A 72089-nucleotide genomic window follows, 5' to 3' on the forward strand; every position below is an offset into this window, starting at 1 on the left:
TTTGTTTTTCATTTTGCATGGGCAGACTGGAAATTGAACCTCGGTCTCCAGCATGGCAGGAAAAACTTTGCCTGCTGAGCCACTGTGGCCCGCCCTGCTGCCTGTTTTTATAAATAAAGTTTTATTGGAACATGGCCATCCTCATTCAGTTACATATCCATGGCAACTTTTGACCTACAGTGGCGAAGTTGAGTAATTGCTACAATTCTGCAGGGCTCATGATTAGGACTAAAAGGAGGCAAGATAGGTGCTTGGGTGCAATATTTAAGGAGTCACTCCTATTTAAAGCACTCCCAAGACCCTGGGCACGAGTAACTCCTTAAATTGTGTTCACTAGTTGTCTTTCTAGCCTCACTCTAGTCTCAACTCTGACTGAAATATTTACTGTGTGGCTCTTAACAAAAAATGTCTGCTTGCCCCCAGGCTTAACAGACCTCTGATACTTTTGTTTCTGTAATGATTTCCTCCTGCACATGAAACAGACAATACTTTTCTATATTATGCTCACTCTGTCAATCTGATCTTATGTGCTTTTTATTTTGAAAGTCATAATTTTATAAAATGCATTTTTTTCTGGCTATGTTGGGTAGGATCAGAAGTAGATCTATTTTACAGACAAAACAAGTGACAAACTCCGATTTAAAATTCGACTTTTTTTGGGGGGGGTGTATGATCTAGGAATCGAACCTGGGTCCCCCACATGGAAGGCGAGCATTCTAACACTGAACCACTAAAATATAGCATTTTTATATAAAATGCTTTGTTATGTATTTTTTCCATTTTCTTATGGAATCTATAATTGGAGGTTTACCAACTCAGATTAAATCCGACAGTATTGCAGAGGCACAGAGTTACAAAAGCTTTCCCAACCACCTTTTGATACAGTTCCTAAAAGGTTCATAAATATATCACTGAACATTTTATTTAATATTGATTTCTTGTTCTCCGAGTCCTTTTATAATTATTGCCTACCTTGCATAATAAAACACCCTTACTGACTTATTTATTCAGCATCTACTTTGTGCCATTTGTGGTAGGTTCTGGAGCCATAGTTGTGATCACAAACTGCCATTGTTCCTACTCTTGTGGAATTTACAGTTTAGTGGGGGACATAGAAATAAACTAAGTAAAATACTGAATTACAAATCCTGGTAAGTGGTTTATAAGAAAGATAACAAGGTGTTATAATAATTTAAAGGTGGTCCTGACCTGGGCTGGTAGTTCAGGTACTGCTTCCCTGAGAAAGTGATGTTTGAGCTGAATTCTGAAGGAGGAGTCAGAATTAACTAGGTAAAGTTAGCGAGCAGAAAAGAGTGTTTGGGGTAGAAAGAATACTTATGCAAATGCCCTGGTTCAGAACAGAGCATGGTCCATTCTGGTACCTGGAAGAGGGCCAAAATGAAAAGGGCTGATAGTAACTCCCATGAGAGAGAGGGTATCAAGAAATAAGGCCAGAAATGGGGCAGGGCTTACTTCACACATATGATAAGAATTTTGTCCTTGTCTTCAGAGCAATTGGAATATATTGACAAGCTTCTAAATGGGAAAATTATATGTTCATATTTAGATTAAATTGAAAATTCAGTCTGATAAAAGAGTATAAAGTTACATGGAGCATATGAAGTTGAAAGTGAGAGGTTGGAAATTAACGAACGATTTTGATTACTGAATCATAATCAATAATTACTGAATATAAATACTGAAAATATTATATAGATATTTCTCTTCATTTTCTAAATGTGCTAGAATAGCCAGAAGGAAATATCTGAAATTTTCAAATTGTAATCTTTGATGATGATTGTATAACTATGTAGCAGTTATCTTGTTCCCTTGAGACTGTAAAACCCTTGTGACTGACCCTCACTTGTACCCCTTTTATATGTTTTTTTGACTTTAGAGTCTTATGATCACTAAAGACATAATGTTTATTATGAAGGATCTTGAGGCAGCCCAGAACTAACCCACCCCAATTCCAAAGGTATGTTTCTAAACAAAATGAGCCCACCTGACATGCACAGTAGCCTTAGACTTTAACCTACAAGTGACCTGTACCTCATTATAATATCAAAATTCATGCCCATCATTATATTAAAGCTACCATTTTCTTACACACATTCTATGACTAGACATGTAATTAATCTGAGCATGTTCAATAATTAGATCACCCCTAATTACATCATCTGGGGCCATTGTGATCATTATCCAAAGTCTGTCCATATCATAATTATTGCAATTTGGGGAGACAGTTTTTTTAGGCTTATAGGTCATGTGATCTCTTGCTTCATGTCTAGCAATAAACTCTTTCCCTCTTTGAAACCTTAGTGTCTCAGGAATTGATAATTTGATTGCATGAGGCAGAGAATCCACTGCTTTTGATCAGCATCAAAGTGACCAGTAGGAGGTTATTACAGCAGTCCATGAGAGAGTTGGGAAAAGCTTGGACTATGGTGGTAAGGAAGGAGATAAAAAGAAATTGATTACAGAGATAGTCAAGGCTAACAAGGTCAACTCTTTGTGATCGCTTGGATAGGGGGGATGAAGGAATAGTAGGTGGTAAGGATGACTTCCAAGTTTCTTGCTTGTTTAGTTGAATAGATTTGGTGGTATTTACTGAGATATAAACACAATAAATAAACTTAGTTGAGGGGATCAAGCATGCATTTAATTGGGATGTCTTGAGTGAGAAGTGCCTCTGATACATGCAACAAATATTTCATATACATTAACTTGGTCTAGAACTCAAAGAAAAGATCCATGATAAGATGTATATTTGGGATACATGGACTTCAAAGCTGTGGGTGTGTTTAAGATCATTTAAGGAGGTGATTTAGAGGCCCTATAACTGAGTCTACAGGAACTTCAAATTCTAAAGGCTGAGTCAACAAAGAAGTCTAAGAAATAGCAACATAGAAGAAAAACATATTATAAAAGAAATCTCAGAATGACAATTATTCAGCAGGCCTAGAAAGCAATAAATTCAAACTAAAACAGAAAGCTAGCATGCTTCTAGAAGAAAAATAAAATGAATTCCTTATAATGGCTAGCATCAGGAAGAAGCTGGAATCTATTTACAACATGGAGAAGGGAAATATTTACTCTCTATAAGAAAGATTAAAAGTAATCAGAAATACTAGGAAAACAAAAAGCTATATAAGAAAGTGATGGTCCAAATATGCAATAAAAATGTGTAGTGATTTTGAATAATTGGTGGAGAGTAAGTACAGAGAATTCATTTGATCTTGACTCCAGTACATTCTTCTTTGAATGGCACAGGGTTTGTGATAGTGGCACTACATGGAAGAAAATGTAATCCTGGCATACGCCTCACTACTTGACCCTGCAGAGACAAAGTTTACATTGTTGGGGTAATATACATGCTGTTAATTGATTTTTCAACTTTCTTAACCAAATTGTAGACAAAACCAAACCAAGAAGACTAATTATGGTTACTGTATTAGTCAGGGTTCTCTAGGGAAACAGAACCAATGGGAGATATCTATAAATATGTGTTTTTATAAAAGTATCTCATACAACTGTGGGGATGTACGAGTCCAAATTCCATAGGTCAGGCTGGGAGCGGACAACTCCGATTAAGGTTTTTGATGAATTCCCCAGGAGAGGCTGGCTGGCTGAAGTAGAAATGAAAATTCTCTCTTCTAACTGCTGAATTCATCACCTCCCCTTTTAAAAACTTCAACTGATTGGATTAAATGCCTCATCGCAGAAGACACTCCCCTTAGTCGGTTGTGATGTAACCGACTAGGCCTGCTGAATAATTGTCATTCTGAGATTTCTTTTATAATATGTTTTTCTTCTATGTTGCTATTTCTTAGACTTCTTTGTTGACTCAGCCTTTAGAATTTGAAGTTCCTGTAGACTCAGTTATAGGGCCTCTAAATCACCTCCTTAAATGATCTTAAACACACCCACAGCTTTGAAGTCCATGTATCCCAAATATACATCTTATCATGGATCTTTTCTTTGAGTTCTAGACCAAGTTAATGTATATGAAATATTTGTTGCATGTATCAGAGGCACTTCTCACTCAAGACATCCCAATTAAATGCATGCTTGATCCCCTCAACTAAGTTTATTTATTGTGTTTATATCTCAGTAAATACCACCAAATCTATTCAACTAAACAACTTACTGATGATTTAAGTTCAAGAAATGTCCTTGCAAGTATGTTAGACCAGTGCTTGCTTGACAACTGGGCACCATCACCTGGCCAAGTTGACACATGAACCTAACCATCACAGTTACTAAAGAGAATGTAAATGTTTTCAACTCTGACAAAACAATAATAGTGGTATAATCAACAGAATTGAGAAGTGGAAGAGAAAAAGTGATGGAAAAAGTTTAAGTGTTAATGTCTTTACCTTATATAGCAGGAACCAGGATATATGATTGAAAATTTATGAAACAAGAAGTTAAAGTTTGTCAAGTATTTGAAGCTACAAAGGTAATGAATGCAGAAACTAAAAATAATGGTAAAGTTACTAAAATTTGAGGAAGGAGGTAGAAAGGGGTTGTGTCAGTGAGCTAAATGTTCATCTGTCATAACAATACACCAATAAATAACATCCAAAATAGACAAATCAAGAACATGAAGTACAGTGGTATCACATCATAAACATACTTAACCCATAAAAATTAAAATCTATGTGCTCTTTGCCTTCTGTTTGATTCTTCACTTTCATTCCCTACCCTGCTCTGTGCTCTATGCTCTGATCTCTATGAATTTTTAACCAGGTTCCCTTGCCTTTTGAATACTGGTTATGTGCAGCCAATGAGCGGCACCAGAAGGAGATGAGAGAGATGGGGGAGGGAGAGGGAGAGAGGACACGGTCCTCTGCCATCCCCTAACCAGGCGTACTTTGACCAAGGCTGTGTTTCTTCATAGGAGGTCAAAGCTCCCATACTGCAAACCTATTTCTTCAGCCACAGCACTCTCTGGAAATTCTGGTAATTACTCCTTCCTTGTCACTTTTGCCTAGGAGTTGCCAAATCTGAGCTGCATCATCATTCCTTGTTGGTTTTCCTTAACCCTGCTCATACTTTTGCCAACAGTTCCTTCGTTAAACTCTCTTAAACACTCATTTTGAGAGTGTCTGCCAGTATCCTGATACCTAATTTACTCCTTACCAATCCTGTGAGGTAGAGATTACCTGAAGTACAGAGATATTAGGTAATTTGTTCTGAATCATACATCTAGGGAGTAGTGGAACAGGGCTTGATACCTGGGTGGTATGGGGGGTGGAGAGCAGACACAAGATTTTTGATAAAGTTCCACATGTGATTTTCCTGCTGTCAGCTTTTCTCTTCTAGCCTTGCCACTGCTTGACTCTAGCATCTCTGCATCATAGTCTCCAGAGTTTCTAGGTAGATCACTCAGTACAATGACCAGATTACATGAACTTCAGTGAGAAATGATGAGTTATAACATGAAATCACTTCATGTTGGCTAACTGCATAATAGAACAGCTATGGAGCTGAAAAGGAATATTTTTTGAAAATACTACCTAATAAGAAATCTGGAAACACATGCACTTTTTTTTTTTTTTAATCTGAGTTGAAAGAACTCAAAGTGCACACAAAAATTTAGCAGTGTCTTTTGTCTGTATTGTGTTCCCTTCCTGGTTAAATTCCCACAGGGAAATGTTAAGAAGTCCCTCTATAGAACCTCCTTAAAAAATGCTTTACCCACTAGATTATTGAAATTTTTTATAGGAACTCTGGAGGTTAATTAACTGGCTGCTTGGCTTATTTAATTCTAATTCTCTCTCCTAGTCACATCTCTGGGTAAAAAGCTAACTTTGTGCAACCTCCATCAAGGATATACTAACCTCATATACTCAGGAATTAAGATGTCTTAAATGGAAAGAACCCTACATTCTGTCCATTTTATGCTGCTCCTTTCTTTTGGTTTCTTTTTCTCGAAAGTTTCCTTTTCTTATAAACTTCCTTAAATGTACTACTCAATTCTTGTCTGCCCCTTCTCAAGTCCTGCTCACTTCCTGAAAAATAAAACTGGAGTCATTCCCCAGGGGTTTTCCCTAGTGCTGTGTCCGTAATTCCATTTTACAGTCAGCAGTCTCTTGTAAGTTCCCAGAAACTGACTGATTTCCCAAAACAAACTCTTTACTTCCCCTTTTCTCTACTTTCCACGTTTCATATTTTTAAGCCATTGACTGTCTTTGCTACATGTTCATTCATCTTTTCAATCTCTTTGTTCCACATTTCTGGTCCTTTAATCACTTCTTCCCATTTAGTTGGCAAGACTGAGCAGACCATTTCTGTTTCTCATTTTCTGTATGATCCAAATTAAAGGAGTATTAATTTCAAGCCTGATCCCCTCCCACTCTTTCTCTTCTCCTCCTAATGGTTGGCTCTTGTTGGCCTGTAGAACCGTTGTTTCTTCCTGCATGATTGCAGAACAGTGGTTATCAGATTGACTGGGGAATGTTCCCAAATACGTCCGTATAGCTTTCCCATTTTTACCCCCCATTCTGATACCTGGGTGGTATGGGGAGGTGGAGAGCAGACACAAGATTTCTGATAAAGTTCCACATGTGATTTTCCTGCTGTAACCTTCTCTTTTTCAGCCTTGCCACAGCTTGAGATCCTCCACTCTAGAAGCTTCTACTTCCTGCATCAGAAATAGATACATTTGTTTATTGTTTATTAAGCACATTTTCCGGTTGAGGAGTGGGCAGTGAGAGTATCCTTCCACCCGCAAGATGTAAGTGCTACAGGGAAGGTATCAAAGCCCCCTTTCCATTTGCAGCCAAGGAATTCACTTGCCTGATGCAAGTGTTAGAGTTGAGCCAAGATTCATTATATTATAATCAAGAGTAATTCTATACACTGTGATGGAACTTAAGTTTTGATTCAAGAACTTAAAAGTTGCTATCGAAGAAGTCCTTAAAAACTAGCTTTGAAGAGATTTTCCTGTATAGATTCTCAGGCCAATATTAGTGATAATGCTCTGGTGGAACAGTACTGCTGCATGTAAACCAGAATTACGGTGAAAGCCTAAGAGAAAAAATAAAAAGTGGAATTGAAAGCTACCTCTTACTGCTTGTGGAAACTTCACAGGAAGTTTCTATTCTCAGCAGTAAGGTTCTCTCTCTTGATTTTCTCTCTTCTGCTGTATGAAATAAAAGAAATCAGAAGAAGAGTGTAAAGAGAGTGAAAATTTCTCTCTCAACTTGAGTTTCTCTCTTCTGCTGAGTGTGATGTGTAAAATATCAAAAGAAAAGGGAGTAAAGGGTGTGGAAATACTATTCTATCATGGCTTGGGGCATAGGAAATGGGCTTTTGCATCAGACAGACCTGTCTTCAAATCCTGACTCAGTTTATTGTGAAATGAGAATAAGGAAGTTACTCAACTAATTGTAAGCCAACAAATAAGGAAAACTGTTGAAATCTGTTTTCTCATACACAGTTTGGTGATACGTTGGGCTTCTGCCGCTTTTTGGCTAGATAGTATCCATTGACCCTTCTTTTGATACCAATAGCCAGAAATCCCTTTTTGGGGGGAATAACTTTCTCCTACTCTTAGTTCCTTTACTTCTGGTAGATTTGAATTTACCCTTGCATTTCCATATATGTGTCTCTAGCCTGGCTGATCAGCATATCAGGGATGAGTACAAATTGAATTTAGTCAATGGGATTAAGTTTAAGACATTTGTTGCACTGTTGCTGTTACTGAATCTATCAGGGTAAATGTCTGGACCTGCTGCAAACTTGCTGCCTGTCTTTCAAAGTCTGAGAGTGTAACCAACACAGAGCAACTAAAGTGGAGAGATGTGCAGGGTCTGGGCCTTGGTGGCATTATAAGGTCCATGTTAAAATCATGTCCAAGTCATCATTAGCCCTGGTCTTTTCAATTATATAAGCCTCTGTACTAGCTTTTAAGTTTAAACCAGCATAACTTGGCTATTCTATTACTTGTAACAAAGAGAATCTTAAAATTATCACTTACTGGCCCAGTTATTATGGTGATGTAACAACCTCAAAACTTCATGGTCAAAAACAAGATCATGTATTTTGTTCACAGATCTGTAGTCTGGGCAGGGATCAGAGGGAATAGGATATTTCTGCTCTATTGGACATCAGCTGTGGTGGCATGAAGACAGGGGTGGGGATGGAGTAGGGTGGGGTGGTGGAGATAGAAATCATCTGAAGGCTTGCTAACATGTCTGGTGCCTGGGCAGGAAAGATGCAAACAGTTGGGATTAGAGAATCTGGGAGTTTTTAGGCTTCTCTTTCTTTACACAGTTTCTCCATATGCTCTCTCTAGCATTGTGGCTTCAGGGTAGCTGGGTTTCTGACATGTCAGCTGAGGGTTCCCAGTTTCTCCCAGGTCCCAAGAAAGTGAGAGGGAGAGAAGAAGCTCTAGAGTCCTTTGGTTCCTACACTCAAAAGCCATGCCGGGTCAATTCTTCCACAGTCCTAGGCCTACCCATATCCAAAGGAGCAAACATAGACCCCACCACTTGATGGAAGAGTGTCAGCATCAGGTGAAGAACATATGGAATGGGGCATATTGGTATGGCATCTTTGAAGTTATAATCTGTTTCAAATGTGGGGTATTTGTCAAGATCAAATGAGAAATGTATAAAAAGACTATAAAATATATTGTAATACTATAATCCAAAAATATAATATAGAGCTGGACACTTGAACGAGCTGAGGAAGCCTAAGGACTACAGTGTAAACTGGAAGTAATTCTCTGACCCAGTCCAAGAAAATGCTAGAAAGAAATGATCAAAGGGAAAGGTGAGTGGAGAAAATAATTACTGTGGAGAAAATAATTTATCAGGTCAAGCTTTAAGGGAAAAGATGCTCAATGGACAATAAACAAAGAAGCTTGATGAGGAAATGTAAAAATAGCATTTATATAATATATTTGCTGATTTTCCCCCTACAGATGTTAGTATTTCTGATTAAATTTGTTTACTTAATTTTGCAAAGTCATTCTTGAGTAATAAGAGAGGGTGTGAAATGGTGCCAACCTCTTCTCTTAGTCCAAAGTTCCTGTGGCACAAGTTTTACTGTTTTAATCCAGAGACTAGAGAAGACTGCCAACACTGATGTTCCAAAATTTTTATGTTCAATATAGTTTTTTCTTCAATGATTCTCTTTAGGAATCATTAAATTATAAACCAAATAAGATCCAGGAAATTATTCAAGCTATGGTAGAAGTAGCATTATTTACTAATCAGTGTCTATGGGTTAAGATAGTTGGGCAAGTGTGCTGGTATCTTCCCAGAATTGCTTTCCTCCAATAAGGTGGGCTACTGCTCTGCTTGCCCATCATGATGCATGCTGGTAAATGAAACCTTTTCAGTATCCCACAATGGTCTCCAAACATTCCTAAATTTCAGCAATTTCTATAAAATATCATCACTTGTCACCAGTGCCTGTTTGTTCATTTTCATTATGTTCATCATCATCATTTTTGAATTTAATTTTCTGACCCTGAAAGTGTACTTTTCCTTTAGCAGACCCAGCCTGGGCAATTTTATTTCCTTTTCCTTTAAACCCGTGACCTTTAACTTCCATTTGTTAGGGATTCTTGTTGATCTATGAATTTTTTTCAATGCTACTCCACCTTCTACTACTTCCCATATCACATGTTTGTTCCTTAATTGTAGGCTACCATTATTTGCCTCTTTTGCTGTATTCAGTGCTTCCTTAGCTTTTTCTATAAATAGAATTATTCCCACTTTTCTGCCTCTGACAAAGTCTATCTATTTTATTTAATCATGATTTGAGAAAATAATGTATAAATCTTCTCTACAGGTCTGATCATCTAGGTCAACCTAAAATTTCAGCAAGCAGCCAATCTTTTCTTCTAGAGATCTCATTTCAATATCTTCTGCCAACATGTTTTTTTTCCCCTTGCTCTTTGAAAAGTATTAGCAGGTATATGTCTTTGTACTTCTAGCCAGGAATCTCTACACATTTCTTAGCAGATTCAATGCTATGAAACACAACCAATATTGCTCCTTAAATACTTTGTGCGGTGTTCTTATCATCTGAATATTTAGGACTTGGCCTTTATCATCTAAGCATGTCATCAAGGGTTGCATCATTTGGGAAACTTTAATACAAATGGATCTGCGTTTTTTTCTTTTTACGTATATATTTTTTTCTTTTTCTGTATGATCATGTCATTTGCCTACTTTTCCTTTGGGAGCAACCCATTCTTTATTATTACTTATTTATTTATTATGTTTACTAGAGAAGTTACTTGTTTACAAAAAAATCACGCATAAAATACAGAATTCCCATATACTACTGTGCTAGTTTGAAGCTGTTATGTACCCCAGAAAAGGCCATATTCTTTCAATCCATTCCTGTAGGTGCAGACCTATTGTGAGTGGGATCTTTTGATTAGGTTGCTTCAATTGAGATGTGATCCACCCAGTTCAAGGAGGGTCTTAATCTCTGTACTGGAGTCCTTTATGATAGGATAAAAGACAGAAGAAGCCCAGAAAGCATAGAGAAGCCCCAGAGAATCTGAGACAAGGACACACCCATACAAGTTGAAAGAGGAAGCCACTGAAGCCAGAAGCTGAAAGCAGTGAAACTGGGGAAAGAAGGACCAACAGATGCCAGCCATGTGCTTTCTCATGTGACAGAGATGTCCCAAATGCCAGCGGCCTTTCTTCAGAGAAGATACTGTCCTGTTGACACCTTTATTTGGACATTTTCATGGCCTTACAACTGTAAATTTTTTAAACTAATAAATTCCCACTGTAAACGCCAATGCATTTCTAGTATATTGCATTTCCTCAGCATTAGCAAACTGAAACCACCACCCTAGTATTAATACCTTGCATTAGTGTGTGCTACATTTGTTACAATTCAATAAAGAACATTTTTATAATTGAACTATTAACTATAGTCTATCATTTAAAACAGGGTTCACTGTTTGTATTGTGCAGTCTTATGTTTACTTATTTTTAAACTTATCAATCACTTCAGGGAGAGGTTTGTTTTGAGAGCTTCTGATTTTAGTTCATCTTCACTCATTTCCATGCATTCTGTCTTAGATTTGCTCAATGTGTCTACTATTACATTAAAGTCTGTTAGTCGATTTAACCTATTGAATTTTATCACTATCTCCACAGGTACTCAGCTTTCATCCTGTTTGCTGTGTTTCTTTAAAAATTTGTCCTGTGGCAAATTAAACTCTTCAAAGTAATACTTAACTTGATGACACATTTGGGCTTCCAGAGAAGCCATTTTTTCACATCACTGTCTTCAGCCCTTGGGGCAACCTTTACAATTCTGGTCCTGCAGAGGTGTACCACTGAATCACTATCAGTGACGGTCTCAATTTCCAAGCTTTGGTATGTTTTTAAGTCAATAAAAGTATTTTGGAAGTTAATGCCATAAAATTAATGTTATAAAGTGACAACAAATGTCACTTAATCATATAAATACAAGTCAGATTAAGACTACATAGAATGACAAAATGGATAAAGCCAAGACTAACATAAAATTTACTAATAAGGCAATGTAACTAAATTGATGATCTCAGTTATAGTACTAAAAACTCCTTTTAGATTAGAAATCTAAAATAATCCAAAGGAACTTGTTCTTCAACCTAGTGAAAGTCATTCTGTCCCCTCTTTGAACTCCAATTTCCTCAAGAACAAAACGAGGGACTTGAGTTAGACCAGAAGTTCTTGACTTTTGTCAGGAGAGTGTCAGGCTTCTTTCATACTCAAAGTAAGTTCAGGACTCTCATTCTTGAGAAAATGCATAGACACAAACATTTTTCTAATGATATTGGGGGTCCAAGATAGGAGTTTTGTGTGGTCTCTGCAATCAGATTTAAGACTCCTGGATCCGACATTCTCTGTGTCTCCTTATTCTAAATTCTATAGTTGAAGATGATTGATTTTGGCACAAATTTCATACATTTTGAGTTTTGGACAGTGTTTGTGAGCTCACAGTCACTCCTACAACTCAAGGTTGGCAGAAATATGCAATGTGCGTGTGAAATGTGCAGTCTCACTAGGCCCTATTCTCAGAAGGGCCCCATGCTTGGTTTATGCTCTGCTGTTACCATCTTGAAGTTCTTGATTTTTTAATGAAGGGCCCTACACTTTCATTTTTTACAGGGCCCCATCAATTATTAACTGGCCCTGCTCTGACCACCATCTGAATCTCAACTCCCCCACTCACTTTTCATTCAAGTGGACTCACAGCGCAAGGAAGAACTCAGCACTTTTCAAGGCAGTCATGTTAATACTAGACAGAACTAATGGCTAGAAAGTTCTTTCTTATGTTGTGTTGGAACCTACCTCTCTATAGCTATACACACTGATTATAGCCTTGTGTGTTGTGAATGGTAAATTTTTTCAACATAAGGATGCTTACATATTTGAAGACAGTTACCATTCTCCCCCACTAGAAGAAACTTAATAAATCAATAAATTGGTTTCTCCCTTATTTGATTGATCCATTGAAAGAGAAGTCTGTAGTAAGCTCGTGTGAGATGAAAGAGCATCTGAAAGGACCAAATAAGGAAAGGAAATAAAATGATTAGGACTGATGTCATAGGAGAGAAAAATTAAAGAGAAAGATTTTATGCTTCTGAAAAGGGAACCAGCCTTAATTTAAGCATCATAAAAAATACCCAAAGAATGAAGTAAGCTTATGCAATTTGCTCTCATTTTTAAATTAGTAGCATTAAAGAATGATATTTCTTTTGTAAGGAAATGAATGAGTTTTTGGTTATTTCTGAGAGTTTTTAAAATGTGGATTTAAAAAATTTATTAGAGAGGTTGTGGGTTTACCAAAAAATCATGCTTCAAACAAAGGGTTCCCAAATACCACCTGTTTTAGTTTGTTAAAGCTGCCAGAATGCAATATACCAGAAATGGAACTGCTTATTTAATGGGAATTTACTAAGTTGCAAGTTTACAGTTCTAGGGCCACAAAATATGTCCAAGTTAAGTCATCAACAAGAGGTTACTTTCACTCAAGAAAGGCTGAAACCATCCAGAATACTGTCGTCAGCTGGGAAGGCATGTGGTGGTATCTGCTAGGGACTCTGGCTTCTGGACACCTCTCTCAGCTGGGAAGGCACATGGCAAAGACGTCTGCTAGTTTTTTCTCCTCATTTAAAAATGCTTCCCTGGGGGCATTTTCCTTCTGCATCTCCAAAGATCTCTGGCTGTGTGGGCTCTGTCTGCACTGAAGGTTTAACCAAAATGGTTCCCTCTTAAAGGGTTTCAGTAAGGAACCCCACCTAAAAGAAGTGGAGACACATCTCCATGGAAACCAATTAAACAAAAGTTACGGCCCACAATTGGGTGGGTCACATCTCCATGGAAACAATAAAAAAGATCCCATCCAGCAATAATGAATGAGGATTAAAGAACATGGTTTTTCTGGGGTACACGAGAGTTTCAAACCAGCACACCACCCTATTATTAACACCATGCATTATGTGTTGCATTTGCTATAATTGATGATTGCACATTTTAAATAAGTGGACTACTAGTTATAGTCCATGGCTTAACTGTTTGTGTTGTGAACTCCAATGGATTTTTTTTTAAATGTTTATTCTAGTAACATAGATACATCCTAAAGTTTCCCCTTTTTACTAGATTTAAATATGTAATTCATTTCTATTAATTACATTCACAATGCTGTGCTACCATCATAACCAACCATAACCAAAACTTTTCCATCATCCAAAGTAGAGCTTCTTATATTTTAAGCCTTAACTCCCTACCCTCATCCCATCCCTGGTAACCTATATTCTAGATTCTGACTCTATGAGTTTGCTTGTTCTAATTATTTTGTATAAGTACGATCACAATATTTACCCTTTTATGTTTGGCCTGTTTCACTCAACAAGAGGTTTTCAAGGTTCATCCACATTGTTGTCTGTATCAGGACTTCATTCCTTTTTATGGCTGAATAATATTTCATACTACATTTGTTTATCCATTCATCAGTTGATGGACACCTGGATTGCGTTCATCTTTTGACAGTTGTGAATAATTTCCACTATGAACATTGTTGTGCAAGTATCTGTTCAAGTCCCTGCTTTCAATTATTTTGGGTATGTATCTAGAAGTGGGATTGCTGGGCCATATGGTAATTCTATACTTACTTTCTGAGGGACTGCCAAACTGTCTTCCACAGTGGCTGCTCCATTTTACGTGCCCACTGGCAAAAAGTGAATAATCTTATTTCTCCACATCTTCTCCAATACTTGTAATTTTCTGATTTTTTAATAAGAACCATTGTAGTGAATGTGAATGGTATCTAATGGTGGTGTTGATTTGCCTTTCCCTAATGGCTAATGGTGTTGAGCATCTTTTCATGCGCTTTTTGGCCATTTGTATATCTTCTTTAGAGAAATGTCTATTGAAGTCTTTTGTCAATTTTTAATTGGGTTGTTTACCTTTTTTGTTGTTGACTTGTAAGATTTCTTTCTCTATCATGTATATGGTTTCCAAACATTTTCTCCCATTGTGTAGGCTGTCATTTTACTTTCATGGTAAAAGTCCTTTCAGGAACAAAAGTTTTTTTTTTATTTTGACTAGGTCCCAATTATCTATTTTTTCTTTTGCTGCTTGTGCTTTGGATGTAACATCTAAAAACCCATTGCTTAACACGAGGTCATGAAGATGCTTCCCGACATTTCTTCTATGGCTTTTATGGTTTTGGCTCTTGTATTTAGGTCTTTGATCCATTTTGTGTTTATTTTCATATAAGGTGTGAGATAGTGGTCTACTTTCATTATTTTGCAAATAGAGATCCAGTTTTTGGACGACCATTTGTTGAAGAGACTATTCTTTTTCAAATCAGTGGGGTTTGCCCCCTTGCCAAAAAGTAGTTGGCTATAAATTTGAGGGTTGATTACTAAACCCTCAATTCATTTCTACTGGTCTAAATGTTTGTCCTTGTGCCAATACCATGCTGTTTTGATGACTTCACTTTGTATTAAGTTTTAAGATCGGGCAGTATGAGTCCTCCAACTTCATCTTTCTTGTTCAAGATGGCTTTGGTTATTTGGGGCCTGTATTAGCTAGGGTTTTCTAGAGAAACAATCAGCAAGAAATAACCATACATACAAAATTGACAAAAGTGTCTCACATAACCATGGGAAAGTAGAGTCTAAGTTCTGTAGGGCAGGCTGCGAAGCTGATGACTCTGATTAAGGGTCTGGATGAATTCCACAGGAAACGCTTGCCAGCTGAAGCAGGAAGAGAGATCGTCTCTTCTGAATTCTCCTTAAAAGCCTTCCAGTGATTACATTAAACATCATTTATTGCAGAAGACATTCCCTGTTCTAGTTTGCTAGCTGCTGGAATGCAATATACCAGAAACAGAATGGCTTTTAAAAAGGGGACTTTAATAAGTTGCTGGTTTACAGTTCTAAGGCTGAGAAAATGTCCCAATCAAAACAAGTCTATAGAAATGTCCAATCTAAGGCTTCCAGGGAAAGATACCTTGGTTCAAGCAGGCCAAAGAAGTTCAGGGTTTCTTTCTCAAGTGGAAGAGCATATGGCAAGCACAGTCAGAGTTTCTCTCTCATCTGGAAGGGCACATAGTGAACACAGCATCATGTGCTAGCTTCTTCTCCTGGCTTCCTGTTTCATGAAGCATTCCAGGAGGCATTTTCCTTCTTCATCTCCAAAGGTCACTGGTGGTAGACTCTGCTTCTTGTGGCTATGTTGTTATGCTCTGCTCTCTCTAAATCTCTCTTTCTCCAAAATGTTTTCTCTTTTATAGGACTCCAGAAAATAATCAAGACCCACCCAATCCAGCTTAACAACCACTCTTGATTAAATCATGTCTCCAGGGAGATGATCTAAGTACAGTTTCAAACATACAATACTGAATAGGGATTAGAAGAAACGGCTGCCTCTCCAAAAATGGGGTTAGGATTAAAATATGGCTTTTCTAGGGTACATACATCATTTCAAACCAGCACATTCCCCTTAGCTGATTACAAATGCAATCAGCTGTGGATGCAGCCAATGTAATCATGATTTAAGTCTATGAAATGTCCTTATAGCAACAGACAGGTCAGCAATTGCCCAATCAGACAAACAGGCACCACCACCTGGTCAAGTTGACACATGAACCTGACCATGACAGGGCCCATTACCCTTCCATATAAATTTGAAGACTGACTTTTCCATTTCTGCAAAGAATGTTGTTGGAAGTTTGATTGGCATTGTGTTGAATCTGTACGTTGCTTTTGGTAGAACTGATATCCTAACAATATTGTTCTAGTTTGCTAGCTGCCAGAATGCATCACACCAGATATGGATTGGTTTTTAATGAAAGGGGAGTTATTTTGTTAGTTCTTCAGAGGAAAGGCAGCTACCTTTCCACTGAGGTTCTTTCTTAGTGGGAAGGCATAGGATGGTCTCTGCTGGCCTTCTCTCCAGGCCCCTGGGTTCCAACAAGTTTCCCTGGGGTGACTTCTTTCTGCATCTCCAAAGGCCTGGGTTGAGCTGCGAGTGCTGAGATGAGGAATACTGAGCTGCCTAGGTTATGCTACATTGTGCTCTCTCATTTAAGCACCAGCCAATTAAATCAAACGTCATTCGTTGCAGCAGGCATGCCTCCTAGCTGACTGCAGATGTAATTAGCAACAAATGAGGTTCATGTACCATTGGCTCAAGTCCACAGCAACAGAACTAGTTTCCTTCACCTGGCCAAGTTGACAACTGAATCTAACTACCACAAATATTTAGTCTTCCAATCGATAAACATGGAATGTTCTCCCATTTAGTTAGGTCCACTTTGATTTATTTTAGCAATGTCTTTTAGTTTTCAATGTACAAGTGCTTCAGATTTCCTCCTTGATATTTGAATCTTTTAGTTGCTGTGGTAAAAGGAATTTTTTCTTGATTTCTTCTTCCTATCATTCATTACTAGTTTATAGAAACACTACTGATTTTTGCATGTTGATTTTGTAGCTCATCATTTTGTTGTATTCATTTATTAGCTCTAAGAACATTGCTGTGGATTTTTCAGGAATTTCTGTATCATGTCATCAGCAAAGAAGGAAAGTTTTACTTCTTCCTTTCCAATTCGGATGCCTTTTATTTCTTGTTCTTGCTTAACTACATTACCTAGAACTTCCAATACAAGGTTGAATAATTGGTTATAATGGGCATTTTGGTCTTGTCCTGATCTTAGAGAGGAAGCTTTCAGCTTTTGACCATTAAGTATGATGTTTGCTGTGGGTTTTTCATATCTTCCCTTTATATGTTGAGGAAGTTTCTTAATACTCCTAGTTTTCTAAGCGTTTTTATTTTTCCTAGTTTTCTAAATGTTTTTATTTTTCAGGAAGGGGTGCCGGATTTTGTCAAAGAAGTTTCTGTGTGAACTGAGATGACAATATGGTTCTCTCCATCATTCTGTTATGTGGTATATTGATTTTCTTATGTTGAACCACCTTTTCATAGCTCAGATAAATTTCACTTGATCATGTTGTATAATTCTTTTAATATGCTGTTAAATTCAGGTTTCTAGTATTTTGTTAAGAATTATCACATCTATATAAATAAGAGATATTGATCTGGAATTGTCTTTTCTCATGGAATCTTTCTCTGGCTTTGCTATTAGGGTGATGTTAGGCTCACAGAATGAATCAGGGAATTCATTTAGGAATAAATATTCCCTTCTCTTCAGTTTTTTGGAAGAGTTTGAGCAAAATTTAAGTTGTTTTCTTGAAATGCTTGTAAAGTTCCCATGTGAAGGTATCTGATCTTGGGTCTTTATTTTTTAGGGAGGTTTTGATGACTGATTTAATCTCTTTACTAGTTACTGATTTGTTGAGATCTATTTTATCATGAGTCAGAGTGGGTAGTTTGTTTTGAAGAATTTATCCATTTTATCTAGGCTATCTAATTTGTTGCTGTACAGTTGTTCTTAGTGTTCTCTTACAGTCTTTTTTATTTCAGTGGTATTGGTTGTAATGCACCCTTTTCATTTCTGTTTCTGATATTTATGTCCTCTCTCTTTTATTCTTTATAGGTCTAGTTAAAGGTTTGTTGACCTAGTCAAAGAACTAACTTGTGATTTTACTGATTCTCTGTACTATTTTTTTTTGCTTGTTTTCTATTTCATTTATTTCTGTTCCAATCTTTGTTTTTTCCTTCCTTATGTTCATTTTGGGTTTAGTTTATTCTTCTTTTTCTAGTTCTTCTGGTTTTGAGGCTAGGTATATAATTTGAAATCTTCTTTTTAATATAAACATTTAGAGCTATAAATTTTCCTCTTAGTACTGTCTTTGCTGTACCCCATGAGGTTTGATATGTTGTATTTTTTATTACTTTTTCTGAATGGTTTCATATTGGCCCACAACAATATCAATTCCTTAAGAACACATACACATGAAATATCTGCTACCCTCAATTCTGGCATGTAACATCTTGTTTTGCATCCACATATTGGGCTATGGACTATAGCTGCCACATAAACCATAGGCTAGTGTTGCATGGGTAACAAAAAAATGATTCACCTATTCTTCTCTCTAGTAGTTTACCTTATATTGTTTTACAAGGAAAAGAGGTAGAGGGGAAGGGGACTGATAGAGAGTTGACTCTTTTTACACAAGGTGAAGGTAAAAAGGTTGTATCATTGCCAGAACTACAACTGACGAACAGCACACTCTCCGTGGTGCTTCTCCCAAACAGAACCTTAAGTACAAGATCTCAATAGCAGTGGTCCAAGGGACAGTAAAGACAGAAGCCTTACGGGATATGCTAAAGTTCTTGTTGTGTAAGAAACCTGTTTAGCTTGCTCATACCAGAGTAGAAGTTTCATAATTCTGTGTCATTTCCTTGGTATAAATGACTTGTGACTCTGCAGTTTCTGAAAGTGAGACAAAAACATTGTCTCAGTCCTCTACAGTCTCAGGGACATATAAGTCTCAGAGTGACAGAAACTTTTCTCTTGATTTCTGACCAATATGCCCAGAAATGATGTCTTCAACTAAATGACTTCTGTCTAACCTGTTATGAGTGAGTGTCAGTGGCTGAATTCAGGGTGGTTTACATTTTTTCAGGGAGTAAAGTAAACCTTAGCTGGTGAAAATTACTCTATTCCAGGCCCTTTCCACAGGGGTGAAGAGGAATCCCCAATCTCATTGAATAATTGAAGCAAGAACTGATGTGAAATAGCTAACAATAGTAACTTACATTTACTGATCACTTAATAAAGTCAGGCACTATTCAAAGTGCTTTACATATTTACATTCATGCAACATGACATTCACCCTTTGAGCTAGACACTATTGTTGTCCCCATTTGAAAAATGGGAACCTGAAACATGGAATGGTTGTCACACATCCAAAATCATACAGCTGGACAGTGGTGAACTAGCAGTCGAATCCAATAAGACTGTATTTATCCAGAAGCTCTTAACCACTGCACTGTACTGCCCATTCTAAGTCTAGGAGACCTGGAATTCAGTCCGACTTTTCCTTCTCCCTAGGGGACAAGTTAGAGGTAAATATTAACTTCCTGTTGTTTTCATAAAGCAGCCTAATCACACTAGGCAGAAACCAAAGACTGGTCCTAGATTCCACCTTCTCTCATTCTCACCCCTCCCATCCAACAAATCAAGCTCCACCGTGCTGTGTTCAAAAGAGACTCCTGTTGAATCTTATGAAGTCTTATACCATTATTCAAGGTACTTGCTAAAAGGCATGCAGATCATTTATTTCCTGCCTCATTAAGTATAGAGGACTTGTGTCAGTTTGGGGATGTATTAGAACACTATTCTATGTGTGAGGAAACAATTACTGTGTACATCTTGGTGGAGATCCAGATACTTGTACTCTTAGTCCCCTGGGAGATAGGGTTTGGGTACTAGGCCTGTATTTGATCAGTGCTCCTTCATGAGATTTTGAGCTTATATGACACAAAGAAGTGGGGAAGCTTTCAAATCTGTACCTGTGCTAAAGGTGGCACCCAGGATCCAAATGGGTGACAGATGTGTCTGTGTTAGCATTACAAGCAGATTCCGCTTTGGTAAGACCTCAGATCTAGGCTGTCCATTTTCCAAATCCAGTTCATAAGAAGAGCTCTAAGAGCTAACAAATGCCCTACAAATATATTCCTTTTCTTTTTAAATTAACCAGACGGTTTCTGTTTGCGCATATGCATATGTGTGTTTTCTCCAAGATACCTGATGTGGGTTGCAGCCAACAGGCACACAGAATCTGAGACTGGTTATCTATTTTTGTTGCTGCTGAAAGTACTGATAATATTATCACTAATCAGGGATGGGAACCTGATAGCCTATGGCACGAAGGGGTTGAAATGCCTATTGAAGTGTTAAATGTGGTCACTACCCTAAAATCTCCATGAAAAGCAGGACTTTAGGGGAAACAAATTGCTGCTATCATAAAACACTATAAGGTCATGAAAAATCTGAGGATGATGGAAATATTTCCTTGAAGACTGAACAACTTAAAGAGGAGAATGACAAACTTAAATGACTGAACTTTAGGTTTGTGACTGTGTACTTTCTATGAGTGTGCAAAAAAAACAAAACAACAACAAAAAAAAACCTTATATCCTGTGTACTGGTTTGAAGGGAAGTATGCCCCCTAAGAAAAGCCATGTTTTAATATGGATCCCATTTCTTAAAGGTAGAATAGTCTCTATTCAATGCTGTGTATTTGGGACTGTGATGGGATCATTTCCCTGGTTGATGAGATTTAGTTAAGAATGGTTGTTAAACTGGATTAGGGGATGCCATGTCTCCACCCATCTGAGTGGGTCTTGATTAGTTTCTGAAGTCCTATAAAAGAGGAAACATTTTGGAGAATGAGAGACTCAGAGAGAGAGCAGAGAATGCTGCAGCACCATGAAGCAGAGAGTCCACCAGCCAGCGACCTTTGGAGATGAAGAAGGAAAACGCCTCCCGGGGAGCTTCATGAAACAGGAAGCCAGGAGACCAAGCTAGCAGATGACACCGTATTCGCCATGTGCCTGTCCAGCCGAGAGAGAAGCCCTGACTGTGTTCGCCATGTGCCTTCTCACTTGAGAGAGAAACCCTGAACTTCATCGGCCTTCTTGAACCAAGGTATCTTTCCCTGGATGCCTTTGATTGGACATTTCTTTAGACTTGTTTTAATTGGGACATTTTCTCGGCCTTAGATCTGTAAACTAGCAACTCATTAAATTTCCCCTTTTAAAAGCCATTCCGTTTCTGGTATATTGCATTCCAGCAGCTAGCAAACTAGAACATCCTGCAACTACAGAGCAGAGGGAGAAGAAAATTAAAAGCATAATTTAATTCTGCCATTGCCAAATTACCATGCCAGTTGAAATCAGATCGTTGCCAGATCTTTTGTGCAAAATTTAGGGCACTGAGCCTAATCTCTGTATCTGCCGCACTTAGCACAGTGGTGGCCTTTACCCAATATTCCCTGTCAAATGAACAAATAAATCATCAAATAAAAGTAATAGGACTTGCATTACCCTTTTTCTGTTAAATCAGCAAAGCAGGGGTAAGGCCATGACTACTATGATCACCCACTATGTATTTCACATTAATTGACATTTAAAATCACTCTAACTCAGGTATTGCCAAGAGGGGAAAAAAATTAAGAATGTGCGTTCTACTGTAACCTGAAAACTGAGCTTCATCCTGATGTAATTATCTCTTCTTTGGAAATTGTAAGGCATTTGGTAAAATATCTCAGAATTATTAGGCATAACCATAACTTTTGAAAAATAGAGAGTGGGGGTTGCAACAGTTGCAAAAGGCAGTAGAGTCATCCTGTGGCTAAATAGAAAAGAGTTGCCCAATAATTCCATGAGGGAGAGCAATGATCTCATCAAGAACCATTCAAAATTATGCTCCCCAGGATTTTTAGGAGGTCAGTGGAGGAGAGGGAAGGTAAACTGAAGGGCAAATGCTCTGTTTCTTTTCATTGATGGTAAAATGAGCCCAAGCTTTAGACTGAATCTCAGTTCCTGGTTCCTGACAGGTGATGTAATTTTTGCATAGAGACTTCTTTAGACTCTAAGTACCTAGCCTAGACCCATATGACATGGACATCTACTCTTACTTTGTGATTGTTGGGTAAGGATCTCATAATTCCTGCCCTACCAGGATGAAGTTGTGTACACCAGACCCACTGTCAAAGTCCCTGTTCTGTCCTAAGCTGCAAGTCTCACCAACTCATTCAGAAAACATTTATAAGTGCTTTCTAAGTATCAGCTATGAATTTAAGCCCCAAGTCCCCCATTTACTATCTGTGTGACAGTGGGCAAGTTATTTCACTTTTCTGTTCCCATGGTTCCTCATCTATAAAATGGGCATGATGATAACCTACCTGCTGGAGATGTGGTGAGAGAGTCAAAGAGACATGCTGTGAGGAAATGAATTCTGCCAAAACCACGTGAGCTTGGAAGAACACCTCAAGCCTTGGATGAGACCACAGCCCTGGCTGACTTCAACTGCAGCCTTCTAAGACCTTCAGCAGAGAACCCAGGGAAGCCATGACTGGACTTTTGATCTATAGAAATGTGAGATAAAAATGGGTGTTGTTTTTAACTGTTCAGTTGGTGGTAACTTTTAAAACAGCAATGGAAGATAAATAAACCTGGTAATATTTGTTTGTATGCTGGATACAGTGACTTTTAAGTTGCTGGTTGTTGGCTTGTTTCTTATTTCTTAGTCCTTCATTTCCTATATCCAAAGCCTATTCAGAGTTATTTATCATTTTGGGTTTTATAGTTGTTTTGTTTATTTTTAGCTGTTTCAGGAAGGCAATAGTCCCTATTGCTCCATCTTGCCAGAAGAAAAATTGGTCCCTTTGGCTGTATTTCTTTAAATTTCCATCATGTATCATTTATCTTCTGCATTACAAACTTCTTTTAGTATATCATGTTGTGCAAATCTCCGGGTGATGAATACTTTGTCTTCTTTCATCTGAAAGTACCTTTATTACACCTTCTTTCTTAGAGGAGATTTTCTCTGGATTTAGAATCTAAGTTGATACTTTTCACTTTCAGTGCTGTAATGATGTTCCACTGTCCTGTGATCTCCATGGTTTCTGATGAAAAGTCAGTTATTAATCAAATCATTACTCTCCTTCATATCCCAGCTGTTTTTCTTCTGATGCTTTTAAGATTTGCTCCCTGTCTTTGACTTTCAATAGTTTGACCCCTGGTGTGTTTTGGATGGGATTGTTTACATTTAACCTACTCAATAATGTCCATTGAGCTTCTTAAACCTGACATTTCTTTTATCAAACTCAAAGATTTTTAAAATTTTTTTATTAATTAAAAAGAAATTACAATTAGAAACACAAACATCCTTAATATATGCTCATTCTGTTCTACATATATAATCAGTAATTCACAATATCATCACATAATTGCATATTCATCATCATGATTTCTTAGAACATTTGCATCAATTCAGAAAAAGAAATAAAAAGACAACAGAAAAATAAAACAAAAACAGAAAAAGAAATAAAAAATTGTACATACGGATTTTTTTTTTTTGCCATTCTTTCTTCATACATTTCTTTCTATTCTGTTTTTACTCTTCTCTTCTGATGTAACCACTGCCTTGCTGGCAATAGTGCCAGCTGAGCCCTGTTCCAGGTTTGTTAGTCTTGACACTAAAATAATTTAGAGACAAGAGAGCCAGTAAAAATAAGTAGTAAAGTTTGTAAAAAGGGAAAGAGAGCACACATTAAAGAAGTTAATGTGGATGTGTTCAAGGGAGAAACATGCACTGAGTGGAGGTGGGTTACCTTGCTTTATAGGAACATTTTTGCTAGTGGCAGGTTTCCATAGTAACCTTTGTACACTAGGGGTTTACAAGGTTTGTATTAACCTGGTCTTTTACAGTGCTAGCATTGTTTCAGGAAGAAATAACTGCTGATGCTTGTGGCCAGTCCATCACATATCCAAAATTTGTGTTTAAAGATGTTTAACAATCTTTACAATCCCAGGATTTCCATTATTAATAAGTGTTTGCTTTGGGCTCATAAGTTTATAAGTTTTTATGGTTTGGGGAAGTTTTGATAGTTTGGGGAAGTTAGGGGAAAAAATTTTTCTCCCCATAAAGATTGTAGCAGAAGTTTGCAGTTTGCATTACTTCCTTTGGCACTAGATAAGAAACAAGGGACTTGCAGTTGTCCATTAACTCTTTTTAAGAGCTGGAATGGAAATCAAGGACCCGCACTTGTCTTATTTTATACTGTGTTACTGCTAGCATTCTAATTTACACATATTTTGGCATACTGGTCTACATGATATTTATGTAATAGGTCCTTGAGGTACTGTTCACTTTTTTCCCAATCTTTTTTTCAATCAATCTTCACACTGGATAATTACTTTCACTTTGTATCTTTTAATTCACTTAACCTTTCTGTGCTTATGTCCATTTGGCTAATCCATTGCATGGATTTTTAATTTCAGATATTGTATTTTCAGTCCTAGAATTTCCATAGGGATTTATTTCTATTTGTCTTTTAAAATTTTCATTAAAAAAAATCATTGGTAGCATATTTTGTTTCACTTCACTGAAAATAGTTAAAATAGCTATTTGAAAATCCTTGCCAGATCCCTCCAATATCTAGTTCATCTTTGGGTCTGACTCACTTGACCCTCTCCCTTGAGAATATTTTCCCTCTTCTTGGTTTTTATCATTTGGGAAAATTTTGTGTTAATCCTATACTGTATAAATGTTGTTGCAGAAAATCCTCTTGTTTTAGGTTGAATTGCAAATCCTGTTTCTTACATGGTAACTCCAATTAAGTTTAGGTCTTTTGTCTTATCTGAGCTACCTTGGGTCTTTATATACATGTGTAGTTCATAAGTCAGTCACATACAACAGTAGAAAGAATTTAGGGTTATCTTCTCTGCCTCTTTCTCTTCTCTGTTTCTTCAACTCTCTTCATCAGCTATACATTCTGCTGACAGAGACTGTAGCTGTTCTCAGACACTTCTACCGCTACTGCCTCCATGCACACTGGAAGGATAGTACTGAGGTCCATGATTAAATTCACAGAAGCAATAAACTTACTTCATATAGCTCCCCTCCTTTGAGTATTTCTCACACAGATTATATCTGTTTCTATTCCCTCTGCAATGCATTCAGGCAGTTGCTTTTTGTTCTACATCCAGATTTTATCATTCTTTTCTACAGGGAAGTCCTTCAGTAAGGTCTTATTCCATCATTACCTGAATCAGAAATTCCTCTCATTTTTTCTTTAAATTCAAGAATCTTGCCACTTAAATTCAAAATATTTTCTTTGAGCCTTTCAGAGACTTGTTCAACTATTTTACTTGAGAAATGTCTGTGGAGAAGGCTACTTATGGCTGCCATCTTATCTTCAAAGAAACTCAGCACAATCTGGCCTAATATTATCTTGAAAACACTATCAATTTTTACTTCTCAGTTCATACATTCTGTTGAAAACTCTTCCTCTGCCAAGCCACCAATTTATGAGTGCATCAGGATATTTATGTGCTTTTTGTCCAGATTTTCGCACAATTTGAAAAATATTCTCAATTAATTAGACTTAGTTTATTGAAGTCAGTCATTTTTAGCATCATCCAGACCTTCTTCACTTAATTTACAAGACTTTTTGGCACCACCACCACCTCTCTGTGAAGAAGGCAGTGTGTTGTGACAACATGAGGAATTTTTTATTTTAACAAGCTGTCAAACCTCTATGGAACCACCATTGACAGGGCATTATCAGTATAGAGGTCAAAACAGCTCTTCCTTTCTAAACCAATGTGGCAAGTGAACTCACTGCCCTCCCTCACTCGTGGGACATGACTCCCAATGGTGTAACTCTCCCTGGCAATGTGGAACAGAACTCCCAGGTTGACCCAGGACCTGTCATCAAGGGATTGAGAACCTTTTTGACCAAAAGGTGGAGAAGAGAAATGAGAAAAAAATAAAGTCTCAGTGGCTGTGAGAGTCGAGAGGTTATCCTGGAGGTTATTCTTATGCATTATATCGCTATCCCTTTTTAGTTTATGGTGTATTGGAGTGGCTGGAGGGAAGTACCTGAAACTGTTGAGCTGTGCTCCAATAGCCATGTTTCTTGAAGAAAATTGTATAATGATATAGCTTTTGCAAAGTGACAGTGTTATTGTGAAAACCTTATGTCCAATGCTCCTTTTATCCAGGGTATGGACAGATCATTAAAAATATATAGATAAAAAAATAATAGGGGCATATGATTGAATATTGTACTGCTAGAAAAAGGATGAAAGTTGTGAGGCTTGCAACATTGTCTCACAACATTGTGAATGAATATGAGACATTGAGTGAGGCAAAATAAGCCAGGAACAAAAGAGTAATCATTGCATAGCCTCTTTTATAAAATGGTTATAATAAAACAGAAGCCTAGATAGTGAGCTCTTATAGTAGTCTCATTTAGTCTGGAGTGGTAATTATTATTTTTGGATTTTTAGAGGCTGTTTTATATATGTAAAACCTGGTATTTAGAGATACAAATGAAGCCGATCAGGTTGAGATTAAGGTAATTCAGAACACAGGGTTAAGGAAGACATTGTCTATATTTGAGAACCTTACCTATTCTTTGAGACCTAAGGAAGAAAGGTATGTTTTGTTTGGAACCTAAATTTTCTGTAGCTCACAATCTAACTGAGGTTCAGTTAGATTTAAACAACTGAAACACAGGGAGCCCGGAATAAGAATGAGGGCCTTTAATCCTGTATAGTTTAATGTAATGCCTGGATACATCCTAGAATATATTAAGCAGATAATCAAAAGGTATTGGCAAAGTCCCTTGAGGGATGGAAGAAAAAATATGGAACTATTAAACTTTACTACTGGGGAAATCTGATACTGTGTCAAACATTAGAGACATCCAAATCAATAGGCCAAGCCCTTGATCTTGAGGCTTGCTCTTGTGAAGCTTATATATGTAGTGGAGAAACTTAACTTACCTATCAGTGTGCCTAAGAGTTACTTCTGGAGGACCTCTTTTATTGCTCAGATGTGGCCTCTCTCTAAGCCCAACTCTGCAAGTGAAAGCATTGTCCTACCTCTATGTGGGACGTCATGACAATCAGGGGTGAAAGTCTCCCTGGTGGTGTGAGAGATGACTCCCAGGGATGAGTCCAGCCCTGGAACCATGGGATCAACAATGCCATCCTGACCAAAAGGGGGAAAAGAAGTGTAATAAATAAGTGGCTGAGAGACTTCAAATAGAGTCAAGAGGCTACTTTGGAGGTCACTCTTACTCAAGCTTCAGTTAGACATTGCTACCTATCACAACTTGCCAATCCCCAACCAAAACCATTCCAGCCAATCCTAAAGAAAACCTTGGGCAATATATAAGATTTTACAGTTTCCATGCACTAAGGTAACCTTCTAGAAACCTGCAACCTCCAGATAGATCCCTGGGCCAGATAAGTCCTGAAACCTAGAGGGCCCAGCCTCTCTAGTACATCAGCTAGTTCCATCTCCTCACCTTTTATTATTGAGAGCCCTTCCAACATGAAAAAGGTAGAATGGGCATAGACCAAATTACCCCTAAAGAGTGGGAGAAAGATCAAAGATGATGGGGGAGTTATACAGAGAAGGTAGGGTTTAACAAACAAGTATGATTGCTGCATCATTATATTGATATTTCTTTTAGTCTTCAGGATCTTAGAGCAGCTAGAAGTAAAAACCTAAAATTGTGAAATTGTAACCCATACCAAACTCTGAAATCTGTTCTACAAATAAATGTTGTGCTGTGCTTTGAAATTTATTGCTTTTTTGTATACATGTTATTTTTCACAAAAAAAGAGAAAAAGTCTATTGTGATGATAAAAAAATATTTATTCCTTTTAGTCTTCAATGTTCTGGAGCAGCTGGAAGGAAAAATCTGACATGATGGTATGGTATAGCCCATGAGAAATTCTGAGATCTGTCCTGTAATTACTTGTTGTAGAGTGCTTTGAAAACTATAGCTTTTTTTTTTCTTCGCTTTGTATATATGCTTTACTATACAGTAGAAAAAGTTAAAAAAAATAAAATAAATAAAAAATAACAATGGGAGCATAAAGGTTAAAATAAATTGGGTAGATGGAAATACAAGTGGTAAATGAGAGGGAAGGGTTAGGAATATGGTATATATGAGTTTTTTCTTTTTATTTCTTTTTCTAGAGTGATTCAAATGTTCTAAAAATTTATCATGGTGATGAATACACAACTATGTAATGACATTGTGAGCCACTGATTGTACATCAAGTATGGTATATTTGTATGATAAGATTTATCAATAAAAATATATATTAAAAAAAAAACAGGTCCCCCAAGACAGACATATGTTCACAGATATGAAAATCAAACATTTTTTATATTATGGTCTATACTTATTGGGGGCAATCTTTGTAGCACAAAGTCTTCTTGAATTAAACAATTATTTACACATCTTAACAACTGCCACAACATGGCCTTCACTGGTGAAATCTGTTGACTCAATAATCTAGATAAAGCTGTTGTTTTTCAGTTTATTTCACAAAACCTCTTTTGGATCATGTGACATGTCATCAGTCCTTCAATTTATCACACTTTTGGAAAATGTGAGAGCTTTTTCATTTCTTGTACTGAATCTTGTGCTAGCAGTTTACACTCAATAACTTTTACTTGTCATTATTAGGGTCTTAACAATTATGTTACTTCCTGTATTGGGCAATAAATTCTATTACAAAATTACTTGCTTCCTGGTCCTTTACACTGAATGCGCATGTTTTTAGGTAGACATTTTCTGTTTTGGGTACCAGTAGCTGTTTAAATTAATCAGCACCTTTAATTCTCAAATGGCTGAGATTTGTACGTAGGTATTTTTATTTTATTTTTTATTTTGCTGGAGAATATGCTGCAGCTGTAGGTTGTTTGACATGAAAAATGGGAACTATAACTCATGGGCCAAACTCACCAGAGGTTTTGTTTATAAATCCCTTAGAGCTAGGAATGTTTTTTATGCTTAGGAGTTGTAGAGAAAAAAAGAAAGAAAAAGGAAAAGAAAAATGAGGAGAAGGAGCAGGACAGAAAGTACAGGAGTAGAAGAAGAGACAGAATAGGAGGAAGAAGATGCGGTAACAGGGAGAACATGTAGCCTGCAAAACCTAAAATATCTACCATGGGCTATTTACAGAAAAAGTTTGCTGATTCCTCACATGGATGACCCACAATGGATCAAGACATAAGCAACCGATGTAAAACACTTCATAAGTGCCTTTCATTATAAAGATGCATTTTTCAATGGGTTGTTTTTCCCAAGGTACAGTAAAATACAAGATTATAATTCTTCATTGGTAACCTTACCAGGGTTGTCCCCATGACTAGAATCTTCCTCTTTCATCTCATACTTCATCTTCAGAAATTATTACACTGGATTATCAGATATGTTTGTAAGACACAAACACTAATAAAATCCAAGGTATAACAATGTGAGAAAATCACCAAAAATTCCCTATACATGTCACTTTTATCATATTCAAACCACATTTTGCAATGTTTATAACATCAGCAAAGCCACAAGGGACACCTGAGCTTTTAGAATCACCATTTCTTTCCAATTCTTTATTATACTAGTAGTTCTTGTTTGATCCTATAAGCCCACAGCACTTAAGAGGAGATTGGGGGAAATAATTGGGGAGGGAGAAACGCATATCATCAGTCTACATCCTTCTCTCCATATATTACAATATTCATCAACTACCCATAGACTTCTCTATCTTGGGTCAAAAGCCAATAATGGGCTCAATGAAATAAAGAAAATCCTATTGCTCATTGCCATGGTGGTTGAAAGATCTCTAATGAACTTGTTAATAGCGCTGTTCAGTTATGGTGCATCTTTATGGAGTGCAAAGTTCAAAAGTTGGCATTTAGTTTTTAAAATCACAAGCTTTCACAGAAGCCCTAGTCACATCCTGTTGAATCATAGGGTTTTACAGAACCAAAGTTGAGAAACCTGGGCCACAGTCTCTCTATTCTTCTTGTTTTATGATCCACAAGCCCATTAAGTCTTTTTTTTCCACTCGAGACAAATTTAATAAATGCTGGCAATATTAAAACAGCAGGTTTTCCTTAATCTCAGTGATCAATGTTTTAGAAAACATCAGATGCAGGCCCAGTGGGGTCACTCTGTCATTTCAATAACTAATATATGGAAGAATGTGCTAAGCCCACAAACAAGTTACCACTGAAGTGCCCTCAGAGGACCTGGGAGAGTAAGACCCCCTCTCAGTAGAGGGAATCAAGGAAGCTCTCATAAATGTGATCACAATTGTGATGGACCTCAGAGGTCTTCTGTGGACACATGTAATGGAAGAGCATTTAGATCTACAGACCATAATTTCTAAATACATTGAGGTAGAAAATTATGGAGTAGGCTGGAACACTAGTAAGTGATACAATTTGGCTAAAGTATAAGTGAGGCCTTGGGGCATAGGGGAAGGGAGGTTAAATTAATAAGTGTTTTGACACCTGAATGCCAGCTGGAAGGCCTAAAATGCCAGGACAAGAAATCTGGATTCTATCTGACAATAAGGAGAACTATCAGAGATTTCTGAACAGCAGGATGATACATCATAGATGACCAATCACTTGTTAAAGATGAGAGATGACTATAAAGCCCCTTCCATAAATGTGCTCCTTTGCAAGTCACCTGAAAGGAGGAATGTGCTTTCTTCTAGCAGGAAATTTGTTTTGAGCCACCTATACTCTTTCTTCCATTTCCTCCAATGACTGATAGCACACAGTTTGTAAGACAGCTGGAAGAGTAAGGAGTATTGCCAAGTAGGTGGAACAGAGATTTTCTGTCTCAAAGCAGATGAAAAGTTTCAAGGAAGGAATCAGGCCTAAAATGTCAAAGTCACCAGGCTTAGCCAAATTCTCGTTAATGACTTAAACCCCCATATGGATGAGCAGAGAGCTTTATATAACCTTTGTGTGATACATCTGTCTGTATAGTCAGATAGAAAGACTCTGGGACCTAAACTTCTTGAAAGTAAAAATCACTCATTTGACAGAGTTAAAGGAAGCCTTAGGGGTTGGGCCTCTCCAATACCCAGTTCTAGTTTGTCCCCTGCCAAGCTGCCTAATTTTGCAATTCCAGCTCAGTTTCAAATAAAACCACTCTTCAGAGTTGCCGCCTTGCGGGGAGGAGATTTCATGTGGAGTCCTTGTGATTGAGTAGACAAAGTGCTGGAATGGATGGTAAAATCCTCAGGGAGAGAACAGAAGGATTTGCTTTATCCATGAGGACTCTCCAGGAAAGATGAAGGTTGGGAGTAAGCATAATTAAAGATTATATAATCATGAAGCTAAGTGATAAAGAGAATGTGGACTTGGCAACAAACTCCTAAAATGTTAGAATGACTTAGACTCCTCTGAAATCTTAGAAACTACTAAATCTGATTAATTTAAATAAATGTTTGGTTTCACATCCTACATGGCTGAATTCAAGTGGGAAGCTTGAGAAACATCAAAGATACACAAGGAAGAAATTATGGGTAGAGAGATAAGGAGACATCATATTCTTTCCAAACAGGTCCAGTGGGAAGAAGGAAAATTTGGGGAAAAGTGTAACAATATATGATGCCATGGTAGCCAGGCTCCAGGATGGCTCTCAGTGACCCTCACCTCCTGCTTCTCATACCCTTGTGAAGTCTCCTCCCACAGTGAATCAGGGATGGCTTGCGTGAGGAGCTGAAGATGACAATGTGTGACTTCTGAGGGGAGGTCATAAAAGCCATTGCAGCATTCACCTTGTTGTCTTAGCTTATCTCTAAGAGAAATGATAGGGAAGCTATTTTTGACTTAAGCAACCCTGTGGAGAGGACCCTGTGATGAGTAATGGAGGATTCCCGCTCAACAGCCAGTAACAACTTGCCAGCCATGTGATTAGGCCACCTTTGAAGCAATACTCCATCCCCAGTTCAGCTTTCCAGTTACTGCAGCCTCAGTCAACACGTGAATGTGGGAAAACTCATTTTCAACAAACAAACAAAAGCCTGAAACAAAACAACCCAGCTAAGCCCACTGCAACTCTAAGAAAATAAATGTTTATTGTTGTTGTAAACCACTATGTTTGGGGGTAATTCGTTATCCAGCAATTGATAGCTAATAAACACATTACCTACCAGGACACACCTACCAAGGCTGGGTGTGAGTAGAAACTCTTGTACATGGAGAAAATAGTTGATAAGCATAGAGAAGATAAAGGGTTTTCAAGGCTTGACCAGGTGAGGGTAAGCTTTGGAATTCAAAGTTAAGAACTTCAGTTAGATGGGTGGGATGGGTGCAGGAAGAAGCTGAATATTAAGAGATGTGTCTTTTCTCTGGACTCCAGGGAGTGTAACTTATAGTAACTGATGTTTCTTTCTTGGTAGTTGAGCTGAGGTCAGCAGAGTAAGAAGGGAAGCAGGCATTTAGGGCAATAGTTCTGTCATGCATAATGCGTTCTTGCTGACCTACCTAGCTCCCATTTACTGGACCAATGTACCATTCCCCCAGCTGCTGCATCCTTCTCCAGACAATTGCTGTCATAGCCACCTCACCAAAAATGGCTGTGAGGTTACACTTTCCCTCAGGATAGCCTACACCATTGACTAACTGATATGTGGATACAAACAGCCTCCCTAGCCTCAATATGAAACAATTCTGTGGTGCCATTCTTGTTCCAGAGCCCCCCATGGGATCAGGCTGAGGCTAGACTTCAGCTGACACCAGACCTTATTTAGCTCCTTCCCTCTGCCGTCCTTCTTCCTTCACTCCCGCAAGAATTAAACTGAGATCACTCCTCCAATAAATCCCCTGTGCAGAAATATCTGCTTCACATTCTGCAGTTAGGGCATTCAACCTAATACACCAGGTTTGAAAAGGGATAATTGCTCTAATATCTATTGAACTGCATTTTTCAGAAACCATGATTACCTCAGATAGGGTTTAGGAGGTGAGAAACTCCAGTAAGAACTGATTTACAGTATGGATACTAAATATAAAGACTCGGCTCTAAGAGTAAAACTTAAGGAGAATTAAGATGGTTTGGTATCAAGTCATAGGTTCATTATTATAGAGAGACAAGGGATATTTATAGGTGATTATTTCCTAATTGTTAAGGTTTCCATAGAACTACCGCAGACTATTTTCTGACAAAATAATGATGTGCTTGCATTACTATTTGACCCCAAGGGATAATTTTATAGTTTTAGTATGAGTCCTCATCCACAGCTACTGAGAGTATTTAAACTAATTGCATCACAAGCTAGATACTGGCACCTATATTTGATATTATAGAAGAAAATATAAATTGGATTATAGGTGTTATCTGACCTGAGATCCAACAAAAAGTTCCCAGGAAGCTTTTTTTTTTTTTTTTTTAAATCTGATCATGTCTTTATTACATCGTTTTGCAGATAAATACTTTAGAAGGGTAATTCAATTCTAACTGACAGTCATTTTCTCTTAATGCTTTGAAAACCTTATAACAATATATTGTGTATACACTCAACATAATATCACACTATATGTTGGCATTTGTTGCATTTGAGCTGTACACACTGGCTAGTGTTTGGATTCCTTGGCTGTATACTAGTCCTCAAGTTCTTTCCTGTGGCTGTGTTTCCTGAGGGTAAGTCAAGAACCTTCACAGTCTCAGCCCTTGGTTGGGGTCTAGACTTCTCAGAATTCCCACAGCTCTCTGGCATCCAGCATTAAGCTTATTAAACTATTTAGCTGTACACAACTGACTAGCCCTTGAATTCTTTCCTGAGACTGAGTGAAGATTCCACTTGGCACCAGCTCTTGGTTCAGATCTTATTTCTCTGAGAACTCCCGGGGCTGTCTAGCTTCACAGGCATCACTGCACACTACCCCCCCCCCCCTTGGGTGACTGTAAATATAACAAGCATAATAAAATCTTTCTCCAATAAAAGAATGTGCTTATCATTGCTTAAACAAACACAAAAAATTATTGACCCTGCAACCTTTTGGGTTGAATACTTACTAAAATACTATGCAATCTCTCTGGACTGGAGGATTTTAAAACCTTTCTACCTCTATGTGTCGCTGATTGCAGCCATCCTGGCAGGTATTGCATTGTGCTTAAACCAAATGCCTACAGACCGTAGTACAATTCCTCTATTCTTTGATTTTCACCATCTCGTGTAATATGAACTCTTTCAAGAGTTTTTCATAAAAGAAATAATTCTATTCTGGAAGAATTGGGGAGCACATTAATACTGTATTAAGAAGCAAAATAATTAGTCCCCATTCTAGCCCTTGACAACTCAGAAGCTTGATTGCATTATCAATAGAAATATGATAGTCATTCCCTGTCTGTCTGAAAGCAATGGCTTTTTAAACTGATTTTTGATTCCTTAAAGCTCTGAAGTAAAGGTAAGTCTTTAGCATGATGCAGGAACATGGGAAGTGCTCAATAAATGTTAGTTATTATTATTAGTATGTGCAAGTTTCTCAGATTATCAAAGAGATTTTAGCTGAGATAGTTATGCTTGGGAATACACTGTTTGTTCCAAAACGTAAAGTAAAGCAATGAAATAACATGTGTACTAGTTTGAAATTGTTATGCACCATAAAAAAGCCACATTTCTTTCAATCCTGATCAAATCTTGTGGGGCCATACCTATTGTTTAGGGTGGAAACTTTTAATCAGATTGTTTCCATGGAGGTTAACCCACTCAAATTGTGGGTGTGACCTCTTGATTAGATTACTTCCAGGGAGCTGTGGTATGCCCAATTGTGGGTGTGACCTTTTGATTAGATGGAGGTATGACTCTGCCCATTTAAGGTGTGTCTTGATTAGTTTACCAGAGTCCTTTAAAAGGTGAAACATTTTGAAGAAATCTCAGAAGCAACATATACACAGACATTTGGAGATGCTTGGAATGCTGAAGGAAAAACTTGGTAGGCCAATGGATAGAGCAGAGGCCTAGACATGTATGTTTGGAGATACAGAGCCCAGCAACATTGTCATATGCCTTCCCATGAGATACTAAGCAAGCCATAAGCCAGAAGAATCCACAAGGGCTGAGAGATCCATTTGAAACCAGAAGCTGGGTGAGGATGCAGATGCCTTCTCATGTGACAGACATCAGCCTTTCTTGAGTCAAGGTCTCTTTCTCTGGATGCCTTAGTTTGGACATTTTTATAGCCTTAGAACTGTAAGTTTGTAAAAGCCAAATATTTCTGATATATTGCGTTCCATCAGCATTAACAAACAGAAACAACATATGTGAATCTCAGCCTAGAAATTGAAATGAGCACAGGATAGCTTTATTTTTCTATTATTCCATTTAATTTTTCTTCCTGCCTTCATTCTTGTTAAGGTTATGTAAATGTACCTTTAGTCAATTTGGAGTTTCCATTTCCCAAGGTTTATCTAAAATTCCAGGATCCAATGGAACTAAGGCATTAGATGGTGGAGAAGGTAGCCATTTCGTCCTTCAGGTCTCTGTCTCTATGAATGTCCACTGAGACATCTGTAGTTATAGTCCTTAAGCCCAAACTTAAATGGCCTCTGTTCCTATCCTCACAACCCCTTTAGATCCAGCCTTCCTCTATTCTACTTCCCTGACATGAGTAGAGGAACAGGCATCTTTTTACTGTTTCCTTGCCTCTAAGGAATATCAGTAAGGCTGAATCTCAGTAAGGCTGTCCATGGCTGTCTACATATCCAGACGTACAATTTTTTCTAATGTCTTGCTGTCTCACAGGGACTCTACCTGGCAGATAAAACACTATTACCTCTTCTTTTTGGATCCTTTGGAAGGAATTCCTGCTTAATTTTTATGTATTTCTCTCAGAATTACTTAGCATTCTTTCTTTATGAGTTAGATTTTAGTATACAAAAGAGCCAGGAGAATAATAACTTTTCTCTGAATACTGATAAGGGTTTGCTTGAATAAAGGAAGAGGTCAATTCTTAACAAAAAAAGTTAAATATATCAAAACATCTTTTGTGTGACATATAAGAAAAGTATCCAACATATTTTACTAGAAGTTAACATTTATAAAAGAAAAATGTTTACTAAAGCAAACTGTGGACAAAGAACTAAACCAAACCAGGAGAATGATGCCTGAACAAACAGAGAATATCAATAAAGAGAAAGGTTAAAAGAAACCAAAAGAATCAAAACCCAGGAGAGAAGGATCAGCAGATACTAGCCATGTGCCTTCCCATGTGACAGAGGTGTCCTAGATGCTAGAAGCGTTTCTTCAGAGAGGGCATCCTCTTGTTGATACCTTAATTTGGACATTTTCCATGGCCTTAGAATTGTAACTTATAACCTAGTAAATCCCCATTGTTAAGAGCCAGTCCATTTCTGGTATATTGCATTTTGGAAGCTTTCACAAACTGAAACAATATCCTTCAAAAATTAAGAGGAAATTAAGAAATTCTCAAATAAACATTCTCAAACGATAAACATTCTCAAATAAACAACAATAAAAGTTCTTGCTTTAAGGCCCCAACAGATTGATAGGGAGATTCCTGTCATTGCTGAAGGCAGCCTCCTTTGTCAACTGCAGATGTCATCAGCCATATATGCAATGGACTAATTAATGGTTTAGATCCAGCTATGAAATAGCCTCACAGTAACAATAATGCCAGTACTTACCTGAACAAACAGATGGACACCATAATCTAGCCAAGTTGAGACATAAACTTAACCATCATATTCCATCCCGTGTACATTCTTAAACCATACTTATTCTAAATAAAGACAATAACATGATCATACATTTGCCTAACATAATTCAGCTGTTCTGCATAAAACTAGAAATGCACTAGTCCTTTCCCCAGAAGAAGATTCAAGTCCTTGGGTAAAATTCACTCTTAATCTTAATGTCCTATACTTAAATACTCTAACATAAAATCAATACAATACATGATATATAGGGGGATAAAAGAGGAAAGAAAACGAAGATATTTCATACACACACATAAAAGCACATTCATTAAAAAAAACAAGGCAGATATACTCGTAACAATTATAGAGTCATTTTTGCATCTGATCATATGCTTTTAGCTTGTATTTATAACTACGTTCTTCCACTATCCATTCCAGATTCCCTGTACCCTCAGCAAACACCTCAGCTGGTTGTGGTTCTTTGTCTGATGGGGTGACTGAAACCTTCATTCCTGAAGAGTCTGGACAATTATTAGTTTTGCCTGGATTGGGTTATTTAATCACAGGCCATGATAGTACTAAGGGATCTCTTCTATACTCTTCTTTACCTTCATTGTGTGGTAGCAGTCTTATTTTCCCTTGATAATCAGGATCAATCACCAAGCCACAACAGTTAACTCCTTGTTTGCCTATTGATCCCAAAGCATGAAGAACCCAAAAAGTCCAGGTGGCAGTCTTAAATTCCTGTTCAATGAAATAATTTTTGTCTCTCTTGGTGGAAGCCTTCTTTCACAAATAACACTTCTACACCAGCTGTGCTGATTTGAAATGATGTATGGACCCTAGAAAAGCTATGTTTTAATCCTAATCCCATTTTGTAAAGGCAGTCATTTCTTCTAATCCCCATTCAGTATTGTAAATTTGTAACTGTAATCATATCTCCCTGGAGATGTGATTTAATCAAGTGTGGTTGTTAAGCTGGATTCGGTGATGACATGTCTCCACCCATTTGGGTGGGTCTTGATAAGTTTCTGAAATCCTATAAAAGAGGGAACATTTCGGAGAATGAAGGAGATTCAGAGAGCATAGAATGCTGCAGCACCAGGAAGCAGAATCCATGACCTTTGGACCTTTGGAGATGAAGAAGGAAAACGCCTCTCGGGGAGCTTCATGAAACCGGAAGCCAGGAGAAGAAGCTAGCAGATGATGCTGTGTCTGCATGTGCCCTTCCAGATGAAAGAGGAACCCTGACTGTGTTCACCATGTGCCTTCTCACTTGAGAGAGAGATCCTCAACTTCATCAAACTTCTTGAATCAAGGTATCCTTCCCTGGATGCCTTTGATGGGACATTTCTATAGTCTTGTTTTAATTGGGACATTTTCTTGGCCTTAGAACTGTAAACTAGCAACTTATTAAATTCCCCTTTTTAAAAGCCATTCTGTTTCTGGTATAATGCATTCTGGCAGCTAGCAAACAAGAACACCAGCAGAGCATAAAGTTGTAGGAACACAGAATGTTTTGTTTTGCTAAAGTTGCCAGAGTGAAATATACTAGAAATGGAACAGATTTTAAAAAGGGAATTTATTGAGTGGCAAGCTTACAGTTATAAGGCTATAAAAATGTCCAAACTAAGGCATCCAGAGATAGATACCTTGACCTAAGAAAGGTCAATTGGTCCAGAATACCTCTGTTAGCTGGGAGGGCATGTGGCTGGTGTCTCCTGGGGTTTTCGGCTTCTGGACATCTCTGTCATCTGAGAAGGCACATGGCAGTCTGCTAGCTTTCTCTCCTGACTTCTCATTTCATATGTCTTCCCTGGGGGGAATGGGGTTCCTTCTGCATCTCCAAAGGTCTCTATTCTGTGTTAGCTCTGAACCTTTTTCTAAAATGGTTCCTTCTTAAAGGGAGAAACCTCACCTTGTAAGTAACCAGTAAGCAATCCCACCTTGAATGATTGGAGACACATCTCCATGGAAACAGCGGAATCAAAAAGACCCCACACAGAATATTGAATCACGATTAAAGAACATGGCATTTCTGGGGTACACAACAGTTTCAAACAGGCACACAGGGAAAGATTTTTTCTAGAATATCACTAGAGGTAATAGTGAGTGATACCACTTCCATTTTATGCTGGTTTGAAAGGATTAGGTACCCTAGAAAAGTCATATTTTAATCCTGATCCAATCTTGTGGGAGCAACCTTTCTTTTAGTCAATATTCAGTACTACAGGCTGAAAACATAATTAGAATTATCTCCACAGAGAGATGCCACCCAATTTTGGGAATTAACCTTGGATTAGAGGGAGGTTTGACTCCACCCATTCTAGGTGGGTCTTGATTAGTTTACTGGAATTCTTTAAAAGAGGAAGCATTTTGGAAAAGGCCTGAGGTTCTGAGAGAGCAGAGCCAAGACAGAGTGATGAGAACCATGAGAGCCCACACAACCAGATACCTTTGGAGATGAAGAAAGAAAATGTCCTTGGGGGAGCTTTATGAAATAAAAAACCTGGAGGATAAGCTAGCAGACATCTCCATGTTCCTCATGTGCCTTCCCAGTTGAGAGAGAAGACCTGAACTTCATGGGCATTTCTTGAGTGAAGGTGGTGACTTAATTTGGACATTTTTATAAATTTGCTTTAATTAGAACATTTTCATGGCCTTAAAACTATAAACTAGCATCTTAATAAATTCCCCCTTTTAAAAGCGATTCCAGGGGTATGAGGGTAGTTCAATGTAGAGTTCTTGCCTGCTCTGTGAGAGACCCATGCACATCCTGAAAAACAAACAAACAGGCAAATAACAAAATGCAAATTCAACAAATGGTGCTGCAATAACAGGATACTCACATGGAAAAAATAATGAAATGTGACCCTGCCATACAGTATACAAAAAAAAAAAAAGCCATTCCATTTCTGGTATAGCGCATTCCAGCAGGTAGCAAACTGGAAGACAATTCCACTCCTTGATTTCTAGACCAGTGAATACTGATTATGGAACAAATACAGCATATATAGCCTCCTGTAGAACATTACTCCAACCCTGCAAGGTATGACCACCCAGTTGGTACCATAATTGAGTCTTCAAAAAGCTGTTCCACCATTTTATTACTACAGTTTTTTTCAGGATAATGGGGAACATGATAAGACCAGTGAATTCCATGAACTTGGCCCATTGTTGTACTTTATTTGCTATTCAGTGATTTCCTTGATCAGAAGCAATGCAGTGTGGAATACCATAGTAGTGGATAAAGCATTCTGTAAGTTTGTGGATCATAGCTTTGGCAGAAGCAGCGCATGTATAAAAGTAAGAATAAAATGCTGCCACTTCCATGATGGAAGTGGCCCAATGTAATAACCTGTGACCAGGCTGATCACCTTGGTACCATATTGGGGACTGAGATTTGGTCTCTGTTGTTGGCAGATTGGGCACTCAGCAATATATATGCCAGATCAACCTTAGTGAGGAGAAGTCCATGTTACTGAGCCCATGCATAACCTCTAGCCTTACCACCATGACCACTTTATATATGGGTCCATTGAATAATCACAGGAGTGACTAGGGAAAGGGGCAGACTGTTATCTACAGAATGGGTCATTCTATCAACTTGCTTATTAAAATCCTCCTCTGCTAAAGTCACCTCTTGGTGAGTATTCACATAGGACACAAATACCTCCATGTTTTTTGCCCATCCGTTTACCTGTCCCCACACCTATTTGTCATCAATTTTACAATTGTGTTCCTTCCAAGTCCCTGACCACCAGCCAAACCATTGACCACAGCCTATAAAATAGTATACAAACATATCTCCAGCTGTTTCTCTTTCTGGGGTGGTTTGAAACTGTATGTACCTCAGAAAAACATGTCCTTAAATCTGATCCATTTCTGCAGGTATAAACCCATTGTAAGTAGGATCTTTTGATGAGGCTATTTCAGTTAAAGTGTGACCTACCACATTCAGAATGGGACTTAATCCATTACTGGAGTACTATATAAACAGAATATAGTACTTGAATGGGGGGGTGTTAGAGAGAGAGAAAGAAAAGAAAGAGAGAGAGAGAAGGAAAGACAAAGAGAGAGAGGGAGAGAGAGAGAGGGAGAAAACACCACAGAAGCAAGAAGCTAAAATAAACAAAATCCAGAAGAGAAGGAGATGCATAAGATACTACCATGTGCCTTGCCATGTGCCAGAGAAGATAATGAGTTCCAGCAGCTGGACTTCAGGAAGAAAGCATTGCCTTGATAATCACAAATGATTGGGACATTTTCTTGTCTTCTAAACTGTAAGCTAACAAATTCCCATTGTTCAAATTGAACCATTTCATGATATCTGCTTTAAGCAACCTAGGAAACTATAATACCTTCCAAACAAAATGAACAATCAAGTTCACTGCTCAAGATCCGCCCACTGTGAGGATTTTCTTTCAACACTGTCCTTCAAGGAAGTACCAGAAATGTGCAGTTATGCTGCAGTTGTGCTGCAGCTATCCACTTTCAGGTGATATCACCATGTTGTGCAGAGCCATCTGTAAACCAGACCCAAGTTTTCTCCTCCCCAGGCAACAGATTATAGGGAATTCCCAATACATCACACCTGTGGTTTGGTAAAGAAAAGCTAATGGGCAAGAGTGAAGGCTACGGACATTTGGACCACCTGTGCCTTCAGGACCTGCTCAGCCTAATCTTATATATACTACTTCCATGATATAACAGAGTGCTGCTGTGCATGCCCAACTTTATGGTATGGTGGGTCAGACAATATCTAGTTTATGAAAGGCAATTCAGTTCACATGGTAACTTTGGTCTCCAAGGTCCAATAGCATACCAAAAACTGTTTCTCAAAAGGAGAGTAGTTATCTGCAAAAGATGATAGTTCTCTGTGCCAAAATTCTAAATATCTGCACTGTGATTTTTCTAAAGGGGCCTGCCAAAAGCACAAAACAGCCTCTCTATTTGGCACTGACCCTTCCAGCACCATTGGATCTCCTGGATCAAATGGCCCAAGTGGGCCTCAGCAACCTGTTGCAGTGCCTCCTCTTCTTCCAGTCTTCAATCAAAACTAGCTTTTTAGGTCACTTAGTAAATGGGCTGGAGCAACACACAGAATGAGGACTAGGTTGCCTCTAATATTCAAAGAGAACAATTAGGCATTGTGCCTCCTTTGTGGACGTAGGAGAGACCAGACAAAATAGCTTAACCTTAACCTTGCAAGGGATATCTTGACATGTCTCACACCACTGGTCACCTAGAAATTTCATTGAGGTGGAAGGCCCTTGAATTTCTGTGGGATTTATCTCTCACCTTCTGACATGCAGATTCCTTACCAGTAAATTTAGAGTAGTAGTTACTTCTTGCTTACTTGGTCGAATCAGCATAATGTCATCAATATAAGGGAAAGGTGATCAAGGTCCCTGTGAACTACATTATGACATAGGGCTTGAAAGTTGATATATAGCCATGAGGTGGGACAGTGAAAGTATATTGCTGGCCTTGCCAGCTGAATATAATTTTTTTTTTCTGATCGTCTTTATGAAGAAGTTACAAGAAAATAGCATTTGCTGGATCAATAGCTGTTGAGGTACCAAGGGATGATTTGCTCAAGCAATGATGCACATCTGGAACAGTGACTGTGATTGGAGTGGCCACCTGGCTAAGTTTTGATAATCCAATGCTGTCCTCCAAAATTAATCTGTTTTGTGTACAGGCTAAATAGGAGAGGTGAATGGGATGTGCTGGGAATCACCATCTTTTAATTCTTAAAGTCCTTTATGGTGGCACTCATCTCTGCAATCTCTCTAGTAAAGTAGTGTTATTTTTGGTTCATTATTTGCTTTGTAAGGGCAATTCTAGTGGTCATTCCTATCAAAGTAGCACTTATTCTACAAATCAGGAAATCATTATTGGAATTCTGTCAGCTTGCATTTATGTCTATTTCCAATTATACCTTCTAGAATTGGAGAAATATCAACAGAACGGATTCAGAGACCCACTGGACTCACTGTGAGTTGGACCTGAGCTAAAATTCTACTGATCACCTGACCTGACCTCCTACTCTCCTGACTTCCTACTCTCATCAATGGACCACAGTGATATTTTGGGTCTCCTGGATTTAGTGTCAGTTCATTTCCTTTACCAAGTGCACAGTAACTCTGGAAAAAGGATGTAAATACCTTTGGAGAAGACTTGGAGGAAGATTGGTATTTAAAGTTTTGGCAGTGTCACAAGGTCCTTTCCTACGGAGACCCAACCTTCCCTTCATTCAAGGGGTTCTGGGTCTGTGTCCTGTCTCAAGACTAGAAATTGATTAAAAGCCTGTGACTCTCAGTTTTTGTGATTCAAGTTAGACTTTCACATTACCTAGAACTTCTTTGCTTATATAGATCAAGTAAGAATTTAGTAGACTGCTGATCTATTTCACTTTTAGGTACCCTAAGATCTACAAGCGAAAAACATAGGTCTCCTCCAGTCAGACTATTATGGTTACTTCTTTGATCCTGTAGTCCATTGCAGCCATGCTCATCTTGTCTTTGGCAATTAAATCCTACCACTTTGCTCCTACCAAGCTGGGATACAATCATCCCCCTTGTATTTAAGGATCTCCAAATCAGTGACAGCATTTCCCAGATTCATATCTGATCTACATAGAAAAGCAACAACAGAACCCTTCAGAGATGATGGAGGCGCTCTCACAAATTTATTTATCACAGTTCTGGTGAAAGGTGTGTCCTCTGGACATTCCTGGGTTGGGTGAGCAGGCCTTACATGATAAATCCTTTCTAACATTCCAATCTAAGCCTTTAGATCCTCTCATTTACATTATATCAGGGCAGTTATTGCGTTTCCACCCCATTTAATATGGCTATATTTTGGCCATGCTTCAGCCAACCACATGAACAAACTGTTAAAGCCCTTTATATCCCCTTGAACTTCAACACTGAATTCAGAATCTCTGTTTAGTAAGCCTGTTTTAGTTTGCTAATGCTGCCAGAATGCAATATATCAGAAATGGGTTGGCTTTTATAATGGGAATTTATTAAGTTACAAGTTTACAGTTCTAAGGCCATAAAAATGTCCAAACTCAGGCATTCAGAGAAAGATCTTGACTTAAGAAAGGCTGATCTAGGAAGGCACGTGGCTGGCATTTGCTGGTCCTTTGGCTTCTTGTTTCAAATAGCTTCCCCAGGGGCATTTTCTTTCTGCATCGCCAAACATTTCTGTCTGTGTCAACTCTAAGCCTTTTTTCCAAAGTGGTCCCCTCTTAAAGGACTCTAGTAAGTGGATTAAAACACATCTTAAATGGGCAGAGACTCATCTCCATGGAAACAACCTAGTCAAAAGGTCCCAACCTAAGCAATGGGTCTGCCTCCACATGATTGGATTATAAAAAAAGAACATGGCTTTTTTGGGATACACAACCATTTCAAATCAGCACAGGACCATATCAGTAAATTCAGTCTGAAACAACTTTATGTTCCTTCCCCCCATTATCCCACAACCTTAATATCCATTTGCATACACATTCCCCTGACTTCTGGCTATATAGATTGGAAAAATCATGTGGTTCTTTTGGGATATAGTGTACCTCTTCATGAGTTACCTTTTGTACCTCACCTTTTGGGGCTCATGGGACTTTGGTGTAGTTATAGGTCTGGAAGAAAAGTGGGGTGGTAGGGTCATGAGAGGAATTAGCACAGTGTCTTGCAAGTTAACTACCTCAGGACTTATATTTTCACCTGATGGAGCATGGTTAATGCTTTCAGATGGAGATTTGAGGGTTATTTCATCTGGAGAGGCTGTTATAGTTTTATCTGTCAAAAAAGACTCTGAAGAATCTATAAGTTCAAGGTCTCTACCATCATCATTATCAGCCCATATGTCCCCATTTCAATTTTCAAAATCCCATTCCTTCCCTACCAATACCCTAATTTTAACAACGGATACCATACATGGTTGAGAATACAATATATGTTATAATTTGGTCACTCATTCAATGAAACTCTGCATCTGGTTTTCATAAATCTCAAGTCTGTGACTCCAAGAAATGTCCTTCATGCAACACTTGAACTGGAAACTTGAAGTCTTGAGGTCATCCTTTCTTTAACAACTTTATCCACTGTATTTAGGAACAACCAGCCAACAGCATTCCACTTGCCAATTTCATAAAACTCTGCTAAGTTATCAAAAACACTGTCTCTCAGAGCCTTGTCTCATAAGCATTTGAGTAGCAATATTCAATGATGGGTATTGTGCATATCACTGAACGGCATATTTTAAGCTGATTAATTTTTCTATCATGTGAATTTTATCTCAATGAAAAAACTAAAAAGAGTAAAAACTACAAACCTTGAAGAGGGTATAAAATGCTGTTGAGAACCATGGCTAGATTTAAAAACTTTACCTGATAGATCTCAGGGTTGGTTGTTGCTGCCATAACGCTTTGTATCTGTTAGACTCTGATTTGCAAGTGGTTGAACACCAACTTGAATTAGCTTATGCAAAGGAAGGTTGATTTGCGTCATGGATGCCAAGGGCAGTGACAGAGACAAGCGCTGGAATTCTGTCAGATTTTTCCATCTCATCTTTGACCTTTTCTTTTACTCCTCTCTCCAGACCATCTGTTTCTATTTCTTCCACCCCCTTATAGCAAAATAACCCAAAGATCCTGAATTGTGTGTTACCAGCAGGTTCGGCCATCTGGAAAGAGACTGATTTGAGACTCAGGCTAAAGTCCAAAATCCAAAGTCTATGGGCAGGAACACAGATTGGCCCAGAATGGATCCTGTGTCTGTCACTGGGATGAATAAACTGTATCCAGGGATTAAACTGCATTTGCACTAACGTGGAAGCCACCAAAATAACCATGTGAGTAAGTGGGAAGAAGGGATGGTTCTAGAAGAAGGAGACAATGCACAGAAAAGGAAATGCATGAATTCTGGCCATACAAAATAATAGGAATCCAGTAAACAACACAGTGGTAAAACACTTTTTCTAAATCTACCTGTAGATTTAAAGTTTTTTCTTAAATCCACTCAAGGACTTTCCTCCAGCCCTGGTGAGGACAAGCTGTGGGGAGGAATGAAAAGAAAAAATTCTCTGTAGAAGAAGGCTTAGGATCCCTGAATCACTACTTGGTAGTCAATTTAAAAAAACAATAAACTTTCTTTCAGATTACACAGAAGAGAGTGAACAGTAAAGGGAAAGATCTCGGAGGGACAAGCTAAGATTTTAATTTCTTATATCATGCCTGAGAAGCCTTTTGCCATCATAGTTTTGAAATGAATAGAAAATAACTCCAAGAGCTCCTGTCCCCTAATAGTAATATTTACTTTTTTGTGGCTTTGTTACATCATTAGGTGGTCTTTTGGGGTGGGGGTGGGTAGAAAGAGCAGTAGTAATAGGTCACTGGCTGCTTAGGGCTAATTTTACATGTCTGGAGATTGAAGATCAAAACAGAAAATCATAAAAGGGGAGACATGGCTAAGCCTCCACCTCACTTCCCACAAAGAAAAGATGTTAGTAACAGCCCCATTCTTAGCAAAATGGGGAAATGAATAAAGATTTCATTGTTCATGCTTAAACAAAAGATCTAAGAAAGGGTAGACAAGAAACTAATAACATTGGATGGCCAGGATAGTAATGAGAGGGAGACTTTTCACCATATACTCTTTTATACTTTTTACATTTTAACTAATATGATATCTAATAAAGTAAAATTAAATCATTTTACAATTGTAAAAATATTTAATGGGTATATGGAAAAGAATGAATAGGGGAAAAGTTTCTAGCCAGACTTAATGTAAATGCTTAATAATATAGAGATTTTGAAAATGCAGCATCAGGATATGAGGACTGGGAAATGTAAAATATTGGTACATATTTATATTCCCAGACACACTTTCAATATTAACAGCAGATTCTGCTTTTCTGTTTGTAATGAGGACCATATAAAAGGAAAAAACCATTCTCAATCCCATCTATGCTCTCCACCCAATTTCTCCACCCCACCCACCTCCCACTTGGTCAGCACTGATGTTCAGCGAAGTGATCAGGTGTGTGCTTACTAGGACCAGTCTGACCCCCTAATACTTGCAACGTGGGCCATCTCTGTGTTACTGTGCCTATAGGAGGGATATCTTCTGTGTTCAGACACAGAAACATATACTAGAGAATCAAACATTTATCGACAACCTTCTGTGTGTCAGGCACTATACTATACACTGGTTGTACACAGATGAATACAACAGATGAATAAAATATGGATCCTTCCTCCAAGGAAAGTCATACTCTGTCAGGGCACAGAATATATACACAGTTTTGCATGATAACGCTGAAGTATACTTACTCATATTACTTGCCATAAGTTACTTATTTAAAAACAAAAATTGCATAATTGTGGGAAGATGGTAAAGTAGGAAGCTCCTGGAATCAGTCTGTCCATCAGAACAACTATTGAACAGGCAAGAACTATCTGAACCAACTATTTCAAACTTTCATAGTTAATAGAACACTGGGCAGCATTCAGTGAAGAGCTGAAGGAAGAGGCTAATAAATTATGATAAATACCAGTAAACTGTATAGCAAATACCTTAGCCATCCCCCACTCTTGTGGCAGGCAGCAGTGGGGTCTGGTCCCTGGTGTAGCTTGCTGGTGCAGAGAGGGATACAAAAAATCCAATTCCCCAAGATCTGGGTGTGGGATAGGAGCACTGGTCAACTGTTGATCACTGCTTTTGATTAGCTACTTCAAGTCACTTAGGGAAGCCAGTGCTCCAATCCACCCTGGAAAGGCAGTGGAGATTTAAAGAAATTTCCTCTTCAGAAACTTTAGAAAACAGATGTGGAGGACAGTTGAAGGGCTGCAAGAACAGCCAAGAAATTTCAGTTTGGGGAACCGTGGGAAGAAGCTTCTGTCTCCCTTCCTGACCCCTCCCTTAGCTCCTCCTCAGGGCAGTTTGGAGCTAGCCGGCATTCCTTTGTGAGTCCCTGGCATTGTTCCAGCTGGAAAATACTGGAGAAAATACTCTCTGCATTGCCTGCCCCCACCCAGAATTTTCCCTCCAGGTAAATGTAGTTTGAGACAATGAAGGCAGTGTAAGAGACAATTAAGGTAGATGGCCCAGGGCAAAGACTGGGTTAAGCCCAGTAGTGGAACACCCAGGAGAGGGAGAAGGTCTGGGGGAGAAGGTCTGTTTCTTGGGAAGTAGAGGCAGCATTCAAACTATTATAAACAAAGTAACTTTGTTTATAAGTTACTGTGGAACACAAACCCAGAGAAGGTAGGGATGACCTTGCCCTTTGAACTTACCTTGGACTGACCTTCCTGATAGAAGAGCTAAAATCAGAGCACCAGCAAATATAAAGCCAATTTGCAAAGACAGTGAAAGGTATTTATTGCTTAGGTTTGCTTGTTTCGTTAGCTCACGACACTCAAGAAAATCTCTGTTGTATCATGAAGTGGTTACAAACTCAAGAAAGAGATTTGTCAGGGAATAAGTTCCAGAGTTATGTTTTAAAATATTAAAATGTACAGTGTGAAACAAAGATTACAAAATGAACAAAGAAACAGGAAATGATTGCCTATCCAAATGAAGAGGATACAAATCTAGAAAGCACAATGAAGAACACCAGATTGGACATATTGGACAAAGACTTTTTAAAAAATGATCTTAAATATGCTCAAGGAGATAAAGAAAAACAGAGAAAGAAACTGAAGGATATTGGAAAAACAATGAATGAACAATATGAGAATATCAATAGAGATAAAAAATATTCTAAAGGAAGAAAATAGAATAACTAGAGTTGAAGAACACAATCACTGAAATAAAAAATTCCCCAGAGGGCTTCAAAGCAGATTGGAGCTGGCAGAAGAAAGAATCCATGAACTTGAAGACAATTGAAATGTGTCATGCTGAGTAGCAAAAAGAAAAAAAAATTAGAAAAAGTGAAAAAGTCTGAGACTTGTAGGTCTTTTACACATTATGGGAATCCTGGAAGAAGAAGAAAGAGAAAGGCACAGAAAAAATAGTCTAAGAAATAGTTACACCAAATTTCCAAAAAGACATGAATATGTAGATCGAAGAAGCCCAATGAACACCAAATAGGAGAGACATGAAGAAAAATACTCCCAGACACCTAGTACCCAAAATGTTGAATGCAGTGGACAAGGAGAGAGCTCTGAAGGCTACAAGAGAAAAACAATATGTTACATACAAGGAAGCTCAATTGAATTAAGTGCATACGCCCATCAGAAACCATGGAGGCAAGAAGGCAGTGTGTTGAAATACTTAAAGTACTGAAGGAAAATAATTGCAAAGTAAGAATGTCATATCTGGCAAGACTTCCTTTAAAAAATGAGAGTAAAATTAAGACATTCCCAGATAAACAAAAGCTGAGGCACTGCATCATCACTAGACCTGTCCTACGAGCAATACTAAAAGTAATTCTTCAGACTGAAAGGAAAGGGACTAGACAGTGCTTCAAAACAGCATAAAGAAATAAAGACCTCTGGTAAAAGTAACAATTTGGGTAATTAAAAATGCCAGTGCTATTGGATTGTATTTTTTGGTATGTAACTCCACTTCTTACTGCCCTTAGAGGTTAAAATACAAATGCATAAAAAATACCGAAAACTCTATGTTGTTGGATTATGAAGTTCAAAGATATAATTGGCAATAAGTTCAAAAAAAAAAGGTGAGGGGACAGAAGGGTATAGGAATAATGTATGTATGTGTATGATATTGAAGTCAAGTTCTCAAACCAAGAAAAATTGTTGTAGATTTAGGACGTGAAATTATAACTCCATAGTCACCAAGGAAAATATGTGAAAAATATATCCAGATAGAAACAAGAAAGGAGTGAATATGGTATGATACAAAAAATCAAATGAACATGAAAGTAGGCATTAATGCAAGAATTGAGGGACAAAAAAGATATAAAGCTTACAAAGACTAAATAACAAAAGGGAAAAAAATAGTTCTGCATTATAAATAGTGACCTTAGAAGTGAATAGATTAAACTCTCCATTCAACAGGTGAAGATAAGCAGAAAGGATGAGAAAAGCATTATCCAGCTACTTTTTGTATACAAGAGATTCACCACAGATTCAAAGACAAATTCGAAAACATAAAAGTAAAAGGATGGCCTTACAGCTTTTTGGGTAAGCTAGTCTAGTGTGTTTCCCATGGTTCAGGTATACTCAGCCATGCTTTTATTTATCTTGGTGATCTCTTCTCCTTTTCTTCCCTCTATTTTGCTAAATTGGCAATAAGATCAATGGCCATGTCATGGCTGAGAACACCAGGACAACTTGCTTTCTCATTCACATTATTTTTTTTATTTTTATTTTTTGTTTTGGCTGCATGGTCTGGGAATCGAACCCTGGTCTCCCGCATGGAAGGCGAGCATTCTACCACTGAACCACCCGTGCACCCTCTCATTCACATTATTTTTGAAATCTCTTATCTCTTTAGTCATATGTCCCATGTGGCAAGCCAGCATGTGATGGGACACAATCCCAAAAATCCTGTAATAATATAGCAGGCTACTGCAGGAAGAAATGCCAAATTAGAGAAATATATGAAGTATCATGTCTAAATGGAATATTATGTTGCATGAATGAAGAAGTACACTGACAATGTAAGAATTTGAGAGTTTTTCCACGCAAAGGAGGACTCCAAGAGACGTTCTCTCATGCAACACGCAAGGGGTTTATTTACCACACATGCGTGGGGCTCACTGAATACGCAGAAACAGAGAGCCCCGAGCCTGAGTTTGGAAAAGCTTTTAAGGGGTATGATGAGGGGGTGGGGGGTCGAGCATGGGTCACAGGTGCTGTTTTGCAAGAAGCAGATAATGAACAGTTTTACAGCAAGCATTTCTTAACAGTTTTACAGCAAGCATTTAATTCTGGTGCCAGGAGTCATGGGGGTCACGAGAAGCAGATAACTGCCCCGGGAAAGTCCCGGGTTGTTTATTTTCAGCCTGATGGGGCCCATAACTCTTTTCTTTACAATTCTTAACTCACACCAAATGCATAGCAGTGAATATAAAATGATGCTAATGCTTTTGCTGGATATTTCTATCATTCAGAAGCTAAAATATATGTAAATAGCTAAATTAAGCAAGAAAAATTAGCTACTGTTAAGCTTTTATAAAATCCTTCTTTACAACAACACTTGGAAGCCTACCAGCCACTTGAACCTTTGAAACAGCGTTAGAGATATGTGGACTATCTTAGTGTATCTACCACCACACTTTTGACAATCAAGCCATAAATCAAGTGCTTACTCTAGCAATCTTCACTCTTCTTAAATCAAAACTGCCATTTAATTCCTCAGATTGGGACAAGAAATTTATCTACTTCCTTCTGTGGACTTGCTCCTTCAAATAATAAGGTCTTTTTTTTTCCTGTGGGGAAAAAAGTGAAAAGATGCAAATGATAACCAAAAGAGAGCATGTAGCAATATGAATAACAGATGAAACAGACATTAAGTAACAAACAGTTATAAGGGACAAAGTCATTATATTTCCCCTTGAGGGCAAGAGGGTTTACATATTTAATATCTGTTGTGTAAATCAGTTCTCCCTGGAGTTTCTCAACTCCTGAACCCTATCTGAGGTAATCATGGTTTCTGAAAAATGTAGTGCAACAGATGTAAAAGCAAATGCACTTTCTTCAATCTTGTATATATTAGATTGGATTCCCAAACTGAAGCATGTGAGGCAGGGATTTCTTCACAGGTGATTTATTGGAGGAGTGAGCTCAGTTTAACTCTTGCGGGAGTGAAGGAAGTAGGATGGCAGAGGGAAGGAGCTAAGTAAGATGTGGTGTCAGCTGAAGTCTAGCCTCAGTCTGATCCCATGGGGGAGGGGGCTCTGGAGCAAGAATGGCACCACAGAATTGTTTCATGTTGAGGCTAGGGGGACTGTTTGTATCCACATATCAGTCAGTCAATGGTGTAGGCTACCCTGGGGAAAGGTGTAACCTCGCAGCCATTTTTGGGTGAGGTGGCTATGGCAGCAATTTTCTGGAGAAGGATGCAGCAGATGGGGGATTGGTGCATTGATCCAGTAAGGGAGAGATGGGTAGGTCAGCAAGGACACATGCTATGCATGGCAGACCTATTGCTCTAAATCCCTGCTTCCCTTCTTATTCTGCAGACCTCAGATCAAATACCTAGAAAGAACCATATAGTTACTATAAATTGCACTCCTTGGAGTCCAGAGAAAAGCTCTTAACATTCAGCTCCTTCCTGAGCCCATCAACCCATCTAACTAGACTTCCTAACTTTGAATTCCAAAACTTACCCACACCTGGTCAAGCCTTGAAACTCTTTTATCTTCTGTATGTTATGAACTCTTCACTTCATCGACTAGAGTTTCTACTCACCACCCAGCCTTGGTGGTCCTGATGTGTAACGTATTACTTATTAATTGCTGTGCAACAAACTACCCCAAAATGTAGTGACTTAAAACAACAATAAACATTTACTTTTTTACAGTTTCAGTGGGCCTTGCTGGATTGTTTTGGTTCAGGCTTTTGTTTGTATTTTGAAATAAGTTTCCTCACATTCAGATGTTGACAGGGGCTACAGTCACTGAAAAGCTGGATTGGGGATGGAGTACTGCCTGTGAAGTTTCCTCCCACAGTGAATCTGAGCTGAGTTAAACTGAGCTCACTCCTCCAATAAATCACCTGTGAAGAAATCCCTGCCTCACATGCTTCAGTTTGGGAATCCAATCTAATATATACAAGATTGAAGAAAGTGCACTTGATTTTACATCTGTTGCACTACATTTTTCAGAAACCATGATTACCTCGACCTAATCACATGGCTGGCAAATTGTTACTGGCTGCTGTGGGGGAAGCCTCCATTGTTCGTCACAGGGTCCTCTCTACAGGGCTGCTTAAATGTTAGGTAGCTTCCCATAGAGATAAGCCAAGACAGCAAAGTGAATTCTGCAATGGCTTTTATGACCTGCCCTCAGAAATCACACACTGTCATCTTTATTTCCTAATGCAGGGTAGCTCTGATTCACTGTGGGAGGAGACTTCACAAGGGTATGAGAAGCAGGAGGTGAGGGTCATTGAGGGCCATCCTGGAGCCTGGCTACCATGGCATTGTATATTGTTGCACCTTTCCCCAAATTTTCCTTCTCCCCACTGGACCTGTTTGGAAAGAATATAATGTCTCCTTATCTCTCTACCCATAATTTCTTCCTTGTGTATCTTTGATGTTTCTCAAGCTTCCCACTTGAATTCAGCCATGTAGGATGTGAAACCAAACATTTATTTAAATTAATCAGATTTAGCAGTTTCTAAGATTTCAGAGGTGTCTAAGTCATTCTAACATTTTAGAAGTTTGTTGCCAAGTCCACATTCTCTTTATCACTTAGCTTCATGATTATATAATCTTTAATTATGCTTACTCCCAACCTTCATCTTTCCTGGAGAGTCCTCATGGATAAAGCAAATCCTTCTGTTCTCTCCCTGAGGATTTTACCATCCATTCCAGCACTTTGTCTACTGGATCACAAGGATTCTACATGAAATCTCCTCCCCCCAAGGTGGCAACCCTGAGAAGTGGTTGTATTTGAAACTGAGCTGGAATTGCAAAATTAGGCAGCTTGGCAGGGGACAAACTAGAACTGGGTATTGGAGAGGCCCAACCCCTAAGGCTTCCTTTAACTTTGTCAAATGAGTGATTTTTACTTTCAAGAAGTTTAGGTCCCAGAGTCTTTCATTCTGACTATACAGACAGATGTATCACACAAAGGTTATATAAAGCTCTCTGCTCATCCATATGGGAGTTTAAGTCATTAATGAGAATTTGGCTAAGCCTGGTGACTTTGACATTTTAGGCCTGATTCCTTCCTTGAAACTTTTCATCTGCTTTGAGACAGAAAATCTCTGTTCCACCTACTTGGCAATACTCCTTACTCTTCCAGCTGTCTTACAAACTGTGTGCTATCAGTCATTGGAGGAAATGGAAGAAAGAGTATAGGTGGCTCAAAACAAATTTCCTGCTAGAAGAAAGCACATTCCTCCTTTCAGGTGACTTGCAAAGGAGCACATTTATGGAAGGGGCTTTATAGTCATCTCTCATCTTTAACAAGTGATTGGTCATCTATGATGTATCATCCTGCTGTTCAGAAATCTCTGATAGTTCTCCTTATTGTCAGATAGAATCCAGATTTCTTGTCCTGGCATTTTAGGCCTTCCAGCTGGCATTCAGGCATCAAAACACTTATTAATTTAACCTCCCTTCCCCTATGCTCCAAGGGCTCACTTATACTTTAGCCAAATTGTATCACTTACTAGTGTTCCAGCCTACTCCATAATTTTCTACCTCAATGTATTTAGAAATTATGGTCTGTAGATCTAAATGCTCTTCCATTACATGTGTCCACAGAAGACTTCTGAGGTCCATCACAATTGTGATCACATTTATGAGAGCTTCCTTGATTCCCTCTACTGAGAGGGGGATCTCACTCTCCCAGGTCCTCTGAGAGCACTTCAGTGGTAACTTGTTTGTGGGTGTGCCAGTTTGAAAGGATGTATACTCTAGACATGCCATGTTTTAATCCTGATCCATCTTATGGAGACAGCCTTTTTTATTTTTTGCATGAGCAGGCACCAGTAATTGAACCTGGGTCTCCAGCATGGCAGACAAAAACTTTGCCTGCTAACCACTGTGGCCTGCCTCAGCCATTTGTTTTAATCCCTATTTAGTACTGTAGGTTGGAAACTTGATTATATTATCACTATGGAAATGTGACAAACCCCATTGTAGGTATTCACCTTTGATTAAAGGGAGATGTGACTTCACCAATTCCAGGTGGGTCTTGAGTAGTTTACTGAAGTCCTTTAAAAGATGAAACTTTTTGGAAAAAGTGAGGGAGCCATGAGAACCACCAGAGCTCATGCAGCAAGAGATGTTTGGAGATGAAGAAGGAAAATGCCTGTGGTGGGGAGCTTCATGAAATAAGAAGCCTGGAGAAAAAGCTAGCAGGTGTCATCATGTTCACCGTGTGCATTTCCAGTTGAGAGAGAAGCCCTGAACTTCATCGGCCTTTCTTAAGTGAAGGTAACCTCTTGCTGGTGCCTTAATTTGACTTGCTTTAATTGGGACATTTTCACGGCCTTAGAACTGTGAACTTGCAACATAATAAATTACTCTTTTAAAAAGCTGCTCCATTTCTGGTATATCACATTCTGGCAGCTAGTAAACTAGAACAGTGCATTTACCATATTCTTCCAGATACTAATTATTGACATGACAGAGCAACCACATTGGGCCAGCACCTGGTGTTTTCTAAAACACTGATCACTGAGATTAAGGAAAACCTGTTGTTTTAACACTGCCGGCATTTATTAAATTTATCTTGGAAGAAGAAAAAAGACTTAATGGGCTTTTGGATTATGAAGCAAGAAGAACAGAGAGACTCTGCCCCAGGTTTCTCACTTGGGTTCAGTACTCTAGGGCCCAATGGAATGTCACTAGGATTTCTGTGAAAGGTTGTGATTTTAAAAACTAAATGAGGTGGGGTGCAAGGGTAGTTCAGTGGTAGGATTCTTGCCTGCCATGTGGGAGACCCAGGTTCCCTTCCCAGCCCCTGCACTTCCCCCAAACAAACAAATAAACAAGCAAACAAATAAATGAAAAAACAACAAACAAAAATTCAGCAGATGGTGCTATAATAAGGGGATACTTACATGGAAAAAGAATGAAGTGTGACCCCTGCCATACAGCATACACACCCAATAAAAAACTAAACACCAGTATTTGAACTTTGCACTCCATGAAGATGCACAGTGACTGAACAGGGTCATTAGCAATTTCATTACAGGTCTTTCAGCACCACCCCCCAACCATGGCAGTGAGCAGCAGGATGTTCCTCATTTCTTTGAGCCCATTTTTGGCTTTTGACCCAAGTTAGGGAAGTATACTGGTAGTTGATGAATACTGTATTGTGTGGGGAGAAGGATGGTAGATGGATGATACGAGTTTCTTCCTTACCAGTTTTTTCCCTCAAACTCCTCTTACGTGCTATGGGCTTGTAGGACCAAACAAACACTACTAGTAGGATAGAGAATTGGAAGGAAATGTTCATTCTAAAGTCTCAACTATCCCCTTTTGGCTTTGCTGCTGTGATAACAAATGCAAAATATGGGTTGAATAGGAAAAAGGAGAAATGTATAGTGAATTTTTTATGATTTTCTCACATTATTACGCCCTTAAATTTTATTAGTGTTTGTGTTTTACAGGCATATCTTGATAATCCAATGTAGTAGTTTCTGAAAATGAGGCATAAGATGAAAGAGGAAGATTCTAGTCCTGGGTACAATTCTGATAAGGTTACTAATGAAGAATTATAATCCTGTGAATATTTTACTGTACTGTCCGCGACTTCTCACTCAGCTCAGGGCCTCCAGCCAGGAGGGGAGACAAAAGGGAGAGAGAGACAGACGCAAACAGACTGACCTTAGTGATAGTCACGAGACCGGAGCACGTAGCGGTTGTGAGTACAGATCTTTACTGGGGTTAAGCAAGCTTTCTCTAATACTGGCTCCACGTGGGGGAAGACACCCCACGGGGGAACAACCTCTATGCGGCCGTCAGGTACGGCTCCTTGTGGGTTATTCTCCCCACCTCATCCGGGTAACATCTTATATACATAATCGGGGTCCAATGGGCTGACGCCACGTATACAGTGGTGATAGGTGGGCACGGTTGGTGGATATGCAAGTCATACACGGAAGCAGGATGTGAGCGCCATCTTGGCTCACTCGATGGGTGGGGGGAACTCTAGAGCAGGCTGCATCGTGTCCACTAGGCCCGACCGGGAGGCGGCTCTCCACACTGTACCTTGGGAAAAAACAATTGAAAAAATGCATCTTTATAATAACAGGCACTTATGAAGGGTTTTATATCAGCTTATTATATCTTGTTGCATTGTGAGTTCTACATGTGAGGAACTGGCAAGCTTTTTTCTGTAAATAGCTGATAGTAAATATTTTAGGCTTTGCAGTCCACATGTTGTCCCTGTTACATCTCCTCCTTCTTCCTATTCTGTCTCCTTTTTGAACTCTTCTTTTTTCCCTCCTGCTCCTCCTCCTCCTCCTCCTCCTCTTTCTTTCTTTCTTTCTTTTTTTTTTTTTTTACAGCCCTGTACCATAAAAACCATTCTTAGCTCTAAGGATTTTACAAAACAGTCTGGTAAAGTTTGGTCCATGAGTTGTTTGTCCGTCCCCTGCACCCCCCCATGTCAAACAACCTACAGATGCAGCAAATTCCTCAGCAAAAGTGAAGAAAAAAATACCTACATATAAATCTCAGCCATTTGAGAATTAAAGATGCTGATTATTTTAAACAGCTACTGGAATCTCAAGACAAACAGAGAATGCCTACCTAAAAAACCAGGCACATTCATTAAAAAGGATCAGGAAGCAAGTAATTTAGTAACAGAACTCATTGCCCAAAACAGGAAGTCACACGATTGTTAAGGCGCTAATAATATGAGCAAGTAAAATTATTGCATGTAAAATGCTAGCACAAGATTCAGTTTAAGAAATGAGAAAGGTTCCACGCTTTCCAACAATGTGGTAAATTGAAGGATTGATGATGTCACATGGTCCAAAAGAGGTTTTGTGAAATGAACAGAAAGAAAACAGCTTTTTTTTTTTTTTACCTAGATTGACAAGTCAGCAGATTTCACCAATGAATGCCATGCCATGGCACTTTTATGATTTCTTAATGTGAAATTTAAGAAAACTTTCTGCCACAAAGATTGCTCCCATGTAAGCAAAGGTCATAATATGAAAAATGCTTGATTTTCAAATCTGTAAACATATGTATGGTGCCCTGTCAGTGGTGGCTCCATAGAGGTTTGGCAGCCTGTTAAAATAAAAAATTCCTCATGTTGTCACAACACACTGCCATCTTCACAGAAAGGTGGTGGTGGTGCCAAAAAGTTTTGGAAATGACTTGAAGAAGGTTTTGGATAATGCTAAAAAAATGACTGACTTCAACAAACAAAGTCTAATTAACTGAGAATATTTTTCAGATTGTGTGAAAATCTGGACAAAGAGCACATAAATATCCTGATGTACTCATAAACTAGTGGCTTGGCAGGGGAAGAGTTTTCAACAGGAAGTGTGAACTGAAAACTAAAAGTTGATAGCATTTTCAAGATAATATAAGGCCAGATTGTCCTGAATGATTTGAAAATGAAGATGGTAGTCGTAAATAGCTTTCTCCAGAAACATTTGTCATGTGAACTAGTTGAACAAGTCTCTGAAAAGCTCAAAGAAAATGTTTTGAATTTAAGTGGCAAGATTCTTGAATTTAAGAGAAAAATGAGAAGGACTTCTGATTCAGGTAATAAGACCTTACTGGAGTACTAAACTGCCAAAACGAACTATAAAACCTGGACATAGGATGAAAAGCAAGTACCTGAAGACACTGGAGAGACAATAGAAACAGATATACTCTGGGTGAGAAATACTAAGAGAAGGGGATCTAAATGAAGTAAGTTCTCTGCTTCTGTGAATTTAACCATGGACCTCAATGCTATCCTTCAAGTGTGCATGGGGGCAGTAGGGGTAGAAGTGCCTGAGAAAATCTACAGTCTCTCTGTAAAGAGAAGGTACAGCTGATGAAGATAGTTTGAGAACCACATAGGAGAAAGAGACAGAGAAGATAACCCAAAATTCTGTCTAGCAATGTGTATGACTGACCCTTGGAACATACATGTATATAAAGACCCAAGGTAGTTCAGACAAGACAAAAGACCTAAACTGAGCTGGAGTTGCCATGTAAGAAACAGCGCTTGCAATTCAACCTCAAAAAAGATGATTTCCTGCTTAACAGAAAAATGCTTACCAGAAAACACCAGCAAAATCAATAATCTGTACTACATTATAGTCATATAATCCAGGGTAAATACATAATTGTCTCACATGAAAAAAAAAAGCAAGAAGATGGAACTAGATCTTAGAGGGAACAGGCAAGGATTTTCAAGTAGCTTTTTAAACTATGCTTAAGGGAGCAAAACTAAATATGCTACCAATGAATTAAAAAAAAAACACTAGGAAGTCTTAAAAGACAAACAGAAACAAACAAATCCCAATGAAAACTCTAGGGCTGAAAATACAATACCTGGAACAAAAATTCACAGAATGGATTTAATCAAATGGAGATATCCATTGAATGGTAAGTGAGGGTGAATCTAGGACCATTCTTAGGTCTCTGTCTAGTGTGACTATGCTATGCTGGTTGATCTTCACAAAAACATCAGAAAGTTAATATTTACCTTTAACTTGTCCCCTAGAGAGTGAGAAAAGTAGAACTGGATTCAAGGTCTCCCAAGACTAGAATAGGCAATTTGGTATAGTGGTTAGGAGCTTCTGGTACAATCTTGTTTCAACTCCTATCTCACCACTGTCCAGTGATTTTGGATGTGTGACTTAACCATTTCATGCTTCAGTTTCTTCATTTGTGATATGGGGACAATAAAAGTATTTGTCTCAAAGGGTGGTTGTTAGGTTGAATCAGAGTATATATGTAAAGCACTTGGAATAGTGCCTGACATTATTAAATGATCAATAAATGTTAGTTACTTTTGTGAGCTATTTTCAGTTCAATATTCACTCCAATTCACACATGAGTTTGGGGTTCTTCTCAGCCCCAACAAACATATTGGCCTGAAAAAAAAGAGCTATCTTTAGCTGTTAAGATCTGTTGGCAGACCTTCTACCATTAAGAAATGTAAACCAGTCTGATTTCAGCCACTAACATTCACTCATAACAGGTTAGACAGGAACCATTTAGTTGAACACAACATTTCTAGGCACATTGTTCAGAAATCAAGAGATCTACATGTCCTTGAGACTGTACAGGACTGAGATCATGTCCTCGGAATATTTCGATTTCACTTTTCTAAACTGCCAAATCTTAAGTCATTTACACCAGAGGAATGACATGGTATTATGAAACCTCCATTCTGGCATGAGCTTGTCAAACAGGTTTCTTACATAACAAGAACTTTAGCATCTCACCTAGGGCTTGGTTCTTTGCCATTTCCCTGAAACTCTCCCAAAAAAGACGTGGAGATATATGGACAGCGGCTCGAATCCAAGCTTATGGATAGGGCAATGTACAAGGCAAAATAGTGGAAAGCTGGCATTATGTTCTGGCTTACAGATTCTGAATATGGAATGTTGGATGCAAGTGAGAGACAAATGCTTAGATACCACTGTGTTTCCAATTTTATCAGGGAAGGGTTGGGGTAGTCCTGAGTCCAAACCTATCTGAATCCAGTGGAACCTACAAGACTCACACATTTCCAGGAGTTTTCTGAAGTTTCTTCAGTTCCTTATCAGCTCATAAATGTTAAAACTCTTTCAGGAGACTTTCACAGTGCCAATAATTAAGAAAAGCTGTGTATAGCACTTTCACCCTCATTAAACATCTTACATAATAGAGCAGGTCTAAATTTCCCAAAGGAAGGAGAGTTGGTTATGGGACAATCCTGGGTCAAGAAAGGTAAAGATCAACTTCCGAGTTGAAAAAAAACATATCCTTCTATGCCAGATAAATACGAAAACAAAAAGAATGTGCCAAAAACATCCTATTTGTTTTTCATTCTGAATTGCTGGGATAATCAAAGGATACTCATAGCAACAATGGGATGGAAAGAGCTAATCAGGTATATAAAATAGAGCTCTACTTTTTTGAGTTCCCTTAGTCAGATGAAATTGGCTTTGGGACTGGATGGATTCTTATTTCTGGTGTATGGTCTGAAACTTTGGGTGATTTTATGTTTGGAAAATTGGTTTGTCAGTATAATGCTATTTTTGATATTGATTTGTAAAAGTGAGACAGAACTTAAGCCTCATATCAGTAATCAAATGCTCCATTTTATAAGAGTTTGCTTCTTTTTGGTGGAAGGAGTCTTGTTGAATAGGTTGGATATTTCTACCATAATGGCTACTAGTTTGTTATGTATTGTCCTTGAGTCTTGGTGTAGATTATCTACAATTCTCACAATAAATTTTAAAGGGTAAACTTTACTATTCCAATACTATGATGAAGAAGTTGGGGTTCACTGAGGTTACTTTCTTTTGTAAGCAAGGGAGAGGTGGGTCTGCTACCTCTAGGAGATCACCTCTTTTCATTATACCACGACATCTCTAGCAAAAGAAAGGAGATCATCCTAAAGTGCAGGTTCTCCTGGTTTAAGCATTTCAAATCAGACCCACACCTTCATTACAAACTTGACCCAATCACAAGTGGTTGACTAACATATACAATGCAAGAGTGTTTCAATCTAAGAAAATCAATGAAAATAATATGCATTAACAGAATGATGGGAAAAAACACATCATTTCAAATGATGTAGCAAAAGCATTTGATGAAACTCCAGCATCATTTCTTGAAACTTCCTCAATATGACAAAGGGCAGATGTGAAAAATGCTAACGTCATACTTAATGGTGAAAGACTAAAATCTTTTCCTCTAAGACCTGGAACAAGATAAAGATGCTTACTGTCAACACTGTTATTCAATATTGTGTTGAAATTTCTAGCCAGTGCGAGTACATAGAAAAAGAAGTTAAAGACATCCAAATTGGAAAGGAGGAAGTAAAACTTTCACAATTTACAGATGACATGATCCTATGTACAGAATGTCTTGAAAAAGTACAATAAAACTAGTACAGCTAATAAGCCAAATCAGCAAAATGGTGGGGTTGGTATATCAATATGCAAAACTCTGTAGTGTTTCTATATAACAATCTGTGGGGGAAAACAAGAAAATTTCCATTTACAATAGCAGCTAAAGAATCAACTGTCCAGGAATAAATTTAACCAAGGATGTAAAAGACTTATACATACAAAACTACAAAACTTTGATAAAAGAAGTTCTAAAAAATTGGAAGGACATAATATGCTCATGGACTGGAGACAAAATATTGGTATAATGTTAATTCTACCCAAGGCAATTTGCAGATTTAATGCAATCCCAATCAAAATTCTAAAAACTAACTTTTCAGAAATGGAAAAGCCAAATGTGTTTGGAAGAATAATATGCTTCAAATAGCCAACATCATCTTGCAAAAGAAGGACAAAATTGGAGGACTCATGCTACCTGATTTTTTTATAAGCATGACAAACTAGTGCAGAGATTGCTCTAAATGAAACAACACAATAAGGATTCAGAGATCAAGGTGTTCCCTCAGCAAGGCTGAAGATTTCAATATCTGGTATTTGGAGTTTAGGTACTTGTTTTTGGATGGATCACTGGATGTGTGGCACAGTGTATGCTTTGAACTGAGTAATGGCCAGTGGACCCAGGTAGAAGTAGAGTAAGTGTTTGGTTTCACACGTTACGTAACTACTAAAGGTCTCTTCCCACATTGCCCTGCCAGGTGGATTTTTCTTCTTGTCAAGTTCCTTTTTGAAATCAGCTGCAATGTCCTTCTCTATGTTACATCTTTCTGGCACCTAAGTAGCATACTCTACAAAGTCCTGTTGCATCTCCTGCAACATCCGCATTTTGTATTACAGACTTTTGGTTGCACATAGTTACTGAGGAGCAGAATTTGCCAACTGCAACAGCTTAGGCCTGGTGGGGACTGCCTGGAGCATCTCCAAACCCAACTTTAATGATCTCCAACACATCATCCACATAACCCTCTACCAGGAACTTGGATTCTCCCACTTAAGCCATCTCCAGTAACTTCTGAGTGCTCTTAGAATAAACTCCACATGATTAACATTCAGGAGACTCCTGATGGCCTGGCCCCAGGCTTTCTTGCCAATCTTGACCATGCCAGTGTCCCTCTGGCTCACTCTGCTTCCTGCCACTTTGTTGGCCCTGAGAACACCCGCAGCTCTTTCTTGCTTCCTTCTCATTGCCCAGAAGATTCCTTAACTCATCCTTTAAGTTTTCTCTTAAATGACACTTCCTCAGGGCAGCCTGCCTTGGCCATTCCCCACCCCTAATATCAGTGAGATCCCTGTCTCTTTATTTTTAACTTTACTTTTTTCATTCATAGCACTAACATAGTAATTATGTATTTTCTTGTATTTGCTTGATGGCTTTATCCCCTATGAGATCATAAGCTCCTCTGGGCAGAGAGCTTATATATATTTTCTTTTTTTAAAATACAATTCCTAACACATAGGGGCTTGTGGTAGTTAGATTCAGTTGTCAACTTCGCCAGGTGAAGGCACCTAGTTCTGCAGCTGTGGACATGAGCCAATGGTACATGAACCTCATCTGTTGCTGATTACATCTGCAGTTGGCTAGGAGGCGTGCCTGCTGCAATGAATGATGTTTGATTTAATTAGCTGGTGCTTTAATGAGAGAGTGCAACATAGCACAGCCCAAACAGTTCAGCATACCTCATCTTAGCACTCTCAGCTTAGCCCAGGCCTTTGGAGATGCAGAAAGAAACCACCCTGGGGAAAGTTATTGGAATCCAGAGGCCTGGAGAGAAGGCCAGCAGAGATTACCCTGCGCCTCCCCACGTGAGAAGGAACCTCAGTTGAAAGTTAGCTGCCTTTCCTTTGAAGAACTAACAGAATAAATCCCCTTTTTATTAAAAGCCAATCCATCTTTGGTGTGTTGCATTCCAGCAACTAGCAAACTAGAACAGGGCTCAATTATTTGTTGAATGAATGAGTGAACAAGCAAGTTCATCTTCATCCTGGGCATCTTCCTAAGTATCCATTTTGTATCAGGTAGTGTGCTGGTTTGGGGGGATGTACGTCCCCTAGAAAAGCCATGTTTTAATCAAGATCCCATTTCATAGAAGTAGAATAGTCCTTGTTCAATATCATATGTTTTGAACTGTGATTGGATCATCTCCCTGGATGATGTGATTTAGTCAAGCGTGATTGTTAAACTGGATTTGGTGACAACATGTCTCCACCCATTTGGGTGGGTCTTGATTGGTTTAATGGAATCCTATAAAGAGGAAACATTTGGGAGAATGGGAGATTCGGAGAGAGCAGAGACTGCTGCAGTACCACGAAGCAGAGAGTCCACCAGCCAGTGACCTTTGGAGATGAAAAGGAAAATGCCTCCTGGGGAGCTTCATGAAACCGGAAGCCAGGAGAGAAAGCTAGCAGATGATGCTGTGTTCGCCATGTGCCTTTTCACTTGAGAGAGAAACCCTGAACTTCACTGGCCTTCTTGAACCAAGGTATCTTTCTGGGGATGCCTTAGATTGGACACTTCTATAGACTTGTTTTAATTGGGACATTTTCTCAGCCTTAGACTGTAAACTAGCAAGTCATTAAATTCCCCCTTTTGAAAGCCATTCCAATTCTGGTATATTGCATTCTGGCAACTAGAAGACTAGAACAGGCAATCATGGGAAATGTAAGGGATAAGAAAGAGTCACAGTCCCTGCATTATAACAGATTTGAGGAGATTTATTGAGCAACAGAATTTATCATCTATTACTGAATAACAAATCACCCCAAAACTTAGCTGCTTAATGCTATAAACATATATAACCTCACACTGTTGTTGTGGGTCACATATTTGGAAGCAGCTGAGTTGAGTGGTTCTAGTTCAGTGTCTCTTATGAGGCTGCAGACAAGATGTGGCTGGGGCTGCATCATCTGAAAACTTGACTGGGTTTGGAAAATACACTCCTGAGTTGGCCCATGAAATTGCCTGATAAGTTGGTTCTGGTTGTTGCCTATTAACTTCAGTTCATCCCCACATGAAATTCTCCATAGAGCTGCTTAAAAGTCCAGATAACATGGCATTCCTCCAGAGTGGGGGGGATCCAAGAACACACACCAAATGTCACATTGTCTTTTGTGACCTAGATTTGGAAGTCATGCTGCATCCTTACTGCAACACCCTGCTGGTTACACAGCTCTGTTATGTGTTGAGGGAGAGGACTATGAGAGGCATGAACACCCAAAGGTGAGGTTCATATGGGGTCCATTCTAGAGGCTAGTTACCAAGTTCTGAAACATAGTGTTCTACTAGCTGCTGGAATGCAATATACCAGAAGTGGAATGGCTTTTTTAAAAAGGGGAATTTAATAAGTTACAAGTTTACAGTTCTAAGGCCATGAAATTGTCCCAATTTAATAAAGTCTATAGAAATGTCCAATCTAAGGCATCCAGGGAAAGACACCTTGATTCAAGAAGGCCGATGAAGTTCAGAGTTACTCTCTCAAATGGAAAGGCACATGGCAAACATGGTCAGGGTTTCTCTCTCATCTGGAAAGGCACATGGTGAACACAGCATCATCTGCCAACTTCTTCTCCAGGCCTCTTGCTTCATGAAACTCCCCTAGGGGAATTCTCCTTCATCTCCAAAGGTTGCTGGCTGGTAGACTCTGCTTCATGGCTCTAGTTGTTCTGTCACCCTTCTCTGCTCTCTCAGAATCTTCAAAATTCCCTGGCTTTTGGACTCTGTGTTCTCTTGGCCTCATGACTGCTTGGCTCAGCTGTGGCTTTCTCAATGTTCTTAAAAGGCATTCTCTCCACAAATGTCTCCTCTTTTATAGGATTACAGTAAACTAATCAAGGGTCACATAGAATGGGTGGAGACACATCTCCATTTAATCAAGTTTAATACCCACAATTGATTGAGTCACATCTCTGTGGAAATAATCTAATCAAGTTTCCAACCTATAGTATTGAATAGGGATTAGAAGAAACCATTGCTTCCACAAGATTGATGAGGCTTAAAACATTGCTTTTCTAGGGTACATAAATCCTTTCAAACCAGCACACAGTGTCCAGTCTATAAGTGTGAATTTGGAGAAGGGAACACTCTCTGGGGTAATTAGGATAGGTTTGATGGAATAAATTGACTGGCTCTGGATCCTGAAGAATGATGAGCAACCAGAGAGCTGTCTGTGATTGAAGGGAAGGCAGTCCAGGTGAGAGCTCAGCATGAGCCAGGATTGGGCATCATGAATGTACTCATCAGAGAAGAGAGTGGTCTGGCTGCAGCAGGGAATGCATGTAGTGAATGAGAGGTCATGAGACAGTGTATTGAGGTGATATCCAATCAAGTCGACTTCAGAAACCAGGCAGTGGCATTTAGTTTTGATGAATTGTTAATAGGGAACTATTGTGAGTGCTTGAGCTGCTTGACTATGATCAAAGCTATGTTTTAGAAGGCATAATCTAGGGGTAGCATGTAGGACAGCTTGGCCTGGGAGAGACTGAAGGCAGGTTAATGAGCCATGGCAGGTGAGAACAGCTGCTTCCTTTCATTCTGTAGGACTCAGGAGACCCCAGCCGTGAAACAGAGCAGCATCAGAACCTACCTCCTGGGGTGATGGTGAGCACTTAGTGAGGCTCAGCACAGTGCCCAGCAGGCCAGGGCCATAGGACAGGGCCCCTACTCTCAGAGTGCCTGAAGTCATTCTAGAGTCCAGAAGTCTGAAATCAAGGTGTCAGCAGGGTTGGTTCCTTCCAGAAGCTCCAAGGAAGAACCTGTTCAATGCCTCTCTCCAAGCCTCTGGTGGTCCCACCCATCCCTGGCAATACTTTGCTTGTAGATGCAACACCCCAAACTCTACCTCTGTCTTCACATGGCTTTTCCCAGCCATATCTCATGCTACCTGATTTTAAAACTTTTTACAAAGCTACAGTGATCAAAACAGCATGGGGTGGGATAAGATGGTGGCGCAGGGATACCAGCTAGTAAATAGCCAGGAACAACTCTTTGGGGAACTTCTGTGGGCAGGCACACATTGTACACCAGCTTAGAATGAGTGGAAGGGCCAAGATTGATGAATCACAGTACAGAACTGTAAGTAAATTCTTTCATGCTGTGGAGGCTGTTGCCTGTCCCTCTCCCCCAAGTTGGCATAGAAGGCTGACTCAGGTTTCTCTCCTGTGGGAAACAGAAGCCCTCTATACTAGGAGCAAAGGTAGGAGAGCTCAAGCAAGCTCCAATTGTGGATTAGATTAACAAATTGGGACTGCTGAACACCAGCTTTGAGCACAGATAAATCTATAATGAAAACAAGAAAGAAATCAGAACACCTCCATTAGTACAACTCCCAGCAGGTAGGAGGAGGCTTGAAGGAAAAACAGAAAAAAAAAAAAAAGAGGTTTTTGGAGTTGATTGAGCTCAAAATATTAGAAAAGGGCTCTGCCCCTAAAAAAGGGGCACACACACAGAGCTGGGGACCAAACACCAGGTCTTGATTGCAAACCTGAGGCCTGGGGCTGGGCTCTAGAAACAGATTGTTTTCTTTATCTATCTCTCTTTTTTGTATGCTGTATGGAAGGATCACATTTCATTATTTTTCCATGTGAGTATCCTATTATTGCAGCACCATTTGTTGAATTTTTGTTTGTTATTTATTATTATTTTTTTTTGGAAAGTGCATGGACTATGATAGAACCCAGGTCTCCTGCATGGCTGGTGAGAATTCTACCACTGAAGTACCCTTGCACATCCTATCTGTATCTTTTTTATTTTTTAGTGGATTATTGAAGAAGTCACTGGAATTCTCAATCTTCAACCCTGTCGCAGGCAAAGGTGAAATTAAGAATGATTGAAACACAAAGTACTAATCGGGAGGATGAGGCAGTTTCCTAAGGGACTTAGCTTCCCAAGAAAAGTGCATGTATGGGGGCAGGGCCTAGTACAAGTGGCAGTTCTCAATCAGAGAATTTAGTTCACAAGAGCTAGGATATGAACATCAGTTTCAACCTACAAAAAATGGAGGCCAGTCTGTCTCAAACATGCTTCCAGAAAGGGGAAAGGGAACACTGTTTGAGAGTCCTATAACATTTACAGCCTTCAGGGAACAGGGGGCTGAAGAGTGGCTCCCCTCCAAAAAACAAAAAACAGAAGTGGGCAAGGAAGGGCACAGATGGTGACCATCAGTTAGAGAATTCAGACCCCAGAGCTGGGAATCAGTTCTTCCAGCCTCAGCCTTTGTCTCAACCACACCCATGGCCTGGATAGGTTCTGCTGAGAAGTAAAGGCACAGTACCATTTTATGCCTGTGGGGAATAGTGGACTGACAAGTGCCATCTGCTGGGCAGGACAGGAAAGGCACAAGATTAGGACATTCCACACAAAAGGGTGATACCCTGCTGGGTCTCATCCCCAGAGAAGCTGGTTATACTCACTTCATGACCTTTGGCCTATTTTGTCTGTGAACATCTTTCTGGGGTTGGTCTGTGAAAATCTGTCTGGAGAGACCTTCTCCCAGAGCCAGACCTACAGGTAAAAGTTGCTAGAGTTAATGAAAGTAATGTTAAAAACATATAGAGGTGGGTGCACGGGTGGTTCAGTAATTGAATGCTCACCTTCCATGTGGGAGACCCAGGTTTGATTCCTGGATCATGTACCCCCACCCCCCAAAGTATATAAATATGTAGAGGCAACAAAACAAAGTACACAGCAGATTAACATTCCCTGAGGAGAAAGAGGGAAGAGAGAGCTTTTTCCTGGGGGTAGAAGAACTGCACATATAAAAAAGGGCATCTCAAAAACTTCCTTATAGGTAGGGTAAGAATCAGAAAAACAAAAGCTGAAAATTTCTCATTGGTTAAAGAGAGGCTATGCTAGAGGCTAGAATAACTTGAATTGACTATCAAAAAACAGTTAGAGAACAAAGCCAACCAACAAGAAAACCCTAGGCAAAAGAGAAAATGACATCTCAAATAAACTAATCAAGAAATCAGATGCCAATAAATGAGTACAGCAATGTAGCAGGTTACAAGATCAACATTAAAAAATCTGTAGCATTTCTATACACTAGTAATGAACAAGCTGAGGGGGAAATCAAGAAACGAATCCCATTTACAATTGCAACTAAAAGAATAAAATACCTAGGAATAAATTTAACTAAAGAGACAAAAAACCTATATAAAGAAAACTACAAAAAACTGCTAAAAGAAATCACAGAAGACCTAAATAGATGGAAGGGCATACCATGTTCATGGATTGGAAGACTAAATATAATTAAGATGTCAATCCTACCTAAATTGATTTACAGATTCAATGCAATACCAATCAAAATCCCAACAACTTATTTTTCAGAAATAGAAAAACTAATAAGCAAATTTATCTGGAAGGGCAGGGTGCCCCGAATTGCTAAAAACATCTTGAGGAAAAAAAACGAAACTGGAGGTCTCATGCTGCCTGACTTTAAGGCATATTATGAAGCCACAGTGGTCAAAACAGCATGGTACTGGCAGAAAGATAGATATACTGACCAATGGAAAATAATAGAGTGTTCAGAGATAGACCCTCTCATCTATGGACAATTGATCTTTGTTAAGGGAGTCAAGCCAAATCACCTGGGACAGAACAGTCTCTTCAATAGATGGTGCCTAGAGAACTGGATATCCATATGCAAAAGAATGAAAGAGCACCCGTATCTCACACCCTATACAAAAGTTAACTCAAAATGGATCAAAGATCTAAACATTAGGTCTAAGACCATAAAACAGTTAGAGGAAAATGTTGGGAGATATCTTATGGATCTTACAACTGGAGGTGGTTTTATGGACCTTAAACCTAAAGCAAGAACACTGAAGAAGGAAATAAATAAATGGGAGCTCCTCAAAATTAAACACTTTTGTGCATCAAAGAACTTCATCAAGAAAGTAGAAAGACAGCCTACACAATGGGAGACAATATTTGGAAACGACATATCAGATAAAGGTCTAGTATCCAGAATTTATAAAGAGATTGTTCAACTCAACAACAAAAAGACAGCCAACCCAATTACAAAATGGGAAAGAGACTTGAACAGACACCTATCAGAAGAGGAAATACAAATGGCCAAAAGGCACATGAAGAGATGCTCAATGTCCCTGGCCATTAGAGAAATGCAAATCAAAACCACAATGAGATATCATCTCACACCCACCAGAATGGCCATTATCAACAAAACAGAAAATGATAAGTGCTGGAGAGGATGCGGAGAAAGAGGCACACTTATCCACTGTTGGTGGGAATGTCAAATGGTGCAACCACTGTGGAAGGCAGTTTGGTGGTTCCTCAAAAAGCTGAATATAGAATTGCCATACGACCCAGCAATACCATTGCTGGGTATCTACTCAAAGGAATTAAGGACAAAGACACAAACGGACATTTGCACACCAATGTTTATAGCAGCGTTATTTACAATTGCAAAGAGATGGAAACAGCCAAAATGTCCATCAACAGACGAGTGGCTAAACAAACTGTGGTATATACATACGATGGAATATTATGCAGCTTTAAGACAGGATAAACTTATGAAGCAGGTAATAACATGGATGGACCTAGAGAACATTATGCTGAGTGAGTCTAGCCAAAAACTAAAGGACAAATACTGTATGGTCCCACTGATGTGAACCGACATTCGAGAATAAACTTGGAATATGTCATTGGTAACAGAGTCCAGCAGGAGTTAGAAACAGGGTAAAATAATGGGTGATTGGAGCTGAAGGGATACAGACTGTGCAACAGGACTAGATACAAAAACTCAAAAATGGACAGCACAATAATACCTAATTTTAAAGTAATCATGTTAAAACACTGAATGAAGCTGCATCTGAGCTATAGGTTTTTTTTTTGGTCTGTCTGTTTGTTTGTTTTTCTTTTTTTTTATTTTTGTACTATTATTATTATTTTTATTTTTTTTCTCTATATTAACATTCTATATCTTTTTCTGTTGTTTTGCTAGTTCTTCTAAATCGATGCAAATGTACTAAGAAATGATGATCATGCATCTATGTGATGATATTAAGAATTACTGATTGCATATGTAGAATGGTATGATTTCTAAATGTTGGGTTAATTTCTTTTTTTTTCTTTAATTAATAATAAAAAAAAAGAAATCAGATGCCTAGGAACCAGCAAAAATCATACTAGGAAGCACAGAGATATGGCCCAGTGAAAGGAACACAGTAACACTTCAAAAGAGACACAAGAGTTGAAATAACTAAAGATTTTCAAACAAATCTTCTAAATCAATTTGAGTTGAAAGAAAATGTGGGAAAAAGAGATGAAGGATATAAAGAAGACAGTGAGTGACTATAAAGAAGAACTCAAAAATTTGCAAAATCAAATGGCTGAATGTATGGGAATGAAAGCACAACAGAAGAGATGAAAAACACAATGGAGACACACAACAGCAGATTTGAAGAAGTAGAAGAACGGATGAGATGGAGGACAGGACATCTGAAATCTTTCACACAAAAGTACAGATAGGGAAAAGAATGCAAAAATGTGAAAAAGGTCTCAGGGAAGTGAATGACAACATGAAGTGCATGTGTATACCTGTTATGGGTGTCTGAAAATCACAGACAATTGATTTTTGATAACGTGGCTAAGTCCACTCAACTAAGAGAGCAGCCTCTTCAGCAAATGGTGATGGGAGAACTGGATATCTGTGCTGGTTTGCAAGTATTGTGCACCCCAGAAAAGGCATACTTTAATCCTGATCCAATGTGTGGGAGCTGCTATTTCTTTTAATCCTGATTCAATAGTATAGGTTTGAAACTTTTGATTCGACTATCTCACACCGTCTGTGTTATATGTGACACACCCAATTGTGGGTGTGACCTTTTGATTAAATGGAACTGTGACTCCACCCATTCCAGGTGGGTCTTGATTCCTGGAATCCCTTAAAAGGGGGAGCACTTGGGAGAAACCTCAGAAAATAACACAGCTGACCAACAGAGAGCTGACCTAGATGCTGACACTTGGAGAACAGAGACACAGATGCTGGGAGATGCTTGCAGCCCAGCAGATGTTGCCATGAGATGTTAAGCCAGAACCTGGGGAGAGCCAAGGGAAGCCAAGAGATGAAGTCCAGTCCCAGAGAAGCAAAATGAGGAACCCTACAGGAACAGAGGTTGGAAGCAATAGAGCCCAGGAACAAGGAGCAGATGCCCGAATGTGACTTCCCAGCTTAAAGAGGTGTTTTGTACCCATTGATCTTCCTTGAATTAAGGTATCTTTTCCTGGATGCCTCAGTTTGGACATTTTTATAGGCTTAGAACTGTGAACTTGCACCCTATTAAATTCTCCCCTTTTAAAATCCATTACAGTTCTAATATATTGTATCCTGGCAGCTTTCAAGCTAATACAATATTCATGTGCAAAAAAATGAAAGGGGACCCCAATCTCACATCTTATACAAAAATTAACTTTAAATGGATCAAAACCTAAACATTAGAGCTAAGATCATAAAACTTTTAGATGAACTTAAAGATCTTGTGGTAGGAGGTGGTTCCCAGACCTCACACCCAAAACAACAGTAAAAGAAGAAACAGATATATGGAGTCTCCTCAATATTGAATACCTCTGTGCATCAAAGGACTTTATCAGGAAAGTAAAATGGCAGTTTTCTCAAAGGGAGACAATATTTGGAAACTATATATTGGATAATGGTTTAATATCCAGAATATATA

At 38.7% G+C, this 72089-nt stretch overlaps 1 long non-coding RNA gene and 2 pseudogenes across 1 annotated transcript; all 3 read right to left on the reverse strand.

Moving 5' to 3' along the window:
• Positions 1–6381: 6381 nt before the first annotated feature.
• Positions 6382–38636, reverse strand: LOC143686787 (uncharacterized). The gene is made up of 3 exons (XR_013177275.1): positions 38589–38636; positions 22358–22540; positions 6382–6649 (listed from the first exon to the last, which is right to left on the reverse strand). It is a non-coding gene; the product is annotated as an uncharacterized LOC143686787 (long non-coding RNA).
• LOC143686776 (lupus La protein homolog pseudogene) lies at positions 9411–11259 on the reverse strand (annotated as a pseudogene).
• Positions 38637–61967: 23331 nt separating the features above from the next.
• Positions 61968–62253, reverse strand: LOC143681449 (dynein light chain 1, cytoplasmic pseudogene; annotated as a pseudogene).
• Between the last annotated feature and the right edge of the window lie 9836 nt (positions 62254–72089).

This window comes from Tamandua tetradactyla, chromosome 1 (genome assembly GCF_023851605.1).
Source record: "Tamandua tetradactyla isolate mTamTet1 chromosome 1, mTamTet1.pri, whole genome shotgun sequence".
NCBI lineage: Eukaryota > Metazoa > Chordata > Mammalia > Pilosa > Myrmecophagidae > Tamandua > Tamandua tetradactyla.